The 72,089-nt window shown below is 40.4% G+C and overlaps 1 protein-coding gene across 1 annotated transcript; it reads left to right on the top strand.

The window, feature by feature from the left end:
• The first annotated feature begins 19,954 nt into the window (after positions 1–19,954).
• SHISAL1 (shisa like 1) lies at positions 19,955–34,754 on the top strand. The gene is made up of 4 exons (XM_062492488.1): positions 19,955–20,024; positions 26,008–26,221; positions 32,848–33,165; positions 34,721–34,754. The coding sequence occupies exons 1-4, from the start codon at positions 19,955–19,957 to the stop codon at positions 34,752–34,754; spliced, it is 636 nt and encodes a 211-aa protein (XP_062348472.1).
• Positions 34,755–72,089: the final 37,335 nt, after the last annotated feature.

The following is a 72,089-nucleotide window of genomic DNA, read 5'->3' on the forward strand; positions in this document are numbered from 1 at the left end:
AATTTCTGTTAAAGAAGTGCTTTTTCTTTAAGTTTGGAGGTCATGATTTGGCTAGCTCTGCTGAGTTGGGTGTGCCAAACACAAATGTAATAAGCAGCCTGTTTAATTTCAGGCTGATAGTCTTGCTTATCTTCTCCTAAAGCCTTGTACACAACTCTGCAGTAGAATACTTTTGAATTAATTCTCCTACTGACATGGTGCTCAGCAATATTATGCAAGCTGTGGTTCTTATGTGCTCTTATTAAGTGAAGTAATCCTCTCGCAGTCCCTGCATCTGTCCTCCTCGTGGAGGAGGTTGCCAGGGGTCCACAAGCAACATTCAGCATCAGGTTTCTTTTGCTTGTACTAGTCTGGGATCTTTGCAATTTGCATAGTTGCTGTCCACTGTGTATAGTTGGATTTTCTTCACTTAGCACATCCTCATTTCCTCAGGAAAGCTCAAGGCTGCATCTTCCAGTGGTCTTCCTGTGTTTCCCTGGCTTTTGTCAGTGCAGTATTCCTTGTTTATCTCTAATGATGAGGCCAATCCATAGCTGACTGTCTTTGTCACATTTGACTAAAATGCCATCAACTGCTGCCAGAAATAAGGTGTCCTAAAGCTGGATCTCATTGGATTTGATGTATTCATGCACAGTAGCATTCTCTCCACCCAGTAAAGTCCAGCAGTGCCTTCTCTGTCTTCCAGATGGACATGTTCATATTAATTTGCATGTAGAAAGCCCCTCTCCACTGAACTGAGTATAGGTACAGATCTGTGTGCTACAGGAAGTTTCTAAAGATAGGTGAGAGGTGTCCCAGGAATGTTTGAGTATCTGCCTGGGGAGTTCAGCTAAGGGCCCCTTAACTCACCCCTCTTCTACCAGAGGCATTGAGTGGACAGAAGATTCCTTGTCCTTGTGTAATTTTGGTGTGGTTTGGTTAGCTTTGTTTCCCTTCCTAAGATACCATTCTGTGCTTGATTTTGGAAGTGAAGCATGGGGCACAGCAGTCTGTCTCTCAGAGCTGGGCCCTTCACTGGGCTGTGTCTGGAGATGGGAAACAAGAGGGACACAAGATCGGTCCATCAACACGGCCAGTAGGCAGCACCTGCTCTAGGTAATGTGAGCTCATGCAGAAGTCTTTTTCCCACCATCCCTCTCTTATTAGTGTCCATTATTGGATAAGTAGTCAGCCCATCCTTTTCATGAAGGTGATCTTGGACAAGGAAAGAAAATGAGACAACAGAGCTCTAGTGCCAGAAAACTCGAGCCCTGTGTATTCACTGCTACCTAACAATAGCAAGGCTGACATTTCACATAAGGCCCTTCACAGGTATGTGAGCATTGCTTAACTAGTAATTCATTAAATATATTAATAGTTTGTTTCTTTATCTTAAGTTTCTTAAAATCTGTAACTTGTTGCTGTTGATTGGTCATGGTTGTTTAATCTTTCACTTCTCTGGTGATGAGAGACTGGGGAGAGGGGATATAATGGTAAAAATCACACAAAGGTGCCCGTTGTGTGGTACCAATTGAACAGATGTGGGCTAAAACAAAGTAGACATCAATTGCTTGGATCTGAGACTCTGGGCAGCAAAACTGACTCTGTTCCAAGTGCTCAAGGAATTCTTTCCAAGCTATTTGTAATGCGGCTTAAAACTTTTCTCAATTATGAAGTATTACATGATGATTACTATAGAAATAAAAAATACCACCCTTGCTCTTGTTTTCAGTTAAGTTCTTCCTTAGCTACATTGAACCTTCAAACAATTGGAACAGGCTTTGAATTTTCATTCTGCTTGACAGGTTTTAATTTCAAAGTGCACTTAGGACAGCAGACTCTTTAAGCGTGACAGTGTACAAAAACACCTGCCCCATACCTGGTAGTCCAGTTACCAGCAGTAAGTGCTAATGTTTTCTAATTAAGTATATTTTCCTAAACATGTGAAAGAAATGCTCTTTTATTACTTAAAGGCAGATACTTGTTCAATTGTACTCCAGCCGGTGTTTTGCATAAATTTGCTTCCTGTGTGCAGCATCCTTTTCATTCCTGCACCCTTATCGTTGCTAAGCGGCTTTCTTAGTTGTTGAGCCATCTTCCCACTCCTCATTTTTATTAATATCCTATCCTTTATTAGAGTCTTGCTTCCATTTATATAGTGTGCAGTGATTCAGCATAGTTAATGGGTGATTTTTACTGAAAGGCAGTAAAAGGGCTTTTGGAATAACTTTTAAAACATATTGTAGTAGGTTTGAAAATGAGATTTGTCACATTTAATGTCTTGAGACAATGTAGCTTAATCCAGGCAGATTGCAGAAAATCCAGCTATTAAGTGGAGAATTTATATGGTATTTAAAGTTATCACTGAACATGAAGTAGATATTGTGGTAATGAAAATCATTGCTTTCCTGATTGTTCAGGGTTCAGGTCTGCACAAGGTTGTGACTAAGCTTTTTTTCTTCTAAACCTGCTCCTTCTTCAAAAAAATCCAGAAAACAGGTAAGCTTGGTCTGTTCTTATGAGGATCTCTCAAAAAAACGACCTGTTATATCTCATATACATATACACATGCCATATATAATATATATATTATGTATATGCCATTAATAATGTTTCATATTTATCACATATGTTGTGTACGTATCACATACTGTATTTGCCATGAATGATTATATAATATATGATTTTTGTGATCATGTGTCATATGTTATGATGTTATATATATCATGTGATACATGCCACAGGTATCAAATCCTATGTACTGTGTCACATTTATCACATCCTTTTCATTCATTTTTGCACAAACAACTGAGGACAGAGCAGAAAAGTCTAAAATGCCATTTCCATTTTAGTGTGAAGTACAGTAGAGAGAGAAACTTTCAGAGGCAACTTTTCTGTAATTCAGTTAAACCCATTCAGGGAATGGTTCAAAATCTTTGGAATCAGTTTCTGCTCCCAAGTGTTGCTTCCATTAAATATTCTACCTTTGTCCAATACAGAATCCTTCTGGGTTGACCCAAAGGACTAACGCATTTTGCAAAAATCCAGAGGGTGAAAGTCAAGTTGCTGTACACAGGGAGCCTTTTTGTTAAAGCAGTCTGAATTTACCTGTCAGTTTTTAAAACCCTTTAGAAATGCTTCCAAGGAAAAAAGGAATATCCAAGAGTATTTCTTGCTGCTTAAGATGAATGCCTGAAAATGCATAATCTGGAAATCTTTCAAATAACAAAGGAAATCACTTTCACATCACTTACTTCTCCAGAAGTAAAACTTGTGTCTGAGCACAAGTCATACTGCTTGTAACTATTGACAGAGTAATTTTTTATATTTAAAAAGCTTCACCTTAGAAGAGTGAGGCATCAAAGAGGTTCAAGTCCATTAAGAGAGGGACAATCTTTGACTTTTTGCATTCTGAATCCTATTCCTCAAAGAACAGAGGGGATTGCATTGATGCTCAAGGATTGGAATCCTGGGCCAGAGCTGTGCATGCACAGGGGAGGAGGGTGTGCCTGCAGTGGCTTGTCAGCAACGTGGTGGCTATTAGATAAATCTGTTGCACTGATAAGTACACTTTAAACACAAATTATTGGTTGTTTTTGGAGTGCTGAGCAACTGGGTAGAATTTTATCCAGTGCACAGATGAGTAATCAAGTACCACTCCTGGCTGTTGGGTGATGTCTGCAGACTGGGCTTAAATATATGGAAATTACCTATATGCACACGTTCAAATTGAATCATATTTATAACAGTGAACAAAATACTAAAGTTTGCATCCGTAGTTATTTTTTTTTGTTGTAAAACTGCTGATTTTCCTGATGAAAAGCAGCTTTCTTTAATTATTGGATTACCTTTTCCCAGTAAGAAGGCTCTGAAGGATTTAAATACTCATTTTTTAAGTTATATTATGGGTAACTTTCGAGTGAATTAAGTTTCTCAGAGCACTGAGTCAGTGGGAGAATAAACATATTTATCTTCATACGAATGAGCAATCTGAGCCATATGTTTGCATGGTAGAACAATATGAATTATGCAGAATGTACAAAGAGCTTTTATTTTCAATAACAAATTTTATTAAAAGTAAAAAAGCTTTAGTCTGGCTTTTAGTGGTAAAAATAAGTGACATTAATATATATATGGTGCAATATAAATACTTAATGCTCATGATTATTTCTTCCCCTTTGGGCACAACAAACCTCTCCAGAATGTTTTTCATGCTCCAAATACAAAGGCAGATTGAAGTATAAAGCAACTGCTTTCCTGTCTGGAGAGAAGCTGGAAAATCTGGATGCTCTTCCCCGATTGTGAGACCAAAATGGAAGTTTCCACTGAAGTGTTCCTGGTGGTTCTGGTGTTTGCTCCATGTGAGCAGCCTCAGAGAGCCACTGATGTGCTCCTCTTTGGAGGAAGGCTGATCTTAGTTAGCTCTTGTTCCCTTCCAGATAAGCAACAAAATGAAAACTTTATCAGGTCAGCTGGCACCGCTTTCAAGCGCTGATGTGCTCTGAAACCTCTCCTCCTGTGGGAGATCTCCCCTTTTAATATCAGTATTTGCTTTCAAAAACATGCTGATCACTCTCCTCCCACAGAAAGTTTGAAGATGTCTGTGGGTGGTCAGACTGACAGGAATGCCCTGAATTTTTTAAATTATCGTTTTGGTTGCAGATGCTTTGTTCTTGGTGTGGACATTCTCCTGAACTGAGTTGTTGCACAGTTGCAATTGAGACGCTTCAATTGAAACTGCTTCTTTCTAGTTCATTGGGCTGATATCCCCACAGGTCTCTTCTTAAGTGCATCTCTCTGTCTTGTATTTCAGGCATTTAGCAGCCAGTCAGAGACCTTCAAAAGTCAATGTATTGCTGTCCAATGGCGTTGTTGTCAGTTTTACCTGTCTGAATGCTAGGTACCCATCAAAACCTCTCTATCACTGCCTCTCTTAGCTGGACAGAGGAGAGAAAAGACTCTGGAGTTGAGATAGGAGCAGGAAATCCATCCCCAGTCACTGTCTGGGAAAACCAGACTCCACTTGGGGAAATGGATTTAGTTTATGAATGAAGAACAGGATAATGAGAAGTAAAACCAATACTGAGAGCTCGTCTCCCACCGCTCCCTTATTCCCAGGATTCATCCCAATGTTCTCCCTCCTCCCCTCCCAGCAGCACAGGGAGGTGGGAATGGGGGTTAAGGGCAGTTCATCACATCTTACCCCACTCTTCTCTGTACCAAATTACAGCTGTGGAAGAACTTTTATTTTGTTCTTAAATCCATTATCCCCTAGGCAGCACCACCTTCTCTGCTGGGCCTGACCTTGACCAGTGGCAGGTCTGTTCTGGAACCTGGGCTGGCATTGGCTCTGCTGGACATGGGGGAGGCTCCTGGGAGCTTCTCAAAGAAGCTCCCTTGTAGCCCTCCCTCCACTACCAAAATTTTTCCAGGCAAACCCAGTATCTGGGTGGATGCTCAGCAAGCTGGTCTATCACTCCTCAGCTGGACAGGGTAGAGAAAATGTGATGGAAAACAAGGAGCATGAGGTAAAGCAGTTTATTAAAGCAAAAGCCAAGACTGGATGTACACAAGCAAAGGAAAAAGCCCAAAGATTTTATTCTCTTATTTCCCACCAGCAAGCAACATCCAAGGGAAGCAGGGTTCCAGTATTGCTCTGGAAGGCAAACATGGTAAATAATCAATGCTCTCCCTTCCTCCTCCTTTTCTTAGGCTTTGTATGAATCGTGTCACATGGTCTGGAATATCCCTTTGGTCCGTTTGGGAGACTGGCCTGGCTGTGTCCCCTGGTGGGACCTTGCCCATCCCCAGCCCATGCTGGGGGAATGTTGGATTCTGTGCCAGCCCTGCCCAGCAGCACCAACCAAGTCACCTTTAATTATCTTATATCTAGCCAGATTTCCTTTCTGCTTGCTTTAAGAAACAACACCCTCTGGATTTCTTGCTTCATCTCTTTGAAGATTCCAGGTGTTCTCATGCTTGAGAAAAAAACAGGCTCACTCTCATGTGCAGCATGGATTCTTAGCATGCTATGATGTTTCAGCTCTGGTTGCCACCTCTTGACTTCCCTGAGGAAGGTTACCACTTCTCCACATGAATCTTGCTCTCCTTTCAGTGTATTTTACAACCCTCTTCATTTGAAGAGCCCCTTTTTGATAAGGAGAGAGTTTGGAAGGCAGGTGCCAAGCCTGGTTATGAACCTTGCTGGGAGGGCTGTGGTGGAATTTGGTGCCCACAATGTTGCAGTTTCAAGCTAAAGGCATGATTAACTGAGAAATGTTTGCCTACATGTGATTTTTCTTGATTTATTTTGTGATCAGTGCTGTGCTTCAAGGTGAGTTTTCTTTTTAGACCAAGAGATTTCTGAAATTTAGAATGGCCTTCCCAATTACTGTTAATTGTCTTGTAATACAAGAAAGATGATTAATTGTATGACTTGCTGTGGAAATTCATTCTTCAAAATGGCCTTCAGAAGCTGCTAGGCTTAGAGCTTACAAGAATGATGAAATTGCAGGTTTGCCCTTTGGTTTGGCATTTGCAGTACACAATCAAGGTAAAGACAGCAGCTGGGGGAGAAAGGTATGACAGAGAAGTCTCATGTGAGATTTCTTAGCTAAAAATATATCAGGTTAAGAATAAGGCCTTCTTTAATTGAATTTCTTACTCACTGGATGGTGTTTCTAGCTGATAAGGTTTCTGACCTGATGTGAGGTACCTTCTCAAAGAAAACACTGTTTTCAACCTATGTGTAAATATCAGTCTAATGTAAAATATTTCCTTACTTCTTCAAATTTTTGTGTGTTTCAATATTGCATTTTCTAAGTGCTTCTTTGAAATAAGAACTATGATCCTAGCTTACTTTCCTTATCAAAGACTTGGAGTTTCTCCTGTATTTCTCACCGGACAAGTGATACAGGACTTGTCTCAAAGATGGGGATACTGAGAAATGAAACTTTTTTGGGAAGTGGGATGCAAATAGTAGTGATACAGAGAGGGCAAATCAGCCCTTTTGTAAAGCAAGAATAAGAGAATGTTAATCTGGTCCAGTAGCATTTGCTATTTATTTACTGCTGATCAATAGAAGTCATTGAAATAAAAATATCCATGCTGATAAGAGCTTTGGAGAAAAGCAGACATTTATATAAGCAACTAAATAATTTATTGTTATGATAATTACATGAACATTTGTCAGGAATTCATTTTTTCTTCAAAACATTTTTATCCTTGTTAGAAGCATACAGAATAAATTTATTTCCAAGACTAGCTTCTTCTTATCCCCACATATCTGGAAATCAGTTCTGCAGGAGGAAGACTGAACTGATAAGGTCTTCTAATCTACTGAACTAGAGTACAGCCATCTGATAGTTCTACCAGTCAGAAAACTAGGATGATAAACTAAAGTTCTAGCAGTTGTAAGGTGTAATTCTGCCAATCAAATGCCCTGTTGCAGTTCCAGTGATTAGTCAAATGTTTTGAGTCACATGCGTGTGGAATAAGATGTTATTCTGGCCTTTGAAAACTATGTAATCCATTTTTTGGGCAGATGACTTCCTTTAACTGGTAAGCTTGCAATGCTTTTTTCTCAGCTTTCTCTACTGTGGCCAGGGCAGTCAAATTTCTGCATTGTATTAGTGTAGAATGGATAAGATGCTAAATAAAAATGAATTATGTCTTCGCATGAAATACCTTAGATTGGTTAAGCCTTCTTAGGAGGGCTGTGTTTATTTGCTGCATTTTGCTGTAATTGCAAATCCAGATTATGTTCCTAAAGAAGAATTTACTGGCAGTGTATTAAAAGTTTGTTTGAGTTGAGGTTACACTTAGGATCTACAGTAGCTCCAAGAGCTGAGGCACTGACTCTTCAAGAGCCCTTGGAAAAGCCTCCTTTGCCAGTATTATGGTTCCTGGAAAGGACAGTAATACTAGATGGTGATTACATGATAGAAACTACACCAAATCATGCTGCAGTCTGTGCCTACCCTTTTAACTGATGTTGAATTCCAGATATTAAAACATCAGGATTAATGCATAAATGGTTTACCCAATAGAGGGAGTTGTTTGAAGAGAAAAAAAGAGGACAACAAGGGGAAAAGAGAGTGACATATGACCTTTGCTGAAATGCCACAAACAAGAGCAGTATGTTTATTAGTGTAGAAGACAGTTGATTACCAAGGAAGCTGAGGAATTGACTGCTGACTTGGATTTTTAGTAAAATAATTATTCAGAATAAAATTCAAGAACGGAAAGGGGTTTTCAGGTCTGATAATTTCTATTCACACCATTTTTGCTGAAGGGACTAAGTAATGATTGAAGCAGCTGAAAGAAGTAGAAGATGGGAAGGAATAGAATCAGGTTATCTGGCTACCATTCCCTTACTTGGACATCTGTTTTCTGTTGTATTCTGTCATTCAGTTTGTCTCATTTATATCAGCTGGAAATGAAATATTTCTATAATTTGCCTCTTAAAATAATAGCTGTCTTTCCTCAAAGTTGTCCGGAGATGTTTCAGAGTTGTCATTCCAAGTAAAATATGGAAGGCAGATTTCAATCCTTTCTCCGTGTCAAGCCTCTCTACGTGGGGAATTCTGGTTTACCTGTAACTGAAATGGGTTAATTTTAAATATAAAAAGCCTCTCTGCTTTTCACAGACTCCATTAGATTCAGTTCACTTACACTGGAGGTCTAAGGATTTCACCATTCAATGTATTTTGGATGTAGCTTACTGTGCCAAGACACAAAATTGATTGTCTGGGTTATGTGACTTCATCCATACTGATAATTATATTACAAAGTGGGCATCAAAGGCCTTATGGTTGGTGAAAAGAAAATGATTGCAGAATGAGTATCTGTGGCAGCTGCCAAATGGATTAGATTTTTATTAGACGAGAGGCTAAAAGAAGTGTTGTTACTATAGGCATAATGTTTTGGGAACAGACCTTGAAAATACCTTGAGATACAAGGATTAAACTAACACTGCTCATAAAATTTGCAAGCATATTGGGCCCTCCCTGGCTTAGATGCTGTAGTTCCAGGTTTTTTTGGTAGGTTTTTTTTTTTTTTTTTTTTTTTTGGTTCCTCCCACCCCCCCTTGCTTGTTTATCTGTGTGTGTTTTTTTGTTTGGGCTTTCTGGTTGTTTTTTTTTTTTTGTTGGAAGGTTGGGTTTTTTTAAATATGTTTTATGATCAGCTCTGTGTTCTCCATTTAAAGAAAATAGCTAAAATGGTCGGTTTTATATGGTAATAAAATTGCTGCTTAGCAAATGTAACTAATTTCATGTTGCTAAAATACCCCAAAGAATGGGTCATTAGGAGAATGAGAGAAACTGTTCCCTGTATGAGTAAGGGCTTTTTATGTCAGCTTTGATGAGGTAATGCATGTAATGTAGTATTAATGCAGAGAGGAAAAGCAGTTGTTCTTCTAAATTTCCAAAAACAAAGCATCTAGTTTATAAAATAATTCTTGTTCTTTAAAACTCTTTATTTAAAATGTTCTTATTTTTCTCCTTTACCTAATTTTGAGGTGTTCCTCACTATCTGAATGTGGAAATTAAGTGTGATCCTTCAAAGATAGAGACCTCTGAAGCTTGTTATCAACAAGGATGGTTTTAAATGATGCTGGTATCCCTGTATCCTTTCACCGCCATCTTTCATTAAGTTGAGGTGTGTATTTAATTATACAGGGGCATAATTAAATTTTCGGTTCTTTGGGTCAGAGACTTTGTAAGTGGATCTCAAAGATGCAGTGGCTGGCATCTGGTTCCTATCAGAAAGTTGTAATCAACCTGTGACCACCACATCTCAGCTTTGCCAGTCCAGAAGCCATCACTGCCCCTTAAAATGACTTGAGAGTTGGCCATTACTGAATTGGGTGCAGCAGAATTCCCAAGCCATGCTCTCTTCTGTACATAGACTTCATGAAAATCTTTTTCATGTCAAGTGTGTTTGTATTCTCATAGGTGAAGTTCTTTTTTCCTACCCTGATCGTTTTCCCATGGCTTTTTAAATCAGTGTTCCCTGTTTAAAGCATTAGGTCTGCAAACTTCATGTACAGTCCTCAAATCTGTTGTGTTCCTCCTTTATGGCTGTAACTGCTCTGAGCATCAGCATAAACTAGAAATAGTGCCTCCTCTCCACTTGTCTTTCTTTTTTCTTTTTTTTTTCATTTGTTTGGACTTCAAAATATCCATGAGAAGGGAACAGACTGCATGACTGCTGGTAAATAGCTTTGCTGGGTTACATGTGTGATGAATGCTGTATTTTCATCCTTACTTGCCAAATATTTGGACTTGAGAGGTTCTCTTGGTGGTGTTCTATAACTGATCTCTAAGGAAAGTGGGAAATGCATGTCACTTTTCACTGTCAGAAAAACCATTTCAGAAAGTTCTGGCAAATTGTTCTCTGTGTATTACTGTAGTTATACAGCTGTTCATGGGAAGTGTTACGGATGGAGGTCACTTTTAGGGATGGGGCTGTTTGGAGCCAAACAAGATTTGTTCTTGATTGTAGTGGCTGGAACACCCTGGATTATGCTTTGTGTGAGGGATGTAAACCTGCCCACTGAGCATAGATAAGTAAATATTAAACAACTGTGGCTTCAGTCTGATGCTTCTGGTACGTTCCACTTTGCCAAGCTGGGCAAAAGCCAAGCTCTGGGCTCAGTGAGGAGAGGGGTGTTTGATGCTTGATGCATAGGAGGCCCAGAATCAGAATTTCTGTGGAATTCTGTACAAGCCTTTGGATGCAGCTCATCTTGCAGCCACCTCTGTGTGCACCATAAAATCTGCAGGCACCCCAAGCCAGGCATAAAATAAGCACTTTTTACATCTTGTGAAACAAAGCTTGAGGCTGTGTGATGTCGCCACCAGCAGCACAGCTTTGTTTTACCTGGTTTTTCAGTTCCAAAAATTGCATGCTTAAAAAAAAAAAAGAAAAAGAGAAATTGTTGAAAGCCACTTTTCTGTTGCTCTGCATGCTTTATCTCCTCCTGCTTGGCAACCTCCACACCTGCTGTTCTGACTACTAAAAATTGTCCTTTCTTTTGTCCTGCGGGTATTTCTGCTTAAGAGGAGAGGACAAAGGATTCACTAGCATTTTCCTTGGTTCCTCTACATTGTTACTTTCAAAATTAAGCTTTTGTTAACAGTCCGGTGTTCTTGGGGTTGAGAATTTAGGGTTTTTAATTAGAATAGCTATGAGATAGGACAGCTACAGTAGTACAGCCATGTACTGCCCTTAAAACCAGCTTTTGAATGTATTTATGTGTGCAGAAGTGAAAAATGGCATTTTCTCCTGCAGTGTGAGGTTGGTTGTTCGGTCAGAATGAGGCAAAAGAACAGGTGAAAAGGAAGTTACTCCCATCTTCTACTGTGCATTTCTTTTATTTCCAACAGTCCTTGGTTAAGGCTCCCACACAGCTTCTTTTTCCTTAGCTGGAGTCTTCTTTAGGAACAACCTTCATTTGTGATGTTACTGAGAAATATTTCAGTATGTGAAATATTTGCAGATGTTTTCAGAGGAGAGGCAAATTCTTTTGGGGTTGAACTTGCTGACTTGTGGGCCCCTCTCATCTTGATTCTCTGATTTCTCTGTTTACTCCAGTGGGTGTTTTTCACCATTTTCTTTAACAAGACCAAAATGTTTGCAGGAATTCAGACTTTTTTTCCTCTTAAGGGACTAGTTACAGGTTTTAAAAATGAGGAACTCTTGCCTTTTGCACGGTGAGGTGTTTTTTTCGGGAAAGTTGGAATAATGCTGCCAAAATACTTGTAGTGCAGATCCATCTATGTCAGATAAGCTACACTTTGTGTTGGCATGGTTAAATGATCCTCATGAGGGAAGAAGTATTTTTATTGCATTTTGAAATGTTTGAGTTCAAAGGAATGGAGTAATAACTTGTATCTGTAAAAGGAAGCATCCTTTCTAAAGCTGGTGGGAAAATGAAAAAAGTATTTATGAGAGTTTTTATTTCCTTTGTATTTGATATGATCAAATTAATGCTTTTCTGAGTTAACTTCAATTTTTGTTTAACTTGGTCCTCATATTTTTTTTTTTTTCACTTTTGAACAAAATAACATTAGAAAATATCTACAGACCCAGAGTGACAGAAGGTTAAAAACCCCTCTGATTAGATACAGAAGTTGATAATTGATGTCAAACAATGTGAGAATGAAATAAAATTTAGATGTCAGACTTTGCACTGGAAGGTTTATTACAGAAAAGAGGCCATTTTGAAAGGAAAACATGTCAAAAATGTTCCCAGAGTGACTATAGGTAGCTTTTTGCTTTCTGTATATATAAAGCTGACAGAATATTGGGGAAACAAAACATGTGCTCAGTTTTCACTAGATAAACTGCTGATATATTGCTTTTTTTTTTCTCAAATGGATATTAAAATGACAGTAGCCAGGTTTACTGCCCTTTTTACAGGTACACACATTGACAAATTTTAGAGCTGTACTGTAAAGCAGAATGAGGGATTAGATCTGGGAGTTTTATAAAACCTGGCTGTTGTAAAACCTCTAATCTTACCATTAAAACTCATTTTATTTCTTAGTAACATCCTTAAAATTACTTGGACAAACTGTTTCACATAAACTAGTAGAAATTGTATTATTAAATTAAGATTTGGTCATAATTTAAACTAAAGTACATTTTCTCTGGTTCTGTACTGAAAGTAACTCAAAAAAACACAATCAGAAGTTTCCCTAGAGAAGAGCCTAGCATTTCTTTAAAAACTGTAACTTGATTAACAGTAGAGATTTATAATCACTTAAAAATGTATCCTCTCCTTTTCTTAAAGTCTCCTATAATATTATTACACAACTGTGTATATTTCCTTATCATTCCTGCTTCCTGGGAGACCAAGACCATTCATAATTTCAGAGTGAAAATTCAGTTTTCTCCGATTGCCTTCGTGCATAGCTTGACAGCTTCACCCTGGCAGATTTATGAATTCATTAACTAAGCACTCGGTTGAGCTCCCACAGATCTTAAATGTTGGGTTGTACAAAATCCCCTCAGCTGACTCAGTAATCCAGGTGTACATCTGGACTGAGTTATTTCACTAAAAATAAGGGTCCTGGGTGACTACAACAAACCTTTATCGGCTGCCTATGCTCAGGCTGATTAAGCACATGCAAATGAGAAAATACAAATATTTTGGTCTCGGTGGTTTCAGAGCATTAGGGAAGGTTGCAGCTTTTGGCTGCAGAATGAATCTTGCTTAATGACAAGTGAGAAAGTTGTCACTAACTTGTAGCTGAAGTTAGTTACCAGTGTCAGGAAACCATTACAACTGCAGCTGTTATTTTTACAAAGCTGGCTGTCTCCACAAAGTAATTTAGGTATTTTTCCCCAAAATGTATAGAGTATAAGGCCAGTTGTAGGACAGACAAGTCTAAAATTTTCTGACCTTTATCAGCAATAAATCTAGGGAATTAAACATTTATTCTACCAAATGCAAGTATGTAATGAATTACTTATTTGCACTACAGCTGCATTATGGTATCTTTAATATATTTACATTATTTATTATTTATTAATTTATGCTTGTTTATCTTTATGGTTATCTAGATTTTTATTTATTATTTGCTTATTATTTATATCTTTACATTATTTAATATCTTTACATTTTTAGCCTTAATACTGCATTAATATTAGATCTGCTGCAGAGACAGTTTAGAGTTTGGCTGTAAATAAAGAGTTTGTGCTCTCTTGTGGAACTTTCTCATCAGTTAAATGTTGTGATTATAAGGTCTGAATGCACCACCGACTCTCTAAAATTAAATCTCTTGTAATAAAAGGATCCTTTGACTTCTGTATCAGACTGTTGTGCATTGTGCTTAGGGTGGGGACTGCTAAAACCCATTTCCAGGGTTCCTTGGATGCTCCTGATGTGTCTCCCAGGGTGTGGCTGTGGGACAGTTCCCAAGGACCAAGTCAAAGTGTTGGTGAGAAGGGGAAGGGGTAAAAGAGAGGTAAAAGGAAAGGAACGAGTGGCTTTTACAGCTGACACTTGTGGCATGTGGAGGTTTCTTAGCCCCATCCTCTTAATAACAACTTGAAATTTATAAGATGACCTTCAGGCTGTACTTCAGAGTTTTATTTTTTGGGATTCATGCTTGTCTCTTCATAACTGTTTGGAGAGCAGCTGTGGGAAATAATAAACATGGGAGGGTGAAATGAAACAAAGCAGTTTGCATTTTCAATTTTAAAATTCAGAAAATAATGAGGAAGAATTTTGTGGCCTAGGTGGTGTCATATGCATTTGCTCACCTTTAGCAGTACTGAAGCTCTGACTGCAAAGACTTTATCTGCAGCTGGGTAGAGACTCACACATGCTTAACTTCCAGCATGTGTGTAGTGAGATGTTTTTAGGGAAGAGGCACTGAGTAATGTTAGTGCTGCATCATAATCCAGAAACTTTTCTACCAGCAGCTGCTTTTCATAGGTTGTTTCAAATAAGACAACTGTCAATTTTAACCTAGTATCTGTTTTTCATAAGCATTTTGTTGAGGTTGCTGCAGTGTGAAACCACATGTTTTCTTAACAACCAGGTTTTCTTCCATGCCATTTATATTGCTTCCTTTGTAGTAAGCCTGTAATTTCATTGCAGTGGCATTCATGAGCACATACTGGATGCATTTTTAAGCCCTCTTTAATGTGAGAAGTGAACAGAGCTGGACTAGGAGATAGGTTTGGATCATAGCCTTTTCCATCTAATTTTAAACAGCTTTCTCAACCACTGTTGTGCTCTGGTCATGTTACTCATCCCCTTGCTGCTGCCACAATGCACCAGCATTGTGTCTCATGTAGCCCTGATGCATTTTTACCCATGTATTTTGTCTGTGTGTAGGTGTTCCTCTCTTGGTTTAACAGGGAGTTATTTACCTGTGTCTCCTTGGAGTAACTGAGAACTAGCAGAATCTCCGTGGCTCTCTGCACTTTGGTAATGCTGTGTTTTTATTTCTCTCAGAAGAACTGGCAGATATTGGGATGTTGATGAGGACTTTCAGGGCACTAAGAAAATACAAACCTCTGGAAACAAAATGCTGGAGTTACTTGCACAACCTTGCTGTAAAGGACAGAGTCAGATAAAAGAGGGGGCATAGAAGGTGTAACAAGGATGTTTTTTAAGGAAAGATTGCAAGGGGTGTAAGCTGTTAGCTTAAGAAAAGGCTGAGTGAAGATATGATAGCACCTCTTGTGTGTATTAATTAAAATATTGATGCAAAGAGGTGTAACCAGTGTGTCTGCAGGTGAATCATTCTCCAACTCCACTGCTGATAGAGAGGGCTTAAAGCAAAGCAAAGGAGCTGCAAGCTGGGCATAGGGAAAGCTTTCCAGGGTAGAGAAACACTGGGGAATTCCCTGGGAAGGTTAGAAAACCACTGGTGGTGGGAATCCTGAGAACTTCTGCTGAGAATTGTTTAGATGTTATTAATTCTATGGCAGGTAAAAGGAATTAAATTATCTCCTGAATTGCCCTATTTTCAGCTCTAGACAGAGAGAAAACTTGTGAGGCACTGCTGATGTGTTGAATGAATTCTCTTGCTCTAGCTCCTTTTGTTCTTCCTATTAAAAAAAAATGCAAAATGTGCTTTGTTTTTCTGACATCTCTTCTGAACATAGCTTTTCCTTTCCTTCAAAGTCAGGGGAAAAGTATTCTTTCATCAGAATCTTCCCTCATGAAATGGTTGTTTCTCTTGGCAGCTTTTCTTTGCAGTGATTCACTGCTTCCCTTCAAGAAAAGACAGCTAGATAAAATTGAGGATAACCAAAGCAGTGTAGGTAGGAACAGAGTGAGAGCTAAAATGTCACAGAAAAGTAAAATCTGTCATAATGAACTCATACATTTCTGTGGTCCCCTTGATCACAACATTACAGCACCTTTCCTTTGAGTGCTGCTGTCTTTGGATCGTGTGTGGCTGCATCCTCTGTGAGGAAAAGCAATATTCTGGACAGAATCCTTGTTCATGAGAAGAGAGCAAAAATAATGAGTGAGGACCATTTTTTCTATTCCAAATTGGACATGGGTCATGGTTTAACCTCAGCCTGCAACTAAGTGCCATGCAGCTGCTTGCATAGTAATAATAATAGTAATAAATAGTGAGAGAGGGGCGTAAGGACAAGAAATGGACAAACAGTGAAAAAAAGCCTCTAAAATGCAATTCCTCAACTATTTCTTTAGTCTGCTTTCTGGAGTAGCTGCAGAGATATTTGTGATTGCCACCAGAAGGGAAGGAGGTGGTGTGAGGGTACAAACCTTAAAGGAGGAAGAAAAAGATGAGCATCATCCTTACCTCCACAGTGACCACAAATAAGCTTAGAATGGTGCCTTAAAAATGAAAACTGGTATTTTAGACCACCCTTCTAATTGCTGGTTTTCTGAACTGGAAGGAAAACATAATCACACAGACCCCAGACCCTGAAATTCTACTAAAAAAAAAAAAAAAAAAACAAACAAAAAAGATACTACAACTAAATCTTCCTTTCCTCTGTCCTTCAGCTGTAATGTTCTGATAGTGTTCTGATTTTATAACGCCATCAGTCTTTAATAACAATAAAAAATGATAATTTATCTATCTGTATCACTGGTAATTACCACGTTTCTGCTCTCTCTATTCTGTGGCCTGACAGCAGGAAATGCCGTGTTTGATTTAGGCTCTTTCTTGTAGCATATCACCTGTTGTCCTGCACATGTCTTCCAGTGGCTGAGTGGATCTCTAATAGCCCAGAGATGTCACCGTGGTACTGCATGAAATACAGCGGCTTTAGCCAGACAGCAGCATGTAAAAAAACTCAAAATAGTCAAGGACTTAACAGTTATTTGTATTTCTGACTTCTGAAAAATAATGATCTTATTCTGTGTAATGATCACTGAAGCAATAAAACTATTACTTATTAAGTTATAAAATTGGAGCATTTCCCTACTGCCACAAATACTTCCCTAGATGTATGCATGCACTCATTTGCACAGATTCTGTCACTCTGCTGGCTCTTGATGTGCAGCTCTTGTTGTGTAGTCCCCCACTCTGATACTCCCAGCCGGCACTCAATAAAAAAGAAGCATTGCATGATTTGGATTAAAATGCCAATTTCATTGTTGCCCGTTCTGTTGGATATAATTGAATAAATTTCCCTCCCTGAAAAGCTTCAAGATTTGTACCAACGGTGTTGTTTAAGAAATTAGCAGTGAGGCTGTACTCAGTTACTAACAGAATTGTGTTTTCTAAGACATGCACCTGACTTCCAGACTGAGTTATTCTTCCACAACTGATAAGTCTTTTTTCATCATTCTCACTGCCTGCTCAGATTGCATGCTACTAAAGTGAGCTTTTTACAAGCATCTCCTACATTATAACTATCTCTAAGATACTTTAGTCAACAGCCCTGAGAGAAATAAAATTACCTTTGCCATAAGCCCATAGTGATGATATTAATAACATTTATCCCCATTATTTATTAATTGGAATGCACATTAACCATGCCATTGTTATTGTCTGGATTGACATCACACTCTCAAATTTGGGATTATCTAATTTACTTCTAAAAGTGTTCTTACATTTCTTCTGGTCCTCTGAAAGTTGCCATTGTTTTCCAGCAAACTGAAAAAATTATATATATGTCCCCTGTTATTTCTGCTGACATAACTAGTTACAAATTACACAGAATTGCAAATATCTAATTACAAACCTTAGTACCAACTCATTAATGTCATCCTGAATTATTCTTGATATGGAAATATTTAATAGTCTCAGCTATACCAAACATCTTTGTCGTCCCAGATACACAACAGGAGTGCTTATTGATCTCTTTTTAATTAACTGTTATGAAGGCCAAGATTTCCTTGCATTACTGAATCACTACCAGAATTCCTGCAGCTTTGGTTTACTCAGGAAATTATCAAATTCTTTTTATTCCTATAAATATTGGCAATAGTTTGTTCTTTGTAGCTGCTTTTTTTTTTTATTATTTATTTGTTTGGGTTGGGTTTTTTTGGTTTTTTTTGTTTTTTTGTGATTAAATGCTTTTTTTTTTCCCCCCCCCTCTGGAGGAACTGGCTTATCTTAAAGCTAGAAATAGTGCTTTGGGTGTTAATCATGCTTTCAACACAGTGTGAACTGTGATTTCTTGTACAAAAGTTAGACTGATTTTTAGGTTTGTGATCTATATGCTGAGATAGTTCTTGGTGAATCTGCCTGTGCCACACAGCAGTTTGTGTTAGTGAGAAATCTTTTGCCTCCCAACACTTTGTAGGTAGCACTGTCTCCCCTCCAGTGCCCACGTCTGCTACTCAGAATTCAGTCACTCACAGTGTGCTCATTTTCACCCCCTCCCCCTTTTGTTACGTGCAGGTGCAATTGTTTGGTGGTTTTAATTTGGATCAGTAGGTTGTAGCAGACACCAACTAGTAAACCACATCATATTTATAGGATACAGCATTTATTTCATAAGCATTTGGCAAAATGTGTCTCTCAACGTGTCAGGAGCAGTGTAATTTTTGCAGAAATTGCCATTTCCCTTTTTTTTTTTTTTTCCCAAGCTGCTAGATGGTAAACACCTTGGAACAATTTGAGCAGTGCAGGAGTTGGACTCAGCACACCAGCTTGCTGCAGCCCCCCTGGGCCATCCTGTGTGTGGCCCAAGTGCACACAGTGTTCCTGTACAAAGGCAGAAATTACCTCTCTTCTTGTGCCCTGATGTCAGTGTGTGTCCAGGATGCTGGAAACATCCAAGACCCAGAGTTATTTGGATTTATCAGTGATGGCGGCGATGCCTGGAGAGGCTACCTGGAACAGGGGCTAGACAGTGTTAAAGGAATAAAGTAGGTATTTATTAAAAAGGTCTTCACAGGACACACCTTGGGTGCACAAGAGCCTGGCCAAGGATACACTCAAGATAGATCCCAGGTCACAAGTTTTCACACTTCTGTAAGTTTTGGTCCATTTCCATTATTGGGGTTAACTGTCCAATTACAGCTTCAGGCTGTGAAGTCCCACCCAGACTGCTCTCCTCAATTCGCTGTTGTTTACACGTTTTGGGCATGAAGCTGCAGCTGTGTCCTTGGTTCTCAGGCTGGAAAAGGATTGATTTGTCTAACTAAACTATGAGGAGAACTTGCTAACACTTTATATGGAGTTCAGAGTTACATACTGATGCAGTACAGGATCTGGAGAATGTGAAAGCTAAACCTTAAGGCATCAGCAGGGCAAGTACCACCTGCTCCTGCTCACCTTGGGGGTGACACCTGGAACCGTCCCTGCTGCAGCTGCTGCTGTTGAATCAGTGTGAAGGAAAGAGCAGTTGAGGCTCACCCTGTCTGGGAAACACCAAGGAGAACCTTTGTAGGAGGGCCGCCAGTCAGATCAAACACATCACTTCTCACTCCCCGTCCTAGGAAAACAACAAATAATAATCCCATGAAAGGCTCTGATTCTAATGGAAAGACATTTTTTGAAGTGTTTCCAACCATCTCAGTTGCTTGACCCACTTTCTGAACGACTGCACCCTCTAATGGGGTAAAACAGATTGACTTTCAAAGCAGCCAATTTATTTTTCTGTTGTTTATTCCTTTCTAGCCCTTACATGTATAATACAATACAATACAACTGTTCTTGTGCCAGTAAAATAAGCACAGTTCTGCTGGATGTAGATTACAGGGGACATATGAATATTCAGTAAAGACTCTATATGATTCATCTCTAGCCTGGGTTAATGAAAAGCATGTAAACAGCTTTATATATCCATGGTGAAATGAAAAAGGAATTTTAATCATAGAAAGGAGAATTTATTTCACTTGTAAACCTAGAAAAAAATATGATTTTTTTCTCCTACTGTGTGAAGCCATCTCATTTTACCAAAGCTTTGTGGGAAAGTGAACATTTGAGCAGTGAAAGGAGATGAAACAGACACTACTTAATCATGATGTTGTGTCTTGTCCAATAGGTAATTCTCTAATGGACCAAGAAAGCCAATGATGACAAGTTGTGGTCAGCAGTCCTTGAATGTGCTGATGGTTCTGCTCTCATTACTCTTATCAGCAGGTAACTTTTATAATTTATCTTTTACTGATACGTGCCACAGCAAAAAAATAATTGCAATTTAATACTGGGTTCCTACAAAGCATATAAAACAAAATAATTATTAATTGCATAATAAATAAGTCATAGAATCACAGAATGGTTAGGGATGGAAGGGACCTTCAAGGTCATCCAGCTCAAATACAAATGAAGCCTCTTTGTATTTAAGAACTGGAAACTAAAATTCAAAATGGAATTGAAAATTCACATTAAGAACAAAGCAGACTGGAAAGTTGAAAGAGTAGCTTTATTTTCTTGGGTATGCTGTTTTTTCAGCTCACCTAAAAGAAAATAATAATTTCTATGCCACCATAAAACACATTCATTCTGCCAAATAACCACCCACTGGAGCAGAGCAAGTCATCAGGCTCCAGTTTTGTGTTTTTCTGTGTGCACACTAGGGAATGTAAAGCACCTGAAGGATTGAACTTGGAATGTGGGTAATTTTCCTGAATCTAAAGAATTGACTGGACCAGAGATGTTTCTCCGGGTGCTTGGTAGTTCTGCTCTAGATGTTTGCTATTAGCACACAGGAAGGGTTTGTGTGGAGATGTGCCAGTTGTTAGACTGAGAGTTAGTCGAGTGCTCTGATTATTGTTTGTATTTGTTCATCAGAAGTCATTTATGGCATTAGGGTTTTTGCAATCATGAGAGAATATTTAAAATAAAAATTTTAATCCAAATTTTTAGTCCAAATAGGTTTGGTCTTACTGGCTTTTAGTTCAATATCTTTTATTCTCCATTCTTGAGGCAATTTTTAATATAAAAAGACTTTTTTTCAATCACTGCACCTTATTCTGTTGTAGTGCATCATATCCTCAACCACCAGAGTTAAAACTTCCCTAGGCACCATGTTTCTTAAAGTACTCTTGTGCTCCAGTCAGAATTGTTACTACTGAGTCTGTATCTTTAATATTCATAAAATATTAGTACTTGTATCCTCGCCAGTCAGTTCAAGCATGTGTTTTGTTGCCCACAGTCTCATTGCTTGTTTGCAGTGTTCAAGTTGATTCTTGCTAATGATAGTTCATTATTTAGCTCTGACACAGCCCTTTTGCTATATTTGCTTTATAATATTATCAACCAGAGCACTCCTCTGCTCAGGTTAAATCACTGTTTTCCTTTAGAGCCCTTCCCCTGAAATCCCCGTGTATGATGCTGTATTCCTAATTATGGAAGTGTCCTTTTCCTCTGATGAACTGGGATCAGGCAGAGGGGCTGGAACTGCTTCTTTGTCTTCCTCTAGGCTAAAGAAATTTCAAAAATCTGCCTCCCCTGATGTAGCAATGAGCTCAGCTATCAAGAAGTCTTCAATGTAGTGATCAAACAGGGATCAAACATGACAAAACTATTCCAGCTGCTCCAGTCTCTCTGTCCATTTTTAAGGTTTTTTTTACCTTTGCCACTCTTTTTATGGGACTTCAGCTAGAGCTCTCCTGAGGTCCCACTTTTCCAACCCATTTCCTCAAGATGATAAAAATACATGTGTTAGAGTTGAGTGGGACACTGTGATTGCACTGTGCATGCTAATAGCTGCATTCAACCACTGCTGTATTCCCTCAAACCTGGACTTTTCTTTTTTCTCTCTTAAAAGTACTGCCTGAGAAGTGCAGTGTTTTTATTTGAAACCAGTTACATACAGCTTTTACTACTTACATATTTCATCTCTTATCCTTGATAACTATTGGCTTTGTAAATGTGTTTCTTATTATTTTGATGCTCCTTGGCTATTGGTATTTTATTATCTGATGTCCTCTATTAGCATGTAGAGTCCAGGCTTAATCTGAAATCATCACAAGTCTTTCATGCCAGCCAAACTCTGCTCCCTCCTTGTGGAACATTGCCACTGTCATCTGTAGGAAGGGGTTTAGGTGATTGGTAACTCACAACACATTTTACAGGAGGAAATGTATTATTATTTTTCAGCCAGTCAATGTATTTTTTTTTTTCCTTGGTCCAAGACAGATCAGTTTCAGTAAAGGAAAACTACTGACTTGATGCAGTGAGTGATAGGGGAATGAAGAAGAAAAAAAAAAAATGATGCTATTTTCACTGGAATGATAGGAACCTCATTTTTAACCTGAGCTGAAATGAAAATCTAATGGCAAGTCTCCCTTTGAGCGCCCTAGGTTTTCATCTGTAAGATCTTGCTTCACTTTGGTATTTTTAGATTAACAATCTTAGTAATCAGTTTCTGGATTGAGAATATGAAACTTGAGGTATTTTATTTCAATGCTAACAAGATCACAGTGATGTTTTAGGGGTTGTCAGCACTTACTGGTTTTACTGGGCACACAAGGAATGCATAATAAAGGGAGGAGCAGCATGTAGTCATGCTAGAAGAGACTTTCTGACCACTAACTCTTAGACTGGCTTTGCAGTTGTTGATGCTTACTCATTTAAAGGATTGAAACACATTTATAAAATCAGTGCTGACAGCAGGGCTTATATTAACAAGCAAAAATCATCAAATTATTTGCACATTACAGCATTTTTTTTCTTTGAAGTAGGAAATTAACATCCACACAGCAAGTTAACATGTGGTAAAATGCATACATATGAATATTTCTGTGGTTCCATATGGAGAGCTTATGAACACCAGCCATTCAGAGTGTCTTGGGGCTTTAAAAATTCAGTATCTAAATTAAAAATGTACATTAGGCAGATCTCTAGCTGTGACCAGATAGAGAAGTAACAGTTTGACGTTTGCTGGCTGTGTAGCTTTTAAGTAGGTAAGTCTTGTGATGATGAAGCATGGCAGACTATTCTCTGGAAATCAGTTGGAACAGAGAGAGGAGCATCTCTATCAACTGTTCAATAACTGTTTTCAGAAACAGTGTGAGTATTTGCACTTGCAGCTCCACTTCAGACACAGCTGCACCTTTGCAACAGACAACTTAAGGCCTTTACAGGTACAATACTTTTTATCTGAAGTATTTCTCTAGAAATTTTAAACCTGGGGATTTAAGCCAAGTTATTTTCAGGGGAAAAAAAAAAGAAAAACACTTGGAAGAAGATAAATCTCACTTTATTGGATCTCTGATCCACAGAGAAGCAAAGACAGCAACTGAAATGACACAGATTACAATAAATTGAGAAAGTGTTTTCTCTGTGTGCTAGGTCTGGCTGGGATGGGGTCAAAACTGTGTTTTGGGCAGGTGACCAATGCAGTGCTGGCATCACAGCACTGCTATGGCACTGCTGACCCAGGCTGGCCAGCGTGGTTTCTATACCATGGGATGGATGCTCAACAATAAAACTGGGGTGGGAGTTCATCCAAAAATTGCTCAGGGATTGGTTGGGCATCAGTCTGCTGGTAGTGAGTGATTGCTTTAGCATCACTTGTGCTTTGCTTTTTGTTGTTGGTGGTGTTGTGGGGTTATTTCTTATTTGTTGAACAGTGTTTATCTCAACCCGTGAATTTTCTCTTTGCCTTTCTGATTCCCTGGCCCATCCCAGAGAGGGGGAAGTGAGCAGGCAGCTGCATGGTGTTCAGCTGCCCAGCAGGGGTAACCCACCACACACTGACTGCCGAGTTCAGAATGGGATTCAGTCATCGCATCATGCATTTCTTTAATCACCGACACATTTTTGCTGTTTAAGGATTTGCTTAGAACTGTTTTATTGCAGATGTCACTCCTCCCAAGACCTGATGTTATTTTAATTCTTCTTTCCTTCTGTCATCACGCTTTCCTCAGTTTTCATTCTCAGAGAAGGTTGGGGATTGTTTTCTTCTTAAAAAAGAGCAAAGGAGCCATGTAGTGGTCAGGGGACACTTCTACCTGTGCAGTTAAACAAAACACTTGGCAGTGACAAGCAGGCTTAACCTCTGAGTGGTAGTGACAGGACCAGAGGCCATGGGCACAAACTGCAACCTGGAAGGCTCCCTCCAGACATCAAGAAATTGTTTTGCACTTGAGGGGGACTGGCCACTGCCACAGGTTACTTGTGGAAGATGTGGAGTCTCCATCCTTCGATACTCAAAAGCCATTTGGACACAGTTCTGGGCAACAGGTGGCCCTGCCCAAGCAGAGGATTTGCATGAGATGACCTCCAGAGGTCCCTTCCAGCTGCAAACATTGAGGTTTTTCACAGCATAATTTATCCTGGCACGCTTTTATTATTGCTGTGTTAATTAAGGAGGGGTGCAGCAAAGTACTTGTTCAAACAAACTCATTCCCATGCAGTTACGTGCTGTGTGGATTTTGTGACAGAATTTGAACATGCAGGTTTGTTACAAGAGTTACAGAGGGTATTGAAAACCTAAGTCTAAAGAAAGTTCCTTCATAGATGATAGCATCTTCACATTTGGAACACATGGGGTTTTTTTGTCCCCAGGTAGGGCAAGAACAGGTAGGTAATTAGTTTTCTCAATATCTGTATTCCTTTAGCAATGGCTTTCTTCCAGCACTTTCAGTTCCTGGCTGAATTAATCTACAAAAATTATTTCTTGTTTCATGCAAATAACACCAGGTATTTGTGTGCATACATAAATATTTAGAGTGGGCTTTCTTGACTCAGACTGGAGTACAAGATTACCTTGTTGTCAGTTTAGTACTCTGCTTTTTGTTCTAGGCTCCCCCTCCTTACGCACAAATAAAGACGTGATCTCCACTGTCACAATCCTTTAAAATCTGTCTTGAAATTAATGTATTTTATAAAATTGACAAACAAATGTTAGGAATAGGCTTTTTTTTTTAAGCAAAGTAGAAAATATAAGAATTAGACAAGGTGCATAGATGCAATTGCAGATCAAGAGGGGTACAGTGCAGTGCAGCTAAATCCATGCAAGTCATTATGTGTAACCTCTTGTACTGGTAAACTGACAGGAAACTTCTGCACCAAATTTACAAGGGTTAATTCTGTCAGTCCAAAGTGAATCTATCATTTATTAATTGGTGTAACCTTATGAAGTGCAGCTGCCCACAGCAATGCTGAGCCTCAGTTCTCCAAAGGAAACACATTTCACTGCAGAGGATTCAGACTCTGCTTCCACATTTCCCTTTCCTCAGAGCTTAAGCCCTTTGGGGTGTCTGTGGGTACATGTACTCTGAAATGATGCTGTAATGCCTACCATAATACAAACTGTGAATGTGGAACCAAATACTGACTCCTAAAAGTCTTTCAGGAAGCTGTGTATGGTTGCTTACCATCATTTTGGAAGGGATGTCTATCCTTCTCCTCTGCACAATTGAAAAGCTCAGGGAAACTAAGATGATAAAAGGGTATCTGTGGACAGCTTCCTCCCCCCTCCCCCCCCCCCCAATAAAAGTGATGGTGAAATCAGTGTGACACATGACTGTAAAAAAAGAAAAATGTTCTCAGAGTTGTAATAAAGACTTTACATGAGAACTTATTGAAGAAGAAATGTAAGAACTCCCAGGAACCCCTGTATTTTGTTAGTTGTGTCTAATTAGTTTTGTCAAATTTGCAAATTCAGAGTTGTTCAAATTTGTGATGGGGTTGGTAGTGACTGTTTCTGATAGAATATTCCTTGTCAAAGACTGACCTTTAGAGAAGAAGAAAATAAATCAGGAACAGTCAACCAAGTGCCATCAAACTTTTATTGCAGTTTCTACATAGACTTTTTGTTTTTACTAAGTTCTCCCAGGAAACTCAAACATGAACACTGTTGTGTGTTACGGATATTCATACATTTAGAACGACAGTATTTCCCTAAATAATTTTGTGCCTCTTAATGTGGAGGGCATTTCTTCCCTTCCCTTAAAACAATGGCAATCAGAAACATAGAAGCAACAGAATTCAAAATGCAACAGAAGTCTGAACATCGTTACCTTTAAGTACTAAATGATAAAACATTGAAAGTTCTGAACTACTAATTTTTTTCAGAAATCAACCAGCAATTGTTTAGCTTTGAAAAATGAGAGTTGATAACATGCAGCTAACAGAAGTGACTGACAAAGCCAATGTTGTTTTTGTTTTCCAGTGTTGTCCGCGCATTTTCGGGTCTGCGAGCCATACACGGACTACAAAGGTCGCTACCACTTTGGTTTTCACTGCCCCCGTCTTTCCGACAACAAATCATACATCTTTTGCTGTCACCATAACAACACAGTGTTTAAATATTGCTGCAATGAGACAGAGTTTCAGACTGTTATGCAGATGAACTTAACAGGGAATGCAGATGGATATATGCATAAGTAAGTAAATGAGTTTTAAAGCACTCTTCACCAAACTGTTCCTGGTCTAATAACAGAGTCTGAGGTGCACTTAATGATGGAAGCAATCAGAATAATTACTTATGCACAAAACCACTACTAAAAGGTTTTTTGTTGTTGCAGAGCTCCTAAGAGAAGGAATATTTCAGCTTTGCTTTCTTTGACGTGGGCTGTAAACATTGCAAGGAGAGTAAAAGTTGCATATGAATGTGACAAATAAAAAGTTACTTATAAAAGTTAGAAAAGTCTTTTCCCTGACCCCAGTTTGATCCAAAGTGTGCTTAAATGTGCATCAGTAAAAATAAACCCCAAAGCTGTTCATAGGTGTGAGAGGGAGTGAGCTGACATTTTCTGTATCAACCCAAATGCCCTATTTGGAACCCCTGATGTTTTTGAATTTTAATCTCTTGTAACAAATCACTAACCTTGAGGAACAGAGTGTATTTGCTTTTATACCAACATTGTGTTGTCTCCTTGCCTGTTACCTGGGATACTTCCATGTTCTGCTGAGGGCTGTCCCCCAAAATAAATGTCAGTAAGTTTTTTATTTATAAAGAAGTAGGAAGTAGCAAGTAGATCTTTGTTACTGAATACCTATTTACAGGAACAAAATCTTCCCTTGTGGTCAGTTTCCTGTTTAGTGTTGACATTCTGGCCACACTAATCTGTTGTGATTTCCCTTGGTGTAATCCCCAAGATCGAATTCTCATCAGTCTGCTCCCCTGCCACTGTATTCTGTTATTCAGCCCCTCCAGGACAAGGAAGGGGCAGATTGGTGTGTTGTAGCCATCCCTGTGGGAGCAGGTGCAGGGCTGTTAGGAGATGATGCTGCTGGAATATTGATGCTGGCTGGTCCAACTCACTGTGTGCAGCTGTGCTCAGCTCATGGAGTCAGCAAAGCACTGCCTTCCTTAACAGTCACTCCTCACACAAACCTGCCAGAGAAATTTCAGGCGTGCAGAGACCTAGAAGTTGCATTCTCTAAATTTACTGGTTGCTAAAATGTCGGTCACCTGCAAAGACAGACAAAAATAAACTCTACCCTTATATCTTTAAATCAATGTGGATCTATACTGTTATTTTATGTGCACTTATGACCTTCAGGTGAAATTTCCTTGTCTTGGCTTTGTAGTGCATCTGGGATCATGAGAACAGATCACACAGAACACTGGGAAGATGCTGTAGTACTGAGCCTATTAAAGACCATCCACTTTCTCCACTTCTTGTGCAGCCCAGACAATCCAGCAACTTTCCCCTGGGGCTCCCCAAATCTGGCAACATCAATAGTTCTAGGCAGCCTGGTAGAGTTTATATCCCCAGTGCTCCCACACAATGTGTGCTCTACACATGCTGAAAAGCCAAGGTGTGCTGCCCCTTTGTGTACTGATGTGGCCCTGCTCCCTCAGCAGCCCTGGATGTCAGAGAGGTCCTCGCAGGACTCTCAGAACAGAAGGGCTCTGCAGGTAGTCACAGACAGAGCCAGAATCTGCTGCACACTTACAGTGGTAATGAGCCCCAAGAATGGGCTCATGATGCTGTTGCCCCCACTCTTTTCCAGGTCTTTGTCCTGCACACAGTGAATTGGTTTTATTTCTTGCCCTGCTGTTCTGTAAACCGTGCACCAGCACTGCTGACCACCCTGTCTTGCAGAGGTCAGGGTGTTACCATCAAAGGCAGTTCAGACAAGAGCCAATGCTTCATGCTTTTCCCAGTGTCTTCCCAGGCTTTTCCAGGTAGTCATGGCCAGAGCTTACTCGGGTAAGGCTCTTCTGCCCTTCCTTTCACCAGCACCCTGGAATGGAGAGAGCAGGCAGCCCCTGTCCAAGGCACAGGAACAGGTCCCGGCTGATTGCAAAAGTTGCCCTGGGACACAGAGCATTTCTCTGCCTCCAGAATTGTTTGCCTGCTCACATCTGCACATGTGCACACATCCCCAGAGAAATAAATCCAGTTGCCTTCATAGCACAGGGCTGTTGTGTATGTGAGCAGTTTGGGAACAAAAAAAGGAGTCTGGTGTTCTGTGAACTACAGCATTCATTTTGATAAAAATATTTAGAGCAAAAGGTACTATATTAGTTTTCATGCAGAACTATTTTTTAGAAGTCACCTTCTTCAATTGTCATGGAGAAAGAGGCACCTGTGTAGTTTTTGTTGGTAAGATATGTGGTTGAGAACCACTTGCAGACTATTTACTATCCAGTCCAGGAATTCCTAGGGACATCAGCTGTGTGTGAACTTTTGCAAAGGTATGTGAAATCACACTGGATACCCTCAAAAGCCTCTGGAGGTGTAGAGTGGAGAAGGGCAGGAATGGAACTGGTATTGCCTTGTTCCTCAAACATCACTTCAGATAAATCTGTCAGGAGCAGGAAAATGAAGAGATACTGCTTCCTACGTAAAACTCCACCCATGGAGTGAGACAGACAAGAGAGAGATCTTTTCACCCTGAGCTCAGTGACACTGGTAGGAAACTTCCTGGTATTTTTAGAAGGAGCAGAAAGAAGTGAACCCTACATGCCTACATTAAAAACATTGCAAAAAACTTCTTAGTTAATACTCTGACTTTATCATAGAGGATAATTTGGATTCTAATGCACCCAGGCTTCAGTTTACAGTGACAAAGTCAGCTCTTTGGTTAGATCTAATTTCACACACCACTGGAAAAAAAAAAACTACTGAAACCTATTCTACTGTGGCAGGGTAGAATAATTTAAGATATGGGAATAGCAATGAACTGAAAAAAAATGGATTATAGTTTCCAAGGAAGAGTGATTCAATATTATTGCTTGGTTTATTTCAATATTATTATTTGGTTTATTTTTCCCCTTAGCCATTATTGTGATCACCAAAACAAACTTCTTGTTTTATAATACAGCTGAGGGAGAAAGTTAATGAAGTGACTTGTGACTTCTTTGATATGGCATAGCTCAAAAGGCACATTTGTCTTCACCAGTCCCACAACACAACTATAACCACATTTATTTACATTTTTCCATTACTCTAACACAATATTCGTATTTTAATATGAGCAAAATATGGGAGTATTATATCTTTGCAACTATGCAGATTAATTAGTCTATATTATTTTTGAATGTGAATAAGTCACTATTAAATTTAGAAATACAAATTATGTCTAAAAGACAGGAAAAGCTCTGTAATCCAAAGCACTTTCCCTTAGAACTAAGAAATTGTTTAACTAGCCTTAAAAACAGTATCCACTTGAATCTAGTTTGTCTAGTTTTGGTAGTCAGGTTTTCTGTTGTGCATATTTTGGTGGATTATCAGTAGTACTGCTATGATAGGGGTCCTTAATCTGATACTGGAGCAATGTTCTGGCCGTCTGTAGTGTATCCATGTTTTTCCTTCTCTCTTAGTCCAGTTTGTCAGAGTGGAATGGCTTCTGCACACCTCATTCCAACACTGGCACCCAAAGCAGTGTGAGAACAGAATAGCACTATCTTTCTCTGGGTACTGAATGTCCCCTGCAGAAATGGTGTTTGCTTGGGTAGCACTCAGGGAGTCATCTTTACAGGAAAGAAAAAGAAAAAAAATCATCAATCACACTACCAACTGTTGCAAAAATATGTAATTTGGCAGGGAAGATCTCTCAGGTACAGCAGTAAGAGATTCCTCAGGATAGGGCAAAGGTCTGCAGATAAGTATAAAAGAAAAATGGGGGGGAAAAATATCATTTAAAGCCTAGATGCAAAAACTGCACTGGTTTCCTCAGTACAAAGGATGTAACCTTGCATTTCCTAGGAGCAGCCCTTACTGTTATGACTCCAAGGAACAGCCCCTTTTGAGTAGAGGGGAAGGAACCCTTTCCATTACCATCTGCCCAAATTTACAATTTGCAGCTGTAGAATTCAGCCCCCAATTGTTTACATTTGTTGTTTTTTTTCAAACCTGAATTCCAAAAAGTGTTATTTGTGTGCTGCACATAAAACCCAGCAAAATCTACTGAAAAGATATAGGTTAGTTATAACCATCTTATCTGTCTCAAAAAGTGAATTAATGAGATGGATGCAACTTGATACACCCTGTAATGGAACAAGCCCTGTAATTTAAATCTCAGCAAATTTGGAATCTGTTCACACTTTAGTTTTAATAAAAACTGAACTTCTGCCCAAAAGAACAGGAAAACCAGATTGCAAGAATAAACTTTGACAATTAAATCATTGAGGTCAGTAAAATGAGACCAAGTCCTAGAAGTTTTTGGATTCCAAGTTCTCTTCTGTGTTTCTGACCTTACTGTTATTCTGTGTAAATAAGATTGTTTGTTTTCTAATGAGGACATTTTCTTGATTTGCAGGGGAAATTTCATTTTGATTAGTAGCCTTCAGAAAAAGTAACATTTTCTACCACCTTAACAGTTGGAGAAACAGAAGATATCAATGTATAGAATATCCTTCTACATACTAAACATACTACTTACTATTTTTGATAATGCTGTTGTCCCATTGTCTGTTAATTAATATAAAACAGCCTTTGATTTTTTGTACTTGTGAGTAACAGATGTTTTTTTTTTAGGAGGCGCAGATGAATAACATACACATGATTAATAAATTTCTGCTTAAATGTGGAATACTCAAAATAGCTCTAATTTTCACTGATCAAAATTTTGGTGGATGGAGTTAAAGAACTAAAATACAAACAAGTTCTTTTGAATTTACTGTAAGGAATATTTTTGCCTCTCACAGTGTTGCCAAAACAAATACATTTTATTAGTGTGGATCAAATACAGCTTACCTGTATGGAAAATGGATCTTATTGGCATTAATGATGAGTAAGAATGGATTTGTCCAAATGCATTTCTTCCTGACTTTTCCAGCCTTCGCTTGCCTTTTATTTATATTAACAGAAAATAGAAGAATTTACCCCCAGTAGGACTAAATCTACTGGAAGTCAAGAACAGCACTGCTGAGAAGCCTGCATTAACCAGATCCTGTTCCACTTCCAAGGGCCTGAACTGCAGATTTTAGTGCATTACTGAGGTCTACCCTCTGTTGTGTGAAGTTAGGCTTGCATGTGTGAGTCAAGTCTTTAGCAGAGGCAAAGGCTCTGGAGTTAAGGGTTTTCAGAACATTAAATTTTCCAACTTCCAATCCTCCTTTGAAACATTCGGGTTGTTTGGGGTTTTTTAATTTTATTTATTTTTTGTTTGGTTGGGGGTTTTTTGCGAGGTGTTTGTTTGGGTTTTTTGCTTGATTGTTTGTTTAATTTTAATTCTAGGCTTGTGTAGTCCTAAAGTTACACAGGAAGGGAGCCATTAACAGCTTGGACCTTGTGCTTGTTACTTAGTTATTGGAAATGGGACCTCCTGAAATGGGAATTTTATCTAAGGGCATTATAGCTGTGTAGTGAAAAAAAATCATTCCCTGAAGGGAAGAGTCAGTCTCTTGAAGTGCTGACAGATAGCAGCACAGAAAGTAAAAGTCTGATTTCTTGTTTCAAATCCTGATTTTTTTAAAAGTATAAAATGGAAGAGTCATACAATAGTTTAAATAGAAATGAAAGTTCAAAGCATAGACTTGAAATCTTTTGATCCAGAAAGGCTGGGGGACATATTTTTAAAATACCAAAATATCCTTCTGGCTTGCATGTATAATATGTCTTCTCATCCTTTTTTTTTTTCTTGCAGCACTTCCATTTGGATCAATGTCATGATAAAATGTGGTTTCCTGCAACTTTCTCTGACTGTGAAAGGAGAGCATGTTTGAGTGTGTGTTCAGTTTTTGAGTTCAGCTCCATGCAGATGTGGGTTGTCCAACTATGACTTTGATATAATTTTTCTTTGAGACAGTCATTCTCCTAATGACATTTTTTACTAACATCCCTTCACTTTCCTCTTGGTTTTACAATCTCCAGTACATGTACTTCCACATTAGCTTATGGGTCTAGATCAGCCTTTTATTTGCTTTCTACCTAACAATCTCACTTTTATACATTTCTTTCCATCTCAGTTCTGATCTCATCCTCCCCACTCACAGACTTTCCAATCCAAACTGCATTTACACCTGACAGTCATTTTTCTTTTAATAATACTTCATCTCCAGCAGGGCATTAGCACTTCTTCCCCTTTTTGATCTCCAAATTTTTGACCCCTTACACTTTTTCCTCCTCTTCCCCCCCCCCCTTTCTTTTAATATCTTTAGTCATCTGTCACATCTTTACAGCTTTCTGCACCATATAATTTCCATGGCCTTTATCTATATATACACATTATAACTACACCAACATATACATCTCAATGTAGTACATATTTTCCTTCCTGTGAGAAGGAAAATCTAACATGATTTTGCCAATGTTCTTCCTTTCTAAAATTTATTACCAGCCATATTAAGAGGTCTTTAGCAGCTGCTCTGGCAAGCCTATGCACAGATGAGAGGGACAAAACTTTTTGTAAGAGGTGGCCGTAGTTTCTAAAAATCATGCCTGTAGCAGTATTCCTGTTCAAAAAATAGCTCATTTTTAAAGACGTGCTTTAGAACCGTATTTTGTTTCAGCCACCTATATATAATTAATGAATCAAACAACCTTGATGAAGTAACAAAGTGACCACTACCGAGAGACAACTTTTTTTATTGTCCCTTTTCTTCCTTTCACAGCAACTACAGCGCCCTGTTAGGAGTGTGGATCTATGGCTTTTTTGTGGTGATCTTACTGATCCTGGACCTTTTATATTACTCTTCAATGAACTATGATATTTGCAAATTTTACCTGGCCCGCTGGGGAATCCAGGGAAAGTGGATGACACAGGGACAGGGCCGATGGATTAACCCTGCTCAGGACCCAAGACAGACCCAGCCTCAGCCAGAGACACAGCCTCAAACTCAGCCCCAGCCTCGAACATCACAGACAGTACACACTTTAAAAGGAGATGCTTTAAGCCCACCCCTGGTGTCTTTTCAGAGTACATCTGCCTGGTAAGTAAGCTAAGCCATACTGAGATACATTCTTTTGCTGTTTTGGAGTGTGATCCCCTGTATTTTGAAGTGCCTGTGAATTCAGGCTGAACATTTCTAGCACATAATTATTTATATCATGACCTGTCTTACCGAATTACTGCTTAGGACTAATGTCTTACCCTGAAATATATTAAGTCATCTTTTAATCCTTTCCTTGGAGAAACAGGTGCTGCCATCTTTCAGTGCTGAGCAGTTTTACTACTGTGTCATGCAAATAAACTACAAATCTGCATCAACCATTATAAAAGAAGTTTTAATCTGGTCTCAAAGACTAATTGCTATGTATATCTGTTGCTCTGGTTTTAAAAGACTGTATAAATAGCGACGTTGGAATAGCTTCAACGTGAGATGTCACAATTCCTCTCTATTTGTGGCATAAGGTACAGAAACAACATAAAACCAGGTTAGTTTTTTATATGCGCAGCCAAAAAAGCTTTGCTTTTATCTCCTTTGAGAGTGACACAAGTAGGCTACTGTAAGGTTAAATGCTATGAAACCAAGACAAAACCTCCAACAAAAACCACCTCAGACCAAAAGGGAGACAGGTCTATGGGAGCAAGCAGAACTTGCAGCATAAATAGAAAAAATTAAATACAGATAGCCATGGGAGAGAATGACATCAAATTATTTTGGACTGGTTTTGCAAAAAAAACCAAAGCAAAGGGAGAGAGCTGAGAAAAACTTTTCTCTGAAAAAGGCGTCGAGACAGGGACTTCCTTTCTTGGCAAAGAAAGCATTAGGATTTAGAAGAATGCAGAGACAGTATCGAGTCATGAGTGTATTTTAGAGGAGTTCCAGAAGGCTGAGTGTTGAGTTTTGGCAAAATAAAGAATGTGCAGGGTGAAAAAGATGACAGCAGTTCCTGGAGCTGTGGAGCACATGAAGCCTCAGCACTGATGTCAGTCTGAAGCCTTTGGGTATTGCTATGTTGCAAATGGGATGATAAAAGCAATGGTCCGTTGATTTCATCATTTGCCCCCTAATTTTAAGTGTAGATCTAGAGCAAACAGAGCTGAAGATTTGTTGCAGTAGGCAAAGAAATGATGGTTAATTGAGTGATAGAGGAGGTTGCTTGGCACTGGAGCCCGTACTGGATGTATCCTGTGCAGATCTGACTGAAGGACCATTCCAGCAGTGCTTGCTCATAACAGGAGAGTCTGAGGCTGCTGCTTGAGAGAGAGAGAATTGCTTGTGCTTTGTTGTGAGCACTCTTTTTTTCACTTCGTCTTTCCTTTTTTCCTTCCTCTAATTCTTCCAACTTTTTTGCACATTGATTTCCCAGTCTCCAGATAAATTTGCCATGTATGTTAAGAACTACATTTCTATAACAGTAGTGGTATCCTGGCTTGATATGTCTGTGTACATTTGCAGATGCTGTAGATTTTGTACATTTACATACTACTAGTCTGCCTTAACATTATAAATTGAAAGCATTCTATTCTCTTGAAGGCTTGATTCCTGGTCATCTCTCATGACTGACTTCTGTTGTTCTCTTTCTTTGCTTTTCCCAAAGCGTTAAACGGGCAATGTATGTTAGGATCAGGTGAGCACATCCCATATGCTCCTTGACCTGTGTTGGCAGGAGACGAGCATTGCTAAGTCACTCCAGTAACACTCCCTTCTTCCCCAGTGAGCTGTTTGTTCTCCCCTCAGTTTCCATAAAGTTGCTCCTTTTTGTCCCCCCTCGTCCTTTCCTTGCTCAGTGGAAGAAATAAGTAGATGCTTCCTTATCAAAACCCTGTTTATCCCCTGTATTTCAGCATGTGAAACACTACACAAGCTTCCATATTTTCATTCTTGTAACCTGCAACTTCTGGAACTCGGAGCCCATGAACCAAGAGCACAGATGATTCAGTCCAAGTTGGATACAGAAAAAACAGCAGTAAGCACAGGCAAGATGTTTAGCACGCAAAAGAGGATTTTGAGTAAACAGCTCCCTCAGAAAATGACAGATTTGTGTACTACAGCAATTGCTAAAACAGTGGGGAGTGGGTTGCCTAGCTATTTATTTCTCTGTTAGATAATCTGCAGGTTATATAGATGAAAATATGGTAATTTTGCCCTACAGAAATTAAGCTTAGTTTCAGAGTCTGATTTTCTGCTACACTCTATATTTGATGAATGACCTCAGTACTGTCTTCTGAAAATGTAACCATACTATCAGTGAAGGAGTGAACATTTACTAGATCTGTCATTTCCATCCCCATTTTTAAAACTACTGAGTCTATTAAAAGACTGGTTTTACATGTTCTACCTGAATTTCCATTATTCTAGATCATGACACCTGTTTTGGTAGCACACCAGGTTTCCAGTCTAAAAAAAAAAAAAAAAAAAAAAAAATCAACTTTTCAGTTTATGTTGCCATTTTGCTATGTCCTAAACTTGTCCTAAACTTGTCCCAGTTTTTTCTGTCTGTAGGGAAAGCAAGCATTTTTCTTTAGCACCTCACAAACGTACTATGCGCGCGTGTGTGTGTGTGTGTGTGTGTGTGTGTGTGTATACAGGTGATATCATACCCTAACAATGGTTCCTGTGTACAGATGAGCATTTAGAAAATGCACAATAGGTCTTTTAATCCTGACAGGTATAAATATACCCCTTAGGCATAAAAAACTTAAATACTGTAAAAAACATTTTCCAAACTAGTCTGCAGGTTTTCATGACAGATGTTGTTGAAATTGTTAACTTCCTGTACTACATTCATCTGAGCACAGCTAAAAATATGCCCATTCTAGCAAACACTACCTGATGATAATAGGAAAGTGATTCTTGCAAATCTGTTGAGTACTGCATAGAACTGACGGTGTAAGAAACTGTCCCAAGAAGGATGTCAGGATTAACCTATAGTTTGTAAAGAGCTTTTGGGTTTTTCTGGGTTAAATAAAATTAAGTAACTGGTTTTTGTTTCAGCATTTCTTTCCTTGCCCTAGTTTAAGTGCTATAAATTGGCACTGAATTGGGTAAGTCAGAGGGATAAATCAACCAAGTAATAGTATAGAGTGGGTAGAACCATCCCTATGATGTTTAAACATTTTGTCACAGTGGATCACTTCGTTGTTTACTTAAGACAAAGAGAACCATGTATAGCCATAATATTATTGTAAGTAAAGAGGTCTGGAATCCATTAGGCAAGCAGCTGGCTGCTCTTGCAGTGTAGTGCCAGGATAGGAAGGAAAACCGTTAATCTCAGGAGCATCCAACCCCATTTGGACTGATGTTGCTTCATCCTGTAGTGTGTGGATTTTGCAGCCCAACTAATGCTGATTTCTTCTTCAGTATGAAAACCATCTGAGGGCTGTCCAAGGCCTGTGTGGGCTGAAGGTCATGGTGGATGCACCTTCTGCAGCCCCAACGCCGTCACAGCCCGCCGGTGACGGAGCTTGCACCGCCGTGGCTTCCCTCCTGGTGGTTCCTTCAGCTCACCAGCTGGGCCCTTCCACCTGCCTGGCCTGGGGGAGAACCTGCACTCTGGTTACCTGAGCAAGCTTTTACAGCTGGAGATGGAACTGCAACAAGCAGCAGGCAAATTATTTCTACTGCTCTGCAAAGTTAAAGCCAGGGAGGCGATAAAATGAAATATTGCCAGTTGGGGGAATCGACATCCTGACTGCTGAAACAACTTGTTCTCACAACTCTGGGCATATTGTTAATTAATAGTAATTAAAGTGGTCAGGGTTGAGAGGAAGATCAACCTTAAGAGGTGTGGGCCAGGACAGCCTGGCAGGGTTCCTCCAGGTCCTCCGTGGCTGTATCGTGTTCTGGATGTGAGAGGGAGACCTGATCCCTCAGCCTTGCCCTGCTGATGTTAAACTCCTCCTCACCTCCATCAAGGATGCAAATCACAGGGAATAAACACTTCCTTGAAGTCCAGCATTTGCTTCTGTGTGCCCTGCCTTTGTGCACAGCAGCAGGCAGAGGCACTGGCAGTGATCACACACGTGCTCTGTGGCTCGGTTTCAGAAACTTGCTGCTTGCCTAGAATCAGGAAAAGTAGCAGCCAGCAGGGTTAGCCCGTTATATTTCCTTTACACAGCTGGAATGGATTAGGCAAATACAAGTCTGTTTTACTGTCCCTTATTATTAAAGGCTGGAATGTGCTTTTGCTGTGAATTCCTCTGGAGCACTTTGTCTTCTGGATAGCAAATAGAATAGTTTCTAGCTTGCTGCTATTCACCTGCTACTTGACGGCTCTTCAGATGACTACCGAAGCACCAGAGAGAATAAAGCCTCTAAAAATACTGGGAGAGTTTAGGAGCCAGCAGATAACTGAGCACGTCCACAGCAACTGTACAAAAACACATAAATACTTTGCTGGGGCCTAAAAAGACTGTGTGAAAGAACTTGCTTTGATACCAAATTTTGAAACAGGATGTAGACTGTCACTGCAGTGCTTCCTTCAGTGACTTGTAAGAGCTGCAGTCTTGCCTGTGTCATGGGACATTGGTGCTGCAGTAGGTCACTGTGCAGACAGTCCACCAAAATCATGGACCTTTGTGGTGAGAGAGGTGTTTGTGCAGAGGCTGCTCTTGATACAAGTTACTTACATTAAGCAAGAGGGAAAAAGGCTGCCTCCTTCCATTTTAAGTAAATAAGATCTCAACTTTACATTTGCAGAATTAGTTCACTGACCAGGAACAGGATGATACTGTTTTAAAGATGCAAAATTTTCCATCATAGGCCCAAGCATAGTTTTTATTTAGAGCCTCTACCTAGATTTTATGTTAGATAAATATGGCAAATCAGAGCACCGATAGCTGTTTGGGTTTTTAAAAAGATGAAAAGAAATAAAATATTTATACTGGGCTTTTATGAGATAACTGTCTGGGAATTGGCATCACCCAGAAAATCTGTTTGGTTATAAAGATCAGGTGTGTGAGCCAACATCTACCATTATCCATGGGTCTCCAAAGCCTTTGGAATATATTGGGTTAGAATAACAGATACTGCTGAATGTATGTTTTTCTAAATATTCTTACCTTGCTTGCTGGGAGCTGCATAACTGTAAAAAATAGAGATTAGTTCTACCCCAGCCCAAACCAGCACATCGGGGCAGGGAACCAACAGCACAAACACAGCAGGCTTGCAACCAAACACTTCAAAATCTGCAGTGCTCTGAGTCTTGTTTGCTTGCATTGATACAACATGAAAAAAATGGGGAGATTTTGGTTCTATCATTTGCATTTAAATAATTCAAGTTACTGAGTGCCTGCTTCCTTCCTTCCTTGTGTCTAGAAATTCACTGTTAGCATGTGAAGTTAAGCCAATATGCAAGGTTTTTGTCCAGTTCAATGTGAATCTTTGTGTACATTAATATGCATAAACTGCATCTTTTGTTGATACATGCATAGTACACATTATTAATTTCATGCCATATTCTCCTTTTCCTTTGGCTCCATGAATTATAGACCTCATATTGATTTCTCTACATTCTTAACTTCAGATCCAGGGTGTGTGGGCTGACTAATATTCCTTATTTCAGCCGTTTCTCAGCCTTTTCATTCAGTTGGGACTGTTGTATTCATCAGCTTCAAGAAAATCTTTCTTTTAAAGGGACTAAGCAGTTTAACTTAAATATGATAATCAATTGTGAGAAAATAGTAATTAGGCCAAAAGCAGATGGTTAAAACATTATCTGAGTACCGTTGCTAAATGAACTCTTCCTGCTGAGAAATGAAATCTAGTAAAATTACTGGAAACCAGATCTGAACATCTTCCATATTTAAATTTCCTTATCTTTTCAGGATAGAATTTTTTGCAGTGAGATCATTACCTCACATCTCCATGATACAGATATGGAATGACACTACTGAAGTAGCTGATAGCAGCATAAAATTTATGTGAAATCAGAAAATTCCAATTAAGCCCACAATTTCACTGCATAATGTCACAACACTGTAACATCACACAAGAAGGAATGTGACATCCCAAACTGTATCAACCAACTCCATCTCTTCTGTGACAATAGAAATCAGTAAACTTTAAAAGACTCTATAAATATTTTGGTAGTTACACAAGTCCTACCCCTGTCATCCTCTTAGGTGCCAGATGCTCAATAGTAATTGAGTAATGTTCTACACATCTTAAATATGCACAGAAAAATAAAATAACATCCTCACTTGGGTTCTGAAGTATGACAGAGAAACTGTAGCATCAGCCAAAGGTATTTCCAGGGCTAGAAAGAATAAAAGGGGGGGGGGGGGTGTTGAGAAGCTGAAGTTAATGGAGTTAATGATCTAAACAGACAATCCTTACTTTATGCAAAGTGGCAACAGGATTTCTAAGTAGGAGATTTAGTGTAATTCATTGTTCTGAGCTGAAAGATTTTTCAAAAAGAAAAAATATATAGACAGGATATTGCCCATCCTCAGTAGTTTAAGCTGCAGAGAACTACTTAAAATACCTGCAGAAAAACTATCTATGTATACTTGGTGCTTTTAACAGAAGTGAGAAGGAAGAAGAAGAAACAAGGTAAGAGTCCCTGAAGTAAGATGCCATTGCTTTCACCTTGGAAAATGAACTCCCAGTGTATATTTTGGATGTTGAAAAACAACTCCCTAAACTCTAGGAGGAACAACCAGGTAACGGAGCTGAAGATCCTGGGCTGACCTGTTTCTTATTCTTGGTTATTATTAAACAAAAAGCCATACGTCATAAATAATCCTTCTGTGGGGTAGCAGAAGATCTTTTAAGTAAGCTAAAATTCCTGTGTGAAATGATGGCATATTATGGGATACCAGACATTAATTAAATCATTAGAAACTTCCATGATAATGCTGATGTTAATGGTAATAACAGTGTCAGACAATTATTTTTCAGTGAGAGCTGAGGTCAGGTATCTACCACATCATTACTTTTATTGTCCCCGTCCCCTGATGAGATCATGATGAAAACAACCACTGTAGTCATTTCATCAGAGAAATGTCTGTATGACCTTGGTTTTATAATGATGTTTCACTGAACAGTTCAAGAAAAGAACTTAAAAGAAAAGGACCAGAAATTAGACACATATTTTCATTATTAGCAAGATATCAGCTATATCTTGGCTGTTTAAGTCTGAAAAGCAAAATAGATCAAGAAGCATTGAAATCTGTCATTATACTCTTCATTGAGACATGAAAGAATGCTCATGTCAATCAGCAAAAAATTTTCAGGAATTTGAAAGGTTTTGGGGAAGTTACATGATCAACACTGTCATAAATAAATATGCAGACACCTACAATCCACTGCAGAAGAAAACCCATACCTCTGAGGCGAGTTTGAAATCCCCATAGAAAGTTTCTCAGAAATATGCAACGCTGAGGAGATAAAACCAGCTTAAGACATGAAATGGCAGCAATATGACTTGTCACTGGAACACAATCAGAAACACTGCTAATTTTAGTCCCACATCAGGTGACAACATGATCCCAAAACAGAACAAGTGAGGCACATTGCTTCAAACAAGTTGGAAATGAGTTCAATCAGCACAACACGATGTAGCCTGCACAGAGCAGCAGCAGAGGAATAATTGGTTGGAAATTGGCACCCATCAGAATATACAGGAAGGTAAAAAAGACATGCAGAAGGTGGTTATGTGTGGAAATAAGCTACCTCACTTCACTTCCCAGCAGGGTTATCTGTTTCCTGGTGTTTCTGTGTAGTGGGAGCCTTTACTTAGGGTCCACAGAATCTCACAGATGGAATGACTGAGGAGACAGAACTATTGACAGTAAATGTTAAAGGCAGCGATGGAAAGGTGTCGGCACAAAAAATTTACCATGGCACTCAATTCTGAAGGGAACAAGCTCCAGCCATAATTTTCCTTCCTGGAGAGCTGGTGCTCTGGTGCATCAGGGAGGAGTTTATGCACAAAGGAGTCATCCTAGTTCCAGGAATTGTGTGCATTAATGAGCTGCTCATATCCCTGAGCTGAGTTCTGCTGAGCACACAGTACACAGGCTGCCTCCTGGCTGCTGGAAATCATGGCTGTCACATGGAAAAGGAGCTGCAGTGAGCTTCATCAGGAATTACAGGAAATTAATTAAACAGTCATTAGCTATATTCTGTGTTGATTAGTGATACAGATTTTAGTCATTCACACAGAGGAGGGAGGCAAGGTAATTTAGTAATTTTCTGTTGCATTCACAGTCTGGAAAGTGGTGAGTCACAGGGAGCTGCAGAATGCAGCACCTGTTACCTGCTCATCCCCAGCACAGCTTCACCAAAAACATTCTGAAGAAATTGTGACTGGAAGGCAGCCAGAGATCAACCTTTCACTCACCAAAAACCTCCCAAACTTCAATCATGCTGCTGAAGTTAACAGCAGCCAGAACACCACCTGCATAATTTGAATTTTAAGACATTTTAAAGAAAATTACACGATGGACTGAGAGTTGACTCCATTTTTTTTTAATGTTCACTGAAACCTCTCGGAAAAGAACAGAAATAGGCATCCTAATTAAAAAGAACCCCAGTGTTTGCATGAACAACAAAAAGAAGACAAAAATGGGGATGCATTTTGTGGGTGTGTTTAAAATATTAATTTACATGCTATTAAAAAACAACAAAAGGTTGATTCAGCCTCAGGTTGACTCTTCCTGTCTTTTCCTTGGCAATACATAAAGCAAAAGTAGAAATACCTGAAGCAGTCCAACAATCTTGGATGCAAAGGGCAGGTTTTGAAGGAGTTAGAGACAAGTGAGATAATAGGAGAAAATAATCCTGTTAAGCATTGGGATAGTGAGGAATAATCCCCATTTTCCCATTCTGAGTCCTAATCCTCCAGTGTTTGTTACACTAGTAAATTTTACCTGTGAGGGCAACAGCTTCCTCAGTTGATATTTTTTCCCCTCTATTCTAGTTAAATAAGTGCAAACATGGTCTGGAATATTAAAAAAAAATAAATAGTAAAAATGAGTAAGGGGATTGTCTGGCTTTATCTTTCTCAGAGGCTGCTGGTATGATGGCAAAACAAGAAAACAGAATTCTAGAGTACACAGAGAGGAGATGCCAAGTAGAAGTAGGGAACTGTTGTCTCACAAGTAGTGTGAAATTGCTAGAAGAAAACACGACCTTCCCTGGGGCCTGCAGCAGGAATAATCCTAGTGACAGATGGAAAAGCATTCAGGAAGAGCTGCAGAGCTTATCTGACTACTGGAAAGTTTGTCAGACTAAGGAGTTTAAGAAGCTCAAGGCTAAAAGAACATTAAAAGGCAATTTGAGCTCATGGCAAGGAGATTTCAGATAGCAGAGGTCTGTACAAAAACAGAAAAATACCCAGTACCTGGAAGATCCAATTATATAAATCTTTACTGGTGATAAAGAGCAGGATTAAAATCAGCCAGTTTAGCCATCTAAATGTCCTGTGTCAACTAGTTATGCTCACTAACATGTTGGAAGAGGCATTTCCAGGGGGTTATTCATTCCATGTATCTTAAGGTGGGTGAAATTATTTGGAAGCCTGTTTCGATTAATTTTTTGGATAGTATGCTGGAAGATGAGTTTATAGAAATCGTTCATCCAGCTGAAATTTTCCAGTGGGACTCATCTCCTCCAAATGTGCATTTCTGTTAAAGTTGGCAATTGATCAAGGAAATGTCTTGAGATGCAGCAGAACACCCCTTCCTTGTGATTTAAAAATTGGCAAGGGAGCTTGTGGAACATAAGTAACACTGGGAAGAATGGGAAGCTAGGTCTGCACAGCTGGCCAAACTGAGGACCCAAAGAGAACAGCTCTTCAAAAATCTGATTTATGTGGGGAACAGGTGAGGCTGCAGTCCCAGAAGATTCACACCAACATCAGTTGTCTTAAAATCATTAGGCTGGAAAAGAGTCTTAAGGTCATTGAATCCAAGCATTCCACCAGCGTTGTCAGCCCGTGTCCCCAAGTGCCACATCCACAGGGCTTTGAAATCCCCTCAGGGATGGGGCCTTCACCACTGCCCCGGGTACCTCTGCCAGGGCTTGACAGCCCTTTCAGTGAAGAAATTTCTCCTCATACCCAACCCAAATCTCCCCTGGTGCCACTTGAGGCTGTTTCCTCTTGCCCTATTACTTGTTACCTTGAAGAAACAGACCCCCACCTGTTTTCAGCCCCTTTCCAGATAGTGGTAAAAAGACACAAGGTCCCCCATGAGCCTTTTTTACTCCAGGCTGAGCCTTCCCAGCTGCCTCAGCCCCTCCTGCTGCTCCAGCCCTTTAATGTCTCTCTTGTGAGGGCCCAGAACTGAGCACAGGATTCAAGTTGTGGCCCCAGCAGTGCCCAGCACAGGGGACAGTCACTGCCCTGGCCCTGCTGCCACACCATGGCTGGCACAGCCCAGGTGCCATTGGCCTCTTGCCCCCCATTCTCCCAGCACAGCAAGCTCATCATTCTCACTGAGCAGTCAGAAAAAAAACCCAACAGCTGCACATCAAAACTCACACAGTGCTTTTCTCCAGTTGTATCACCCTCTACCATTCAGGAGTGCAGGGGACAAACACGTGGCCTTCTTCCTTTCCCATCTCTTCCAATAAATACCTGACAGTGCAGCTGCTGCAGAATAGCTGCTGATGCCAGTGGGACTGTGCAGTGATTGCATAATCCCTCTGCAGAGTGGGAATCTCTGGGCAAAGCCCCATCCCAGCACCACCTGCCCAGTCCTCATCTCTCAGGTTCTGTGGGCTCAGAGAGCCAGTGGAGGTAGCAGCACTGAAGAAGTGAGAATTACTTTTGTATGTAATAGGCTTCCAACTTGTTACGTGTAAGTGCTGTGAGATTGTAGTGGACATGAGAGCATCCAGCAGTGGGATCTGTTACAGTGTGTGCATGTAAAAACTCTTGTAGAATTATTCATCCTGAGTTCTTACAGCCTTTCTTCTCCTCTAATGTTAAGGTGCACACATGATGGCTGCAGTTATCACCAGGCAGCTCTAAGAAGCTGAAATTTCTCTCACCAAAAAATGAGCAACAATAGATCCACAATATGAAATGTGCACACAGATGCAAAAAAAAATTAAATAAATAACAACAACAACAAAAAAATAAGCAAATAATGAAAAGTAGAAAAGCAACGTAGAATAAAATGAGAATAACCCACCAGCTGGCAGTGATAATGGTACACAAACATTTTTATGCATTCATACCATGCCATGTGGAATTCCTCAGTCCTGTGGCACCAGGCAAGCTCTGTTTTTCTTTCTCTGTGACTCAAGAAATGCTTGAGTCACAGATGACCCTGCTCTGCAGGGGTCATACACTGTCACTGAGCCATGCACAAAGTTCCTGTTGCAGCCAAAGGACATTTGATGCCCCAGCACACCTATATCTAGGCGCAGCTGTGAAACAATTTAAAAATAATAAACCAGTCACAGTTCCAGCACTGGCATCAAAACATGTTTCTGTGTAAAACCAGCCATACAGCTCAGATAACCACTGAGGAGAAATTGTTTTCTTGCCTTTTGCACTCTGCTAAAATTGCCCAGGGTCCTTGGCCTCTTCACTTTCCACATCACAGCACACCTCAATTTCTCCTATCACTTTTTTTTACATGGGAAAGGTGGGGAGGAAAGAGGGAAGAAGCATTTCTGCATAAATTGCCTTTCTAACATCACTTCTAGTGTGTAGTGCTGTAACAAATGGTTCTGTGGGTGTTGCCCTTCTGCTCCTAACTGCAAGAAACAAAGTTTAAAATTATTTATTGCTTTAATGATTATGTGCAAGGAAACATACACTGGATCTACAACAGGAAGCCAAACAGGAACCAGATTAAATTTCAAAGGCTTTCCTCCTATTGATTTTAGCTATTGATACTTTTGTTAATGTTAAAAAAGCAGCTCTGTGTTGTTAGAAGTATCTTCAGAAACTTATTTTAAAATAAATACTTTAAATTTTACTGCTGCTGGAAAAGACACACAAATTCAGTTGTGAAAAGAAAAACAAACAGAACAGTTGCAGGAAACAAGACTGGTTACATCTTACAGTGAAAGCTCTCAACACAGTAATTACTACATATTTTCTCTTGAGCTCTGACTCAGAAGACTAGCCCTCTTAATACTGAAAAGTGAGAACAGACAATAAAGCTCTTGGTAAAAGGAATAACTATTTCAAAAAAATACTTTTTCTCACATTTTGTTAATACACATTTTTATTTACAGACATGACAGAATTTCCTGTATTGTGCAGAGGTAAATAAAACAGCTGATTTAACTTACAGTAAATATACAACTCTGGGCTAAACCACGGTTTTGGTGCTCAAAACTCAAGTGCTGAAACTGATTCCTCCCTCCTAAATAGATGGTTGTGCAGCTGGAGCAATTTGAGCCCCTGGTGAGGCAGAGGGAAGCAGCACATGCATCTTGTCTCAGAAGAATGTTCATGCTCAGGAGAAAGGAAGGAAGGAAAAGGAGGGAGAAAGGAAGGAAGGAAAAGGAGGGAGAAAGGAAGGAAGGAAAAGGAGGGAGAAAGGAAAGGCCAGCACAGGAGCTGGGCACCTTCCTCCTCCTCCCCTGTTCTGCCCCACTGTCCCTGCAGCACCCACCCTCCTACCAGGGGAACAAGAGCCTGGAACATTTCTTAATGATCCAGCTGGGATCCAGTTCAAGCAATACACTCATTTGATCTGTTTTGAAAAGCAACATTGCCACCTTATTTCCAACAGAATCCGGGAGAAACTCTTGTCCTGCTTCTAACAGAAGTCCTCTGAAATCTCAGTGGCTTTCAGTTTTCTTGACTTCTGTGGGCTCGAAAGAAGTCAGCACCTCAAAGCTCTGCAAATGGTACCAGAACATTCCAATCTAATTTTTGGCTATTCCTTTGCACTGTGTTTCAGCAGCTCAATTTCCACAAAAGTGATTGGGTTTTATCCTCTGTTGGACATCAGGACATGCTAGGCAGCAATTTTAATAGATTGAATTTTGCTGATGCCAAGATGTTAGGGCAAAAAGAGCAGTATATTCACCTGATAAAGGTTGGCCTGAACTGTTGTTTAGCTCAGTAGATTATTCTTTAATTTTACACAGAAACAAAACTACATCTATGTGAAAAATGTCAGAGATTATATATGGGAACTGTGGGCCAGATAAACAGATACATAAATAAACACATGCATTCCCTACATCTGACCTACTCACTAACTTTTCTGTTCAATTAATGCCAAGGTGCAAACCACATTGTCCCGTATAACTGAGGTGCATTTACCCTCATCTGTAACTTGAGAAGACCTGTTTCAACACTTAGAATTAACTGTCCCCATTAATGAAGATACTCTGAGCTATACTGAGTATAGCTTGCACATACAGTCTTTGAAATTGTCCTTCATTTATAAATAAATTGATTTTAAAAATTAAAAGCTACCAGACTGCTCTGTAAGTGCTCTTCTTTCTGAAGCAAGCAATACTTAAACCAAAGTTTTGATGTTTGTGGGTTTTTAAAAATCCTTGTCAGTATTTTTGGTGCATTAGGAGACTGTGTAAGCAGGGAAAGGCAGTGTCCTAATAAGCTAGATCATAAATCACATGCCAAGTTTTACTGCCTTTTTTTTTTTAATCTCACTTTCAGTTTCTAGATGATCTGTTAATTTCAAATTGTCAGTCATCACAAAAGGAGGCTTTATTCTCCTATCATGTACCTGAATTTTCACACAGAAGAGCACGCAGTAAAGCCTTCTGTATTCCCACTGTGCTCTCCTGGTTCTAAGATGAATGGTTTGGCACCGCTGTGTAAGAGCTCTGCACACATAGAGAATATTTGAGTGTCTGAGGTATGTCAGAGCCACTCTCTAGGAACAGATTTTGAAAGCTGGTGACACCAGCTTTTGGGAAATTGGGATGAGCTGAAACCAGAGATAGCTCAGTCCTTACCACTGATGCAGAAATAATTCAAGTTCACAGATTATTTTTTTTTAAAGAGCTTTTACAGCGGTACCAATCAAATCAAGATCAAATTAAGGATCAAGCCCTGCTCCAGAGAGTGCCCATCTATTACCCACCCACAGGAACATGCAGCATCTCTCAGCATGTCATGAGCCTCAAGGATTCACCTTTCCTGACACTGAGTTTGTGAGATGGGGGGGGAGAAAAAATCTAGGACTGCACATGCAGTTGTAGGGTAAGAATCTGCCTCTCTTTCCAGAGGTAGCTGTGTTTGAGGAAATACCTACTGGCCTTGGGTTTTCCATCAGAATCTTTTAGGATGTAATGGGTCTGTTATACATGTTCATCAAATCTGGTTGTGAATAAACTTGAGGGAAGAAGTTTTCTAACCAGAACATGGAGACCACAGAAACCCTTCCACTTAGTGGTACTGGATTGTAAAACAGAGTTGCATGTATTTACATGGAGAATTGTCTATTTGCACGTGGCGCTATGAGAGTGAAGATCGTGTCAAGAAAAAATTGTATTAGTGCAGTACATTTTTATGATTCAGTTTTTGGGGCCAGTGGGGCTTCTGATTTCCTAAGGTAGGCTTGGGACTCTGAGGTTCCTGCACTATCAGTGTCTTTTGGAGCCTGTCTGAGGAAGAATAGAGTAGCTCTGCAGAATTGCTTTGTGTTGGCAACAAAGGACCCCGAGACAGCTCTCTAGAAATGAACCCATCTTACCATTCTAATGTCTGCAGTTAGGTGGAATGAAACCCACTTGGAGTACCTATGCCATTAAATTACACTTCACACAGTAATACATCTCTTTTCCAAAGCAATACACTTGGACCTTAAAGAAGCAGACAAAAAAAAAAACCCAAAATACTCTCCTGCCTCTAGCAATAGTTCCTCTGTTTCTAAATATCTTCCTTTATGACAGGAGTGCAATTAAAACTATTTGGTCACTGCAATTTTATGAATAATATGTGAAAATGAGCATAGCCTCAAGTGGAATAACAAGTCTAGAATTCCTCACATGATACCCACTTTCAGCTTGGCATTATGATGCCTTGGGGTCTTGAAAAACTTGAAAGGAGCTCAAACTGTTTACATAGCAAAACCAGGGTTGGGGGTTTTTTGTGAATTATACAAAGAAATTTAGGTTCAGGTGTATCAACTGTTTAAGGATTGACACTTATTAGCAGGAAAATTCATCAGCAATCAACCAGATGAATTTCAGCCTCACATGACACATCTGATTCAGGCAGCCTGGTAGTGATAAGAGGCTTTCATAAATAAAGTCCAACTAATTTTCAGTTTTACTTGTAATTGGCCATCTGCACTTTTAAGACACTTTGGAAGGCCTGGGGGGTTTTGAGTACTCTTCTGAAATAACCTTAAGAGAAGGAAGAAAACATTTCAGATCATGAAAAGTCAGAGTGCAGCTCTTCAGTGAGGAAAAGCACAGCTTTTCAGTGATCATCTTTCAGTTTATGTCCTCAAACATTCATCTGTTCCTCCATTCAAGTCTTGTAAATCAAACTTCCTATGCTTCATATTTCCATTTAAAATAAAAACAAACCTCAGAAATTCTCCTGGATGTTTTTACTTTCCAGAATAGTGTTCAGGAGTATCAACTAATTCAGGAACTACCAAATGAAAAACACTGCTACTAAGCGAAAAATACTTGATTTTCAGGAGCATAGGATTACTTCAGAAACCATGATTTACAGTAAGTAATGTTTGTTTATGTTAGCAACCCAACTGGTTTCACATCACTGCTCTTTGCAAGTGAACATTGTAAAATATGGAGAAATAGAGAAAACTGTATCCTGTGTGGTTTCATTCCTCTCCCACCCAACCCTGCTGATGGGACAAAAGATGTATTTAATTTGTACAATTACAGATATTCCAGAGACTCTACAGGAAACCAGTTTTCCCTCTTAGCTTAGGTCTGTTGGCCAGGCAGCCATATTAATAACAAAAGTTGAGCCAGCTGCTGGTCCCTCAGGGGAAGGAGCTGGGGGAAGGCAGTCCTTGCCTTCAGCAGCTCTCCAGGCTCACTCCAAGTGCCAGATCTCCTCCTGCATCCATTTGTAGGACTGACCTCGGATCCAGGCAGATCCTAAGCCTCACTTCCCAAAACAGCAACCAGATCTTTTGTAGTGTGACCATAGTGCTGTACCAAAACCAGGCTGATCAAAACCAGTTCCTGACTGGTTGCAATTTGTTTCCCAACTCTCTGGCTTCCAGATCACATCAATGCCCTAGACACAAGTCCAAACCAGTGAGCTTACCAGTGTGAAGCCCAAACACATCCTACAGGCAAAGCATTCCTCTGAAAACCATCTCTGAACTCAATATTAGCAACAAATCAAGTTTAAATGTAATTTAAAGAGGCAAACAAAGCCCCTCCACTGGTGTGATAACCCAATCTCGTGGGTGAGTGCGCACCAGTGGGGGTACACTGCTGTTGTTAATTAGAAGGTCTTGGAATGGGTTTCAGATTTATCTGGAAAATAAGCCTCAGTGGAGTTTAAATCTTTCAAGTTCTTGTCTGTCCCTCTGACACAGAGAGCAGCCCTGCACCTCCCCTGACCCACCAACCTTCCTCTGCAGGACGACCTGGCCAGCAGGTTCCTGCCTGACATCTGCCAGCAGCTCTCGCTGCCCAAGCCAGCCTGTCCCTTGGCAACACAGAACTTCCCAAAGCGTCTGAAGTTCCTCCAGAACCAGGGAGCGGCTCTCAGAAGTGATGTGTTGAGATGTGCAGTTCGGGTTGTATCCCCCGAGCCCTTATGGGAGTTGCACAAGCTTAAACTGGTCTGCAAGAGGTGAGATTCTTAAACGTTGTGAGCAATTTAAAAAGCAGACTTACCAGCACTCATAACAAGCTATTCAGATGGAAACCTCTTCAAAATTGGGCTGCTTCACAAGTTGATTTTTTCTAGCCAGCCTTTCTAGTAAACCCTTGTAAACAGTTAAAGCTGCAATGTCTGAGGCAGCTGACAGCAATCACCTTTTTAACACATCGTACCCTTAGGTGCTGATTAGCTCCCATTACACAGACAAGCCATTCAGCTGTGAAAGAGCCGTGGAAGTAAGCACTGCCTGTTTCCCACCTGCATTTCCTCGGTGGAATGGAGAACAGCCTGACAGGTGACATTCACACCTTGGGTCTCACCTCGCAGACACTGTGCTGACGTTAGCTCGTTGAAATGTGAGCAAATACACTGCTGTAAGCATAATGCAAGGGGAATTTAAATAATACAAGTGCTTTCTTCCCACCTGCAAAGCAGCATTGTTTAACTCTGCTGAATCGGGCATGTATTGCACATTTATTCCACTTAAACCTTAACACCATCCTGAGGTATTTGCTTTCAAATACATTTTGACATTTCTCTCCATTTTTGCAGAATTGTCAGCTACGATAGGAACAGCACTTGACTTGAAATGTCAGTCTGTTTTTCAAGTTGAACATTTCCAGTGCCTGACTTTTGTTTAAACTCTTAAGCACCAGCTGTCTGTCTTCCCTGAGCCAGCTATTATTTAGAAATATTAGCAGTGGCTATCAGTAATGGTGGTCATTTGACACAGTAGCTGTGACAAAAATTGATTTGCCACCACTTAAGTTCCTCTTCTCATGTGAACCTCATGCAGGGATGCATTTCACAGGTAGACCAGAGGAGAATTTGTGATCCATCAAAAGGGAGCTAATTCAGCCTGGGGATGAACATAGAGGCAAATCCAATGCTGCATTATGGCAAGATGGCAGCATCCAGGGCCACTGCTTAATGCTGAGTTGCTCCTTGTCAATTCAAAAAACCCTGAACATTCAGTCTCTTCGGTACTGAGCCAACCTGAAGCAAATTTTTGTTGTTGTTGAAGTTTCCTCTGCATTGGGAAAACCTGAATCATTCAGCTATTTTAATGTTCTCAAAAATAAAATAAAATAAAATAAAATAAATTTAAAAATGTTACATGTTCTGTATAACATAGCCATAGCAGTCTACAGATGCCAAACTATGAAAATTATTTCCCTGCTCTTTGGAAGACTCCACAGGCAGAGGGATTAGATTATATTCTATTTCTTTCTCGTTTGAAATACATTTAGACAACTGAATGGCTTTTCATTTAGTGTTTGTCCAGCAATTAATTTCTCATCTCCTTCCTTTCAGTCTGGTGAGGCTTTTACGAAGTCTTGTGCATTGTGCTTTGTCCTTCCATTTCTGGGGAAGGAGGGCACATTCCTATTTGTTGTAACAAGTCACCAATGGCTTCTTACTGCAGAAAGCTGTTTGTTAGCCTGGCATCCCAGCTCTGCCTGTGACCAGGGAGAGCAAAAGCTTTTCTCCCAGTCCCACTGGCCAGACTGGAAGGCATTGCAGCAGAACCTCAACAGATGCAGATCACAGCAGGCCTGCTCAGATCAGTGTAATGCCATTTTTAGTCAGAGCCAAACCTGAACAGTTGCAGACTCTGGTTTCTTTCGTGTGAGCTGTGAGCCCCAAGTTGTGTAAGTCCTGGATCCAGGGTGTATCTGAGCCCTGGAGGGAATGTGGTGATGGACAGTGCTTTTATGTCAACACCAACTTAACCAGAGGCCTTGTAATGGTGAATTTGGCAACTGTTCACCTCATTTGTTAGAAAAATGGCAGAAAACTCTGGAAAAACTTGCCTCCAGAGGCTCTGAATCATTCCTTCCTTACTAATGGATGGCGTTTCGTTCCAGCAGAACTGAGCCACCAAGCAATTATTGCTGTCAAGGAGGAGGCAATCTTTTAGTTGGCTGCTGCCTTGTCAGGCAGTGAAAATCACAGAATGATTTGGGTTGGAAGGGACCTTAGAGCTTATCCAGTTCCACCCCCTGTCATGGGCAGGGACACCTTCCACTATCCCAGGTTGCTCAGAGCCCCATCCAGCCTGGCCTTGGACACTTCCAGGGATGGGGCAGCCACAGCTTCTCTGGGAAACCTGTGCCAGGACCTCACCACTCTCATGGTAAAGGATTTCTTCCCAGTATCTGATCTGAAGTTCCCCCCTGCCTTGGGTGGGTGCTGTTCATTGAGCAGCCAGGTAGAGCAGCAGTGGCAACCTGGGGTGCTGTACAATAACCTCTGCCAGGGAAAAGGAGCAACCTGAGCTAGCTCCAGAGCACAGGTTTCAGCTCTAAGTGCATTAAAACCCTGTAGAAGTGACCAGAAATGACAAATACAGTGTTTCTGTTGCCAAGCATGCTGTTTTGGGAGACTGGAATATAACACTCTTGCCCATGGAAATTAGCATTCATCTTTCTTAGGAAAATGCAAGTATTTTTGTGGGTTCCTGCTATTGCAATATGATCTGAAGCAGTACCTCTCAACCTTACTGGTCCAGCCTCCATCAATCAATAAGTCAATCTACCACACTCCCCACTTCATGTTTGTGGTTTTTTTTTGGTAGGGGAAGAGGACCTCTTAGCCTAGCAACTGTCCTGTCAGGGTTTGGTATCAGGGAGAAGCTGTGGATTTGGCCCAGACTCATCCAGCTTGAAAAATGCAGGGTGAATTCTTCCTACTTGCTGTAAGAGGTTTCCAGAGCTGAGTGGGGTCTGTGCATTGCCGGCTCTGCTGTCCACATCTTCCCATTCATTCTCCCATTGCTGAATTCAGACAGATGAGAGGAATTGGCAGGAAATCCAGGCTACTCACAGGAGCAATGTTTTAGCTTCTGTGCTGCAGACAAATATTCATGAACTTTGCTATGGTCTTTGGGTCCAGGAGCTCCAGTAACTCTCACTTTACACCACGTTGGTGACACTCTTGATTTTACATTAACCTGAATAAGGACCTGGCCAGCAGCAAGTTCGGGACACTCAGGTAGAGGAAAAGAGTAACTGGCTGATAGGTCAGACACGTCTAAAATTGCACTCTGTCCTGGGACACACAAATGCCTGCTCTGTCTACTTCATCACTAAACATTTATTTAAAAGCAAAGATAGACAAATAAAAGAAACTGCATCCTGTCAAACAATCTAGTGACTTAAATTATGCAGATAGCTGATTAGGAAAGCATTTCACAAGAGAGGAAGCACAAGTGGCAATCTACAAAAGAGTGAGAAGAAACAAGTGGAGGTGCTGTGAAGGACAGAGGTGCCTGCAAGCCATGATATGCACTCATAGTCTTCAGTTTCTCTCTCCCCTGTGTTTTTTTAATTAGTTATAGATAAGTCTCCTGAGACTCTCTTCTAAATATGAACAACTCATTTTAAACTTCATCTGAGTGCAGACCTTACAAGGCGGGTTTGCATATTGTGTTAATATGGATTTCTACAAGTATCAAAAAAGGACAGTGACAAAATAAAACTTTATTATTATTATTATTATTATTATTATTATTATTATTTCTAACATGAATAAAGCTGTGTAGGCTATTTGATTATTGGAAAGGAATTAGCTGTCAAACCTTGGCAGGTCTCATGTGTCTGAGTTTTGGTGAAAGCTTAAACTCTCAGAGTTGTTAGAAAATCTCATATTTCTGCCTGGAGGTCCTCCCCGGCTGACAGTACTGTGAAAAATGTCTCAATCTGAATTAAGGTAACACTGTTGTGCTATGGCTCAGGTGGCTGCATACCCAGCCTTGCACTGCACAGCATCTTGCACTTGTTATCTACTTGAGCAAACAGATGTATTTCTTTAATTTGCTACTATGATTTGTGATCTTAGTCTGCCTCAAAACATTCCCTAGCTGAACCTTCAGCCCAGTCCCCTGCACCTTGCCTTAGTTGTCTATGGATGGATCCCACACCTAGTTCCACACTCTGCATAAGATTTAAAGCAGCAGATTTAAAGCAGCTGTAATATCCAGTAGGCACTGCAAGCAAAAAGCTTAGTAATACTTACAACACTTCTGTGAGGAAAGTACATAAATGTATTTTTACACAGGTATATGTGTGGAAATAGAAGCACATTTTCTCATCATAGGAAAGGAATAATGTCAGAGTAAGCAGCCAGGACCAGCTTAATATGAACAGGGAGAAACAAGCTTAGCCTCCCACTCTGGCTGTGCAGAATCAAAAAAGAGAAGGAGAATGCAGCCATCCATAGCACACTAAGTCATACCAGACCAAACAGAACTAACAAGGGAAGGTAGAGGCCTCTTAACACCTCCTCTTTCTTCCTTGTGCTTTTCCTTCCCCTTTCTTGCCTCCACTAATTAAAACTGCAGCTGAGAATACTACAAGCTTTTCTTTACAGGAAATACTTTGGTGTTGGGTTCTCCTGAAGCATTATGGAAACCATTTGTGCTTTGTCTTCCAGAAAATTATATTGATGTGCCTCAAGATGGGAGAGGTAAGACCAGACTTCAAGGAGCAGCTTTCAAGAAAATCAACTAAATTACAAGAGCTGAAAAAATTACAGATAAGCAGGAGAGAGAAAGACTACAAGAGGAAGATTGAGAAAGTCACCTGAAGACAGACAGCATTCAATCAACTTCTACAGGCAAATGATAGAGAAAGAGTCTCCAGGAGAAAGAAGTCTGTAAGCAATATTTTAATTCTAGACTGACACCATTATCTCTGAAAGGAAGCATCATATTTGAGAAAATGCTCATTAGGAAGAAAATTAAGTTGCTCTGGCAAATCCACACAAAGGTGGAAAATTACCACAAGACAAACCTTTGGTAGATAACTTTTCTTCACCTCCCCATCCATCAATTGCCATTTGAGCCTAATCTCAGCCTAAGTATCAGAATCCTGAATGTGAGTTTTTCCAAAGTTCTCTGGTGAACATTCTGTCACAATAGAGTAGATGCTGGCAATCCATATCACTGTTAACAGTATTGTCCCATGCATTGCAGAGGTAAGCAGAGCCCTTTCATTGAGTCAGACTGCAGGGTAGCAAGCACTTCAACCATAATACACATTTTTAGATTATTTGCAATGATTCTGCTAAGACATCTGAGCCCATCTTAAATTCAGGTTCTTGAAGAGGGCAACTTTTTAGGATGCAACACCATTCCACCCCCATATTCCCTGAAGCTGAAAGAGAAACAGAAAAAAACCCAACAAAATATATATTTCAAAAGCAATCATACCACTGTTCCCCTGCTTTACAAGGCAATAGCTCAATTTCCTCAGCCACTGACTGGCTGCAGAGTTTACCCTACACAAGTCTCAGAATCCATTTGTAAGCCAGAAAGGCAATGACTCTACCACAGAATTATGTGGAGCACTTGATCACTGGCTTGTAATAGGTTGACTTAACTTTCCACAGGGCAGGGTTATTTTAAAATGATGCGGTATCAATTACATGAACAAATACCATGAAATTCAGTTACTTAAGATATTTGCATGGAGAACCTGGCAATGACAAGTGAACAGAGGAGTTCATGTGGAAATCATAACACAAAGCCATGATAATGCCAACTTAATCCTTCATGTATAATATTTTGTCCAGATTTTTGTTCAAATCTCACTAACTTTCAAATAACCACACGTTTTACTATATAACCACAACATAAGGAACACCTTGTTAATGGATAATCAAATGTTCCTTTAGTACCTCTTTGGCTGAATGAATTTTAGTCTTCTGTTGAACTCAGGGGACAATCTTCTCAGTGGTTTTAGTTTGCAGCTTCTGGAGTTCAGGATGGGATGTGACTAAAACCATCAATAAACAGTGTTGGAGGACCCAACAAGGCTGGAAACCACAGGAGTGGAAGCCCAGTCTTCAAATAAAGCCCAATCTGAGTAGGATACCAACATGCACATGCCCTTTTTCTCTGTAAACCAACAATTAAATATGCCAGGTATCACTGAGTAAAGGCAAGCAGTGCCTCAAAGGACAAATTCACAGGTGGGAGTGCCACCCTGCAGGCATTAAACTCCATCCTGTCCAGGGAAAGCTTGAAGCCTGGCCCACTCTCACTCATCACAGAAGTTCCTGCACACCCCCCCAGCTTGTAGAGACCTAAGGGAGCTGCCACAGGGCACCTGGGGTGTTACACCTGTGTTACACCTTAAGAACTCTCCACGAAAAGCAAAAGAAACTGAGTAGCTGGAGGTGATGCCATCCATGCCAGCATCATGCCTCCTCCACACTTCCTCATTGGCTCCAAGATCCATAACCCCCTGCAGACACCCAAAAAAGTATCTACAGTGACCAGTGTGGCCCTCTGCAGTAACTGCTTGGTCCTTTTACCTTCTCCCAGCACCTACTTTCATTGTGAGGTGATGACTGCCACAGAGAGCTTTGGAAAAAGCTTGTGTTCATAAAGGAATTTGTATTAGATACTGGTTTGTGTGACTTACTGTATTTTGTAAGGGGTTTTTTTCCCTTTGGGAATTGTGCGTTATTAATGAGCAGTTTTATGCTTTACTTCTAGTACACATATACCTTGTAATGGATGTGCTTTTTATTTGTTTGTTTTCCTTTATTCTCTATAGAGAGACAGTTAATATAAGGTAGATACTCTCTGGCTGAAATTCTGATTTTGCCTACCAGTTAATTTGTGGATAAATCCATGTCGTAGCTGGTGAACAATTTTTCATCAATTGTGTTGTTAAAATCACCTGATAGTCTCTCTACTTTAGCAGAATAAAAGATCCTGAATAGTGCTAGTTGGGCCTTAAATTAAAGGGAAATAATGCACTACGTATTTCCCTGCCACCATTTCTATCAGTCCCTCTTCCTTGGTGTTGGGGCACTGGAGAAGAGCACTGGCCACACAAACAACCACCTGAACACTTCAGCTGTACAGAGCACTCTGTAGCTGTGCTCTGATATCCTCCTGCATTTACTTGATCAGAATTACGGTGGACCAGGTAAACTGCAATGAATGTTTCAGTTATTTCTGCAGAGAGACTTGTTCAAATGCAATCCTTCTCTAATAGAAATTATCTGGATTAAAATAATTGTATTTTCCTCTGTGTCCACCTTTATATGTTTGGAAAAAAAAGGGATCTGAAATTAACATTTACAAAAATGCACACATTATACCCCTATGTGACAATGGTAGCTCTCTATCTCAGTGGCTATTAGTGACCTTCCTGCTCCAGAAGCCTCTTCCCCTATCCAAATAATTTTCTCTCTTCTGTTTCACTGAGAACTGTGTCCAACTTCTTAGTAATTGCTGTGTATAGCGTAGGACATAAAAAGATAAGTTATAAAGCTTGTGCAGGACTTGGTGTTGTAATTTAACCATCTTTCGTGCCTGGTTATGGATTTTACAAAAACAGAGTGAAAATAATCTGGCCTCTTAATGTATAATTCAGCATACTGTAGCAGCTATTTTAGACACCTGTTTTTTATAGTTTTACTACAGCTGTAATTTCTGTATGAGGACTGTCCACTTGAAGAAGCGGTGAAGTTAACATGTCAAAATGATTTTTAAAGTCAGTTCTATTCCACCGCCTGTAATTGTGTATGAAAAGTAAAGCAACAAAAACAAAACCTCAACCACTGGCTGGGAAGAAACACCATTTCTCTGCCTCAAAAGTTCTCTTCTGTAAGACAGGCATTTCTTCTAGTCCTCCTTTTACAAAAGTAGTACATTACTAAGAAGATAATATATATACAGTACAATAGTCTATTTTGATGGTCAGCAGACTATTTTAGGCTAATTAAGCTAACTAGAAATTCTAGGGTTGCAGTGATTTCTGTTTATTGATACATTGATGATAATACTGTTTACATAACACTTGATGTTTGAAATCAATACGTGCCAGTGTCCAGTGATTTGCTAATCTAGTTTCTGGTCTAATCCTGTCCTATTTTTTGCAGCATTCTCTGACTTCATATTATGAATCATGTTGTCTTTCTAAAGTGATTGCCAAGTAAACCAAAAATGTGTTTTACACTGCTATTGCACTGCTCTCGTCTTTATATACAGTAGTTTTTATAAAGATGTCCTTAGGTTTTAATAAATGAGTGTAACATAAACTAATCTCTGTAATAAAACTTGCTTTAGTGTTTCAAAGGCTGTCTGGAATAGCTGTAGAGATTTGAGCTTCTGAGTATTTCAACAACTTCAAAATTCGTGGCTTCCTTTCCATCTGCAGGAAATCCCCAGATACCAGAACTCCATAGTCTGTACAAGGGTAAAATGAAGAGAGTGTATTTAACCCAAAGAATGGATTTAGAGATCAGAAGGGGCCCCAAGAGGCCAAACCACACCACCAAAAAAAAAAAAAAAGCCCCCAAAAAAACCACTAAGGCCATTGCATATATCAATACATGTTCCATTTAGTCTGCATCACATTTCCAGCACTTGCTAATACCAGATATTTAAGAGAGAACTGTGGGACACTGAACAGAGACTACTAAGAAATAAACATAATCTTTCCACTCCTCAAGGCAAGCTGAGAAGGCCAAACAGCAACTGAGCAGAAAGAAAGCAACATTTTGACTTTCACATGTCAAGTACTCTGTCCCATATGGCTCACCTCCCCAGCTGAGGCAAACACAGTTTAGTTGGTTCTGTACAAAAAGGCAGGACCAGCAATTCTCAGGGAAAAGAGATTTCATTTGTTCTTTGCTTCCAGGCTGAAGGATTTGGACAGTTTCCCCAGAAAGGTTTAGATTTTCTAAACACTCTCTTAAGTCTCTTTGTCACGTGCTGTTTAGGAGGAATCATTGCCAGTGTTCCCAAAATACAGTGGGTGCGGAGCTGAAATTTCAACTCTCTCATTAGTAAAATGGAATGTTTTTGACAACATCACCTTTTAAGGCAGATTGCTTCCTTTTACAGAAAGAGTTCTTGATGTGTCCTGCTGCCCCCAAGCTTTAGTTTTTCTCAGCTGTTTTCCTGTCCAGTGCTTGCTGTCCTCTTTGGCCCATCCCAAATCCTCGCTATCCTACTGAAGTCCTGGCCTTTATACACAGCAGGTACCTTTTCACATTAGAAATTATCCTTTCAGCATCAGATCACTAGCCTCAGACCAGAGACTGTGCTGTAGGAATATACCTAAACAGCCAAAAACAGATTTTAAAGCCAAATTTTAAAGTAAGGATGAGGAATCCTCCATTACAAAATGTCACTTACTTCATGTGCCTGTGTGCATTTCTAGGGTTTCTCTAACAAAGCACATCAACTCTAAAGTAGAAAAGGATCATTTTCATTAAAGCAACACTTCAGTAATTCTTAGGGGTTTTGCAACTGTAGGAGACTACAATTGCACTCCACTGTGCTAATATTTATGGAACACATTGCAGAAAGAAAGAGGACAAAAAGCGGCTTTAAAAATACATAAATATGTAAAATTACAAATAATTGTAACCCAGTCCCCTTCTCAAACTGCACCTGCAATTGTGAAAACAGTTAAATGTACAAGACAAGGAAGTAAATCAATGGATTGGGTGTGTTACAGTTCCCTCAGCAAGTTTCAACAGTTTTTATGATGTGCTTCTAGTAATTGAGTAAGGATTATATTCAGCACATTATGCTCAGCAGGAGCAGCTTTTCTATACCAAGGAGCAAATTAAATGCCTCTGGAATTTCCACAGAAGATGTTAAAATGCTGATAGTGATTTACAGTGCCATTATCACCAAGTCAAAAACAAACAGGAGCATCACAGCCAGTTCCTTTAAACTGTTTATTCTTACTCGAAAGCAGAGACTTCTGTTGATTTGCAGGTTGTTCACACATACAGAAGGACAAGGAGAGAAAAGAGAGCTAACATTTGATTTTTATTCTCAAGAAAACAAAACCCTGTCACTCACCCAAGCTATTCCCAACAATTAATTTGTAAAATGAAAAAAACATTACTGGGGGGAAACATACCAGTACATTAGGTATGAATAGCTACTGCTGCTGCTTTGTTCTAGTGAGATTAGCAGTGACAACCAGGTTTAAATCCTTGGCTTTGACAGCATACAAACACAAAAGCTTGATCTAGGTAACTTTTAAGAATACTCTCCCCTTAGCCAGCTACACAGATTTAATTTAAGACATTTTTGTGAATTACGTGGGTTTTGTTTGTTTTGACTGCCTCCTAGTTATTGCTTTAAAATGCCATTTTTCCATGTAGGGCTACTGAAAACAGTTGACACTGTTGAACATCTGAAAAGCCGTGTTCCATTTTAGCTCAAGGATTTTGGTCCCCAGCATAAGGCCTGCTCTCCACTATTTGCTGTCCTGAGAATTAAGAATATTGCATCATTACTACTATTAGTGTGCAGTATCAAACTGTTCCCCGAAAAGCCACCTTCCTCAAGCATGCCTGGCTTTTGTTGGAAGAATTTTTGTTGCAAAATGCTGCCGGGCTGGGTGGGAGCACAGTAGGAATTCCGTGCCACCTCCAGTGAGCTAGTGATAGCTGTGTAAACTCCATTATCATTTTAACCACACAGTCCACCTCCTATTTCCCTGAGTGAATGTGCTCTCAGCAGCCACCAGAAAAAGCCAGTTGGGAATTTATCTAGCAAGGAGACACAGCATCCCTGTGCTGGATCTGCTATTATTGTGCAAATAGAGGAGTTCAAAAACATTTCACCACCTCTCCCTCTTTGCTAGCTGCATGGATTTTTTAAAGAAAACATCTCCAGCTAATAAAAAACCTTAAAAGCTCCAAAGCCTAAGCAAAGAAATCATGCAATACTGCGAGTCTCACAGATTTTGTTTTGTTATACTACCCAGAGAAATGCCACATGAATAAAAGACACTGTTTAAGCCCCGGTCACATTTTTATGGAGCTTCTAGGCTGTAGCTCTGCGGCACAGGAGGTGACTTCTGTTTGTGCTTTGCAGTCATCGTTCCTCCTTCGCACTTCTGCCCATAAACAAGGAGCACTCTAAGCATGGCAGGCAGTGCTTTTTCCCCACTGGAGGTGCTCCCACCCTCCCTGAGACCCAGCCACGCCTCACAGCCCTCAGCAAGCCAAAACTTCTTCGCTGCCAGGAGCAGCAGCTTCACCTTGTACAGCATTGCCCCTCCGAGTCTGTGCAGGGAGGTGCCTGCTCAGTCAGGGCATCACTGACTGCTGCCTTTGGCTGGGGACCTGCTCCTTTGCCTCAGGTCCTTCGGCATTGCACCCACGAAAGGGGAACCACAGACATTCGGGAAAAGCGTGCAGAAGTGGAACTGATTCAGGGCAGAAATAAAATGGGAGTACTTGGACTACTTGAACACACTTTCTACTCCTCCTCCCGGTCTCCATTGTTCAGACAACAGGAAAGCAGACTATGGGAGAATTTACTGGTATTAAGAAATCCTTTCTTCTTAACTGTAGGATTGTAGGCACTAAGACTTCCAGCAACCTTTTGCAGAGACACACATTGCTTGCTGGCAGGAATGGACAATTTGGGCAAATCCAGTTTTTCTGTTTCACTTCCCCTACGCTACATTTAAAGAAGGAATATTTTGGCTGGACTGTGCTCTTTCCTAAGCAGCTGCAAAATGCCATTCCCTGATGCAGCCCAAACCTGTGTAGTCACCAGAGGCTCCCAAATGCAATTCTAACAACAGACCACACTGGAGGTCCAGCGTGCTCTGGACCAAGCCTTGTTCCTGAAAGAGACTCTCTCAAAGCTGTGTAAAACTTGCAACGTGATGCTATGGGCAGATTTTTACACTTGCCAAGGTTTGACCCGGGGTCCTTGTGCTATCCTCTCCTCCATGGCACAATCCCTGGAACACTGCCCTTCCCTTTGCCAGGTGTCCCCATGTTGCAGGTGTGGTTTTCCAGCCCCAGCACTCTCTGACTCACTCCATCACCAGGCAATGAGGCATTTCCCTCTGTTTTCCAGGGAGCCAGGAACATCTGCATGCCCTAAAGGAAGGAAGCAATTTTAAAAAACACTCTTTAAGTGACAGCTTTGCATCTGTGATTCAAACCCACACTCTGCTGCCCCAGTGCTACCCATCTTGCACCACAGGGTTGGGCTATGGCTTTGCTGCTGAGGTGAATTGAGGAGACAAACCCTGGGGAGCTGGCCAGCAGCAAATATATTTGGAGCAGAGTAGGGTAAAAACAGCAGGGTCTGAAGGAAGGCCAAGCCATGTGCCTGGTTACTGTGAGCCCTGAAGCCAGAGGGAACCCCAACCCCCCTGTTTGCACATACCCAAGCAGCAGCCTCGTACCTCAGCCAGGCTCCTTTCCCAGGCAAAGTCAAACATCCAGAGATCACCTCGGATCAAAGGGAGCCACCAGTCACCCCGGGCACGTGAGCACATACCAAGGATGTGTCTACAAGCATGAAGAATGGTCTGGCCCAGGCCCAGAAAGTTTCAGCCTGCTTGGCTGAGAGACTCTGGCTCTCTGTCACTCTGCCATGTCCCAGCTCGAGCCACTGGCTTGGCCATCCCCTTCAAGTCTAACATCGTTAATTCCTCCAGAGCTGCTCTAGGAAAATGAGTGCTACAAATGGCTCCTCGCTGAAAGACATGCAGAAAACTTCAGAAGTAACAGGAAAATATAAAACTGGGTGGCAGGCAGCCTCTGCAAATACATGAAGCTTTTGCCAAAGCAACTGCAGGATTTTTTTCTTTTTTTCTTTCTGCCATTTTAGCCAGAAGTTTCTCATCCAAGAAAACCTACCCTGGCATACCCAAAACCATTGGTTTTAGCTGAACTACTCATGGGTTTTCGCATGCTTTGAAGCTCCAAGGTGCAGATCAGAGAGGCTGGGTGGGATACATTTGATGGCAGCCAGGTCTTAGTAGGTTAGTGTCACACATGGAGCTTATAGAGAGAAGATTTCATTCAGAGAAGAGAGTATAAAGCAAGAAGTTGGGCTGTTTCTTCCCACAGACTGCATCAGAGAGAGGATACCAAGAAAATTTCCCCACCTGTAGAATATTGCACAGTCTTCTCTTCAGGCCCTCCTAGTAGGGACTTCTTGGGTGTAAACATGCGAGGTTTCTTCTAATGCCTTCATCTGATCTCCAGGTCAAGACACATACATGACAGAACAGCAAATTTGAGTCTTCAGGGGAAGCTTTATGAAAACTGCTGTGGCTGATGCATTCCCAGCATCTGCTGCTTTAATCCCCCCTGGATGAAAAAGAAGGAACTCAGGAACAGGCTGGTAATTAATTCTCCAACAATACTCAATAAGGAAAAGTTTGGTTTTAATAAACAGAACAGAACTGCTGATTTAACACAAACATATTCAGTTAGAAGGACATCTCAAAAATATTTATATTAGAAGCAAGAACAAAGCAATAATAACCACACTTTACAGGAAGTATTGCTTGCTGTCTGGTGATTAATAAACCCCAGGAAAGAATAAAATGGATGGTCAAAATTTGTCTTCCCTGTTTCCCACAAACTGAAACACACAAAAGAAATAAATGCCTATGGTGAAACCAAAGCCAAAATTTTGCTGTGAACCTATGTTACTACAGGAATGTCTTGAGATGCCCCTCCCCAAGGAGCTCAAGTGATTTCTTATAATGGTGATAGGGGAACAATGGGGAGGACTTCTAAAACAGTGGAGACTTATTCAGTTTTTATAAACTGTCTGTCAAGCAGAGGAACATTTCCTCCCCTGCCGGTCTCTGCGGCCGCAGCTGCAGCAGAAAGCAGTGGGAGCTCAGGCACATGCAGCCTGAGCTAGCAGCAGCAGTTACTCCCTACCAAAACATGCTAAAGAATGTGCTAAAATTCAATTGCAATATTTCTCACCAAAAAATTTAGCTCAACAGGAAATACAGTGTCCTACGGGCAGTAAAAGTTTTAATTTCTTTTCATTATCCTTTGTGTTTCAATAAACTGTTGGAGAACAAATGACAGAACACCCCTGGATGTTCATGTCAGGATACTTCTTTTATCTAAAATATCCTCTCTCCAAAACTGCCTGGCAATATGTTCTGAGAAATCAATCTGTCACCGAGAATGTGCTGGACACATTTTACAACCCCAAGGCTAAACCCCAGCTGGAGGTTGTGTGGGGTTTTGGCTGCCAGAAACTTTCTCTGAGCCCTTGGACTGCACAGTTCAGCTATCACCATCTCAGGTCCTGTTGTGGTCTAACCCCAGCCAGCAACCAAACACCACAAAGTCACTCCCACCAGTGGAATCAGGGAGAGAACTGGAAGGATAAAAGCCAGGATACTAGTGGGCGGAAATAAAGACAGTCCAATAGGGAAAGCAAAAACCTCACACAAAAGCAAAGCAAAACAAAGAATTAATTCCCTGTTTCCCATGGGCAGGCAGGTGTTCAGCACTTCCAGGAGAGCAGAGCCCCTTCCCCAGGAAGAGCGATTTGGGAAGACATACACCATCACTGCAAACATCCCCTCCTTCCATCTTCCTCCTCCTTTACATACTGAGCATGATGTCACAGGGTCTGGAGCATCCCTTGGCTCAGCCATGGTCACCTGTCCTGGCTGTTTCTCCTGCCAACCTCCCAGGCACCCCCAGCCCCTCCCCAGCGTGGCCTTTGAGGCTCAGGAAAAGCCTTGGCTCTGTGCAATCCCTGCTCAGCAATAGCAACAACATCTCTGTGTTATCAGCCCTGTGTGCAGCACAGATCCAAACCACAGCCCCATTCCAATCCCTGGGAAGGAAACTAACTCCAGCACAGGTCCCTCAAAGAGGCATATGTCCAAGTCTGACCTTGCAAGGAAACAACCTGGAAACTTTTATGAAGTTTTCAAGTGCTGTGATGAAGGTGACAGAAAAAGATAGAGTCCATATGGATTTGCAGTCAGACACTGGTTTAGTAACAAAAAAAAAAGAAAAAAAAAAGAAAAAAAGCATCAATTTACATATGTCCAGACCTCTCTTCCACACAGTATGAATGCAAATCTGTCCCTTGCACCACATCAAGAAGTTTTGAAAGGGGTCATGAAGTCATCTCTGTATTTGATGTGCCCTTTTTGAGTGCCACCTTCCTTTTCACAGGCAAAATCCCCCAAGTGCAGCTGTGACATTCCTGTGCTGCATCCATCACTGAGGACACCGCTCCTGGCTTGCATCACAGCAGCTGGAATATGGAATCCTCAGCTGCCATGTGAAAACTGCCTTTTCTGCACAGTTGGAATTGCTCTAACAGCCTCCTCTGCAATGAGTTTTTCTGGAGGCTGACTGAAGTGTAGAAGTCACAAGTATATAAAAGAGGAGGTAGAAATATTCAGGATCAAAGCAATGGGCAGAGGGGGGCTGTTGGCTTTTCAGTTCAGAATTGGGGTTTTGCTTTGTTTTGCTTTGGTTTTTGAGCAGCATAGGGACAGTGGGGCCTGTCTGACGTGGTTCAAAGGCAAAAGAGTTGACAAAGGTCCTGAGTGCCAGGACAGGGTGAGGTTGGAGCACATGGCAGTTCATGGCAGAGCTGCAAACTGCCTTGTGCCTGTCAATTTTACTCAAGCAAGTCATTCACCTGTCCCACACAGGGCTCTGCTTATTCTTATCCCTGGCCATGCTGCAAGTTTCAGTGCCAGAGTCAGTGATGTGCAATGCCAAAAGGATTTGTGCCCAAAGTAACTCCTCTGTGGCAGAGGAACTACTGGCACACCTGCACAACACCATGAGAGCAAAAGACTGCTGTGAGTCCAGGATTAAAGGGTGTTTTTTTACTCAGTAGACTCTTCCTGTTTTCAGTTTCTGCCTCAAAAATGAAACTCTGACTCTTTATTTCTCATTCTTTAGGTGCTGGATGCTCAGTAGTTATCCCTCATGCCCCCATGAGGGCTTTGGCTGTGCTCCAGGACCAAACAGTAATAGATGGAAATGACAGGACACAGCAAGAACATTGTGTGGCATGAACACCAAACTATGTATATGTCCCATACTCCTTGATTTTAGTCTTAGTTCTAATGAATTCCCAGCAAACTTGCCATAAACAGATAAAATCCCTAAGAAATCAGAGCTATCAATGGTAATCCAGGAGAGGGACAGGAAGGATTTGGGCAATATACTTCATCAACTTGACAGAAATAAAGGTATACAGTAAGTTACACTCATGACACTTATAAAGACAGGTCTGAAAAAAACCAAGAGGAGATAATTTTGTAATTCTCAGTGTGAATCCCCAAAATAAAGAGCTTTATTCTTTGAAATAGAAAACAATCATTTATTCCAGCTGTGTTCACATCCTTTTTGCCTTCCAGGGTTAATCTGCTGAAAAGCTTTTAGCTAAGATTAATGTATATCCAGCTGTCTCTGGATTTTTCTGTTTTATCCAAAAATTTAAACACAGCAAACAAACAAACAAATATTGGCAATAACATATTAGCAAGAAAAGGAACATTTCAATTCAAACACAATTCCCACAATGTTGCCTTTCATTCTTGAAGAATAAAGCAAATTGAATTTGTTTTCTAAAGGGAAAAAATAATGAGATGGGGTGAAAAAAGGTACTCTGCTAATTTATAGCATTGCTCAGAAGACAAGGAGATTAAAGGGATTAAGAGCTGGGAGTTTCAGGTTGCTGGTTGCCTGCATGGTACATGTAGAGATTACATCAGTGGGGAAACTGGGGCTACCAATGCTACAATGGTTTCACCTCATACCAGCAAACCCCTTAAAACCTTCTGCAGAAGAATATAACCTTCACCTCAACATGCTCAGTCACTCCTTGTTGCCTCAGCCAGTTCCTGTTCTCCTGCAAAGGAGTTTAATTAGGCAGTTGTTTGCCCCCACATAGCTGCTAAAATCCAGTTATTGAAATTTTTGGAGATGCCTCTGCTTGAATTAAAGTGCAAATGAGACCATATGCCAAAGTCAATAGTATGGATTTTATTTAACAGTAAATCTGAAAGAGAGAAATAGAAAGGGGTGGGGGGGGGAGAGAGAGAGAGATAGCAGCAGAGACAGATTAAGTAGAAAATATCACTGCTCTGTGAATCTCAACAGCATCCCATTGATCCTCTCCATCTTGTCTTATTAGTGGGGAGGGTCCCCAAAAAACCATAGAGTTCAGGAGATTAATATACTTGTGGGCCAGGTGGGAACACCCAGACACCTCCCCTGGGGGGTCAGGGTTGACACTTGCCTTGCAAGACCCTCTGTCTGCTGCATCCCTTTGCATCATGTGCAGTCTCCTGCTGCAGGGCCTCAGGAACCAGTCTGCAGGCTGCTTTGGGGGGTCTTTGATGGATTATGACCCCCTTAGCAGCTACTTTTGCTAAACAAGTTCTTCACCAAAACACCACAAAACAACAAATAAACCATCATGGAAATGCACCTATCAAAGCTGAGAAGATCACCATGAACACCCATAACCAGAACAGAGAGAAAAAAATCAACCTAGACTTTACTTGGATCTGGCCTCAACGTGCCAGTTTTTAAGGTATCTTTCAAGTCCTGCTGGATTCCTTGATACACTGTCAAATATAACCTGTATTTGGCACCTTTTTTTTCTTTCGTAGCTTTCCATTTACTTAGTCATCATATGGAATTTTGTTCAGGGCAAAGTTTCTGTCATTCCACAGCTGACACTGTAAGTATCACCCTTCATTACAAAACAAAAGCAAAAATAACCCAAAACCAGCCAAACAAAATTCTGTGGTTTTTAAAGCACCTTGGTTGTTCCTCTACATTTAATTAACCAGCAACAGGTCCTGTGATGTTTTTATTTCTGATTTTATGAGGGACTCGTTTCCCACTCTATGGAAAAAAACGTAAACAGAGGCAAGGTTAACTTTCCAGAGAAGCACCACAGAATAGTGGAGAAGGTTTGTGGTGTGGTGAGAGGTTAAATGAAGGCTGTGAAGAAATGCTGGCCAGCCTGAGCAGTAGGGATAAGGTCAAACCCATAGGGACCAAAGACAATTCAACTTTTTAACTGAGTTTTTTCAGAGAAAAATGCTGCTTCCATTCTACCAAAACTGGAAGAAAATAATCTCATAAAAATTAAGATGGACCTTATTCTGTCACACATGTTTCAGAGAGACACATTCAAAAATGGATTTTTAAAAAAAACTCCAAACTTTCTGGCTGTATGTACCACATTAAATTTTCCTCTAAAGCTTAAAATGGAAATAGAAAAGCTTCTTGCACACAGTTTCTGCAAATACTGAACTTGGTGTGAGGAGGGGGAGCTCTCCCCAGATCTCAGCTTTTTTTTCAGAATAAACCAAGCTGTTCTCTGATCAGCACAGCAAGCGGATATATAACTTTAGATACTACTCAAGTCCTTGTCTGTTGTGATCCACAGAAAATGTGCATCTGCTACAGCAAAAAAGGAAGTTTAAATGGAGCTGAAGAAGCTCAAGTTTTCAGGCTGGGTGTTCCTCATGTCAGCAGCTAGTGCAAGAACCAGGATGAATGAGCATTTTCCATCACCTTCCTATGTGGGGCCGTAAAAAGTTCAGTCTTAAATTTTATCACACACAAAACTTTTACCACTGTTTTTTTCTAAATAAAGATAGGAATTTCTTTTTAACATCAATTTACAAGGAAAATTCTTCAGGATGATCAGTTCTAAAGAACTGTAAGGGCTGAGAAGGAACAGGAAATTCAGACTTCATAGAAGCTGTGGAAATATTCCCCTAATGTGTAAAAACAGTTATCTGAGGAACACTAAAACATGAATCTGTGTAATTTTTGGGGGGTCTGGTGATGTTTTCCTGTGACAGCACAGGCATTGCCACATCCAAACCAACCAGCCCTAAGGAACAACTGAAAAATGGTACACAAAGAGGGGAACATTCCCAAATGTGCCAGGGCACTGCAATATCCAAGCATCTCCAAATGGCCTGGTGAAGGTACTAGGGATAAGTGATAACAGATGTGTTATCAAAAAAAATCAAATTAAAAAAAAATAAAGAAAACCACAGAGTGAAGGACATTAAAATGTGAATGTCTTGGACAAAATAACATGACAGCATAGCTAGAACTAGTAATGATGTGATATTGTTTGAATTTTAATGCAGGTACATTGCACGTGGAAAGCAGCAAGTCACCTTTAAATAGCTTTTCACTTCTAAAGGGAAATAAATACAAGAACCAAAAAGCAAACACAAAAAGCCTTTTTTTCACAGACACCCAGGTAGAAAAGAGACTCAGATACTGGTGCTATTCCTGGATCCCTGCTACAATAACATTTCTACCTCCTCCTTTTCTGCTCATTAATAGTTGCTGTTGATTTTACTTGAGAGTATAGCAATTCAGCAATATATCAGACACACATACCCAAATACCTGAGGGTTTAATATGGATTAAATCATTTAATGTCTTCTCAGTGATCCCAAAGTCTGGGCAAGTATCAGCAGAACACTGAAAAAGAGAGGATTCATGATCTTCTAGCCTTCCTCAAGACACTGCTCCCAAATTTGTCAAGACTCTTCTGCACCCTCTGATGTGCTGTAAAATTTATTCTCAATAAAGATTCCAGGCTGATGGTTCATCTTTTCTTACTTCCAGAAATCTGAGCCTACCCTGAAGCTGTGGGTTTTCCATTGCAGCACCCACCCCTGCAACTGGCTTACTCCTCACAACATCTTCTAGCAATTTTGTCTTGGCAGGTTTTCTGCAAGGAAGCAGACTGCAAGAAGCAGACTTGTTCTCCTAAAAAAATAGTTAGGGTTCTCTGAGTTCAAACAAATACTCCTCAATTGTTTTTCTTTGTGTGGAAATCTCAATAACTGGCTACTCTAGAAAACCAGAGTGCCGAAGTTGACGTATTGTTTGAAAAATTCAGCTTCTGCTGTTTCTCAGCGTTGGGTGCACATGCAACCTCACGGTAACACACACACCCAGCTGAGGCTTCAGCAGCTTCACAAGTCAAAAGTAAACACAAAAAAACACAGAAAATTCAATATATACTGCACGAGATACTTGCCTTCTTCAAGGGAAGCTCTATTTAACAGATTTTCTGCTTTATGTTTTATGATAGCATCTGTCTCGTTTTATCAGGCTTTTTCCCCAGCAACATACAGAGCCTTCTGTGGCTTGCTTCTGAGTCAGATTTGGTGCTCACTTACACAGTTAAAACAACAAATCATGAAAATGAGATGCTGGCAAGCAAGCAAGGGGTTGAGACTGTCCATATCTGCAGAGCTGACAGGTTATGGTTCCATCATGTCTATCCACCAAGGGCTTAGTGGTGGCATGGAAGCACATTGGAATCACTTGGATGAGAAGCAGCACTCTAGATCAATGGGATTTCTGCAACCTGGGAGAGATGCAGAGATGCCCTGCAGTCTGCTGCTGTCCAGCATCCTCCGCATGGCCCCAGGATTTCCATTTGTGGCAGATTCGTTATCATTGCCACCTTCTCACTTTCTATATATTTTCATACCAGATTGCTGGCAGTATTAGGAAATGGTAATCTCTATTTGCTAGCCACTCCATTTTTCACTTGCTTTGTTTTATTTTCACTTAGTCTTTTTATTTTTCCTCCCTTTATTGCCTTCTTTTCTCAACTGTGCAACTGCATCAATATTTAAAGCTCTTTAAAGATTCAATTACATGTATAAAGAAAAGCAAGGTAGCAGGCTAAAGATATATCAATTACAGTGGCCTCATGACAACAGTAATGACAAAATACAGATCAGCTGCAGCTTCTAAAATATAAGGATGGGATTAAAGCATTAAAGGAGAATTTTGTGCCTCCATTGTGACCTATTTGCTTTCTTCTGTTTCCCCTGTAACACAGAGCTCCACAGGCTTGTGTACCCAAAGGGCCACAGACAAAACCCTCTGTTCTGTCCCTCTGTCCATCCAGTGTGCATGCCCAAATTACCTGGAGCACTAATGAGTTCTCAGGACTTGCTGTAATAGCATAACTTCATGAGGGCTATGGAGCAATTTATTAAATGCAGCTCAAAGTCAAACACACTTCTGCCCATACTTTCTGAAATTTGAATGCAGGTATAGTACATGTGGAAAGCAGCACATCTCTTTTAAATAGCATTTTACTTCCAAAGGGAAATAAATACAAGAACAAAAAAGCAAACAAACAAACAAAAAAGTCCTTTCTTACAAACAGTTTTCCACCAGTGTCTAGAAAGCAAAATGGAACAAAAAAAGCCATTGGATGTAGCACATCCAATGCAGCAGACAAGCTGAAATGTAAATACAGGCAGTTCCAGACCCACAGTGCTGGCAGGAACCTTAGGGGGTCCACACATCTATGTTCAGGGCACATGACAGGACCAAGCCCTTATTCAGAAAGTCATTTACCACTCCCCAGCTCTGTACCTGGGATAAGACAGGACAGCTAACTTATTCCTTTTCTATAGAAAACATCACTAAGCTGATTCGTCTGCCAGCCTGGGGATGATACAATCCCACTGCCTGGCACTTCCCCATCAAGGAACTGGTTGTGTTTTCACTCAGGATGTTAACAGGGCTTGTTCAGGAAAGCCCTGTTAACATATATTAACACTGGCTCTTTACATAGTCTCACTAAGCAGTTTTTAAACATCACTGAGCAGCCCCCACCCAGGATTCACCTTTCAAGAAGTGAGATCCTGCTACATCCCATCTCTCCAAGCCACTTAATCCCTCTGCCCATGTGCTGGGAACCCACCCGCCCATCCATGTTTATCAGCCAGTCACCAAACAGGAGGGAAATGTTCAGCATAGAGGATGGAAGTTCCCCCAGCAGACACCAAACAACATCTGTGCCAAGCCAGATAATCAATGGAATGGTTGGGAAATGTCATCCCATACTGATTTTGTCTAGAAATATAAATTCACATCAAAGAGAAGCCTCAATTCAAATTCCCTGCTGTTTTCAGAAACCAAGTTTGTGCTTGCAGGTGGCTGGTGCTGTCTGTGCCAACCTGCTTTACTGTTCCTGACAGCTCTCCACTCCTCACACCCCCACTGTGCTGCCCAGACCTGGTGCTGTCCATCAATTCTCTTTAAAGGGTGGGAGATGCTTTTTGAAAGTCACTATCACAGGGAGAAGCTAAAACATACACAAGAACAGGCAAGCTATACAGAAATTTTTCTCAAAGATTAAAAACCAGGAAGCTGGGAAGAAGTTACCTGGAAACTAAGCCTAACCTGGAGTTTGAAAAAAAGGCCAAAATGCTGGTGAGAAAATTTCTTGAAGGCTTCCTACAAGGGCACTTGGACTACTCTGGTCACAGTCTGGTCCCTCCTTGGGGTCACCTGCAGCTGCAGTGATGGTCAGTGTTTTCCCAATACTGTGTTACAAAATGTTGTCACACAAGATTCCCAACAGCCA

The sequence above is a fragment of the Cinclus cinclus genome, chromosome 4 (assembly GCF_963662255.1).
Source record: "Cinclus cinclus chromosome 4, bCinCin1.1, whole genome shotgun sequence".
Taxonomy (NCBI): Eukaryota; Metazoa; Chordata; class Aves; order Passeriformes; family Cinclidae; genus Cinclus; species Cinclus cinclus.

What these genes read in the sequence shown, in the direction of transcription:
- SHISAL1 (XM_062492488.1), top strand. Translation starts at nt 19,955, where the DNA reads ATGATGACAAGTTGTGGTCAGCAGTCCTTGAATGTGCTGATGGTTCTG. An exon ending in GCAGATGGATATATGCATAA is followed by an intron (nt 26,222 to 32,847) that starts GTAAGTAAATGA and finishes TTCCTTTCACAG; the next exon opens with CAACTACAGCGCCCTGTTAG. An exon ending in TTTCAGAGTACATCTGCCTG is followed by an intron (nt 33,166 to 34,720) that starts GTAAGTAAGCTA and finishes CTTTTCCCAAAG; the next exon opens with CGTTAAACGGGCAATGTATG.